Raw genomic sequence first — 60,948 nt, forward strand, 5'->3', positions numbered from 1 at the left:
GTCTCCCTCCTCTTTAGCCCGGAGGACACGGCGTCCGTGATTTCCAACAAGAATGTCAAATCTGACCATAAAACACTATTCCACTTTGAAATAGTCCATTTTAAATGAGCCTTGGCCCACAGGACACGACGGCGCTTCTGGACCATGTTCACATATGGCTTCCTTTTTGCATGATAGAGCTTTAGTTGGCATCTGCTGATGGCACGGCGGATTGTGTTTACCGACAGTGGTTTCTGAAAGTATTCCTGGGCCCATTTAGTAATGTCATTGACACAATCATGCCGATGAGTGATGCAGTGTCGTCTGAGAGCCCGAAGACCACGGGCATCCAATAAAGGTCTCCGGCCTTGTCCCTTACGCACAGAGATTTCTCCAGTTTCTCTGAATCTTTTGATGATGTTATGCACTGTATATGATGAGATTTGCAAAGCCTTTGCAATTTGACGTTGAGGAACATTGTTTTTAAAGTTTTCCACAATTTTTTTACGCAGTCTTTCACAGATTGGAGAGCCTCTGCCCATCTTTTCTTCTGAGAGACTCTGCTTCTCTAAGACAGAGCTTTTATAGCTAATCATGTTACAGACCTGATATCAATTAACTTAATTAATCACTAGATGTTCTCCCAGCTGAATCGTTTCAAAACTGCTTGCTTTTTTAGCCATTTGTTGCCCCCGTGCCAACTTTTTTGAGACCTGTAGCAGGCATTAAATTTTAAATGAGCTAATTAAGTGGATAAAAGTGTAAAATTTCTCAGTTTAAACATTTGCTACGTTATCTATGTTCTATTGTGAATAAAATATTGGCTCATGTGATTTGAAATTCCTTTAGTTTTCATTTTATTAAAATTTAAAAAAACGTCCCAACTTTTCCGGAATTCGGGTTGTATATATACACACACACACACACACACACACACACAATTGCATAAGTTAGAGAGTCAAATAAAGATAGAAGAGATGGGTTTTAAGCTGATTCTTGAAGATGGTGACCCATTTAGCTAAAACTAAAAGCATAAATAATAAATAAATAAATGTTTGGAATAAAATGACACCTAAAACAAAATTACTAAAACTGCAAAGGAAAAAAAAAAGTTTTCCTCAGTGTATATCTAAACATACAGAGAAGTATGCATGGATATTATAATTCATACAAATACTGATTTTTGAGCTGGCTAAAAAACTGGACATGAAAGAAATGCACAGAAATGTTATATGTATTTGAATTTTAAATGTTCTTTCAATTTTAATTATTTTAAATATTCTTCATTTATTAAACAGGAAGGGAGCTGCTTAAAAGCTCAAACATGTCTTCTTTTCTTCACTTCCTTTTTGCTTAATCTTGTCGCTCAGAGTTAAGCAGTTCAGCATATGTAGTCAAGAGAAATACTAATGTTATTTTTAAGTCCATTGCACTTTGTAGTTTGCTGTTGTCTGCAGACATCAATAATTTAATAAGAGGAATCGGACTGTCTGAGCTTGCTTTACGAACTTTTAAATGCTCGTTCTGGCTTTAGTTTAGTCATGCATGCTGTACCTGTGTTAGTCAGTGCTACATTTTAATGCATTTAATTGCAAGGCCTTTCCATATCCTAATTTGATTTATATCCTGTATGGTCAACCAGACTTGCTGCTTTCAGGAGACTACAGACGTGAGCAAACAATCTTGAATCCGAGTAATTAGAAAGCTTTAAGCCATTAGAAAACAAATGAAAGAACAAGATGTCCTACTGTACTCACTATATATTGAGCATATTACAAACTATAGTATAACTTATTTTCTTTATTTATTTTTTTTTATAGTGAGTGAAGCAGTATGCAATATTAATGTCCCTGCCCCCTCCTCCTCAGATTTGACATTAATGTGGGTTGCCAGATTGAGGAAACGCAACAGGAACATCACAAAGTGACAGTGGAAGACAACGCGTTTCAGTATGTCTCTGGTCAGAGAGCTTATTTAGATGGATGCCAAGATTTGTTTTACGTTCGGTAGAATCTGCAGTCTCTGATCCAATTCTTTTACTGGCTACCATGGAAATACAGCGTGTTTTCCACCAATTGGCAACCCAGGGTGTCAAAATGCTATTGGCTGAATTGGCAGTGGGTGGAGTCACACCAACAAAAATAAATAAATGAATAAAAGTATACATGCAGCACCTTTAAAGGGTAATCCATGTATTCCATGCATACTGAAAATGTGCATTCTGTCCACAGTATTCATAATTCATTATAATTTCAAATATGGGTGACATTTAACTCTTTAGTCAGGGGCACAAGAAAAAAATGCAAAGGAATAATCTTTTTCAGAATAATATGTATTATTATTTTATTTTTTTAAGCATCAAAACACTGTCCTACCATATTGAAATGCATCAAAGCATTCAGTACAGCAGAGTCAAGAATAACTTTGTTTTAAGTTGCCAGCATTTACTAAATTGTGGACTAGTTTTGACTTTAATGCTGATTTGAAGTGTCAGTTGATGTCCTTTCATTTCTAACCGTAAATGTGCACGCTGATTTCTGAAGCTCTTGGAAGTTTACAGTGTCTTTTTGCAATGTCGCTTGATATGTGTCCGTTTTTAATTGTTGTTAAGTGTGTAAGTTATGCAAATTGCCTGAGCCCAGAGACGTAGGTTTATGCTGGTTACTCATCAGATGACTTTCCTTGTCAATATAGGCTTATTATTTTTCTCATTCTCACTAATTAAAGTTTTTATATGAATGAATCTCTGAAGGGAACCGACTGCTTTCAGAAAAGTTTTGATGACTTTTTCATTTTATCTGATAAAGTAGCATTTATAAGCGTATATTCTCGCACTGCCAGACTATCAGACTGATGGCAGAAGGTCTTGGAACCTTGGCCAATTTAGATGGCAATGACCACCCATGAAGCCATTTGACTGACAGATAAAGCAACCATCACATTTCCGTTTGTGCCGCTTCATGTTTAGGGGCATGGACTTATTTTAAAAATGTATAGCTGCAAACTCTACATATATCACATACTGAGATTGAGTTCAGTGCTGCTTTGTTTACAGGCATTACAGGGGAAAATGCTAAATATCTGACATTCCAAAAGAGCTTCCTGCTGGCAAAGAATGAATGTTAATTTTCAATAATCCAGTCCGCCGTTTTTGTGCTGACCAATGTGAAAATCCACCCACAAACCCCGTTTTAAAAATGTTAACTTCTGACTCCTCCCTTTCCTTAATAAATAAATAAATGATTTATAGGCTCAGATTTGAGGTGTATCGTTATAAAGAAAGCCATTATAACATGAACATGAAAAATATAGAAGCATAGGACACAAATGGGGCATCACAAAAAAAAAAAAAAAAAAAAAAAAAGGAACCTCAAGGTGTTACGACTCAGGCCTCTCAGGCTTTCTCCGACAGCCACCGGAGGGCACCTTCACCGGAATACTGACCCTTGCTTTGTCCACTACTCTTCTACTGTTTGCCGCCTGCCCTGATTCAAGCATGGTAATCGACCTTGTTTATGTCTGATATCCCTGACACTGTTGTTCAAACCCTGCCTGTTAAGACTACGAGTTCTTAATAAACACTGCACATGGATCCAAATGTTTCTGACTCCCTGTTACAGAAGACTTTGCCAACACAGGATCCAGCGATGTTCTTCCAATTATCCTCCGAGGTATCTGCTCAGGCCTCCGTGCTGGTTTCCCATCAACAACAGCTACAGAGACTCACCTCCCTCACAGAGGAGCTGGTAAAGGCACTACAAAATCTCCAGGTGACCGCCCAAACAGATGAGTTCTACCTCCGCATCAGCACCCACCACCACGCTCACTTCTACCGTCTCAACACACGCATCTCAGGGCATACGTCTCTCACTTTCGGAGAAATATGACGGTTCTCAAAGCAAGTGCAAGGGATTTCTAAGGCAGTGTTATATCTGCATCAACCAGCAACCCCTCATTTACTCAACGGACGAGAGTCGGGTGGCACTCATCTGCTCACTGTTAACTGGAAAAGCGTTGGACTGGGCTACAGCGATGTGGCAAGGTAACTGCATGTCTTTTCTCACTTACCACTGTTTCATTCGACAGTTTTGAGATGTGTTCGAACATTCAGCCAGTGGAAAGAAAGTAGGGGAGGAGTTAATTGCGCTATGTCAGGGGCACAGCACTGCCGCCGAATATACCTTGGCCTTTCGAACCCTTGCTGCTCAAACAGGCTGGGATGACAAAACACTGTGGCTCTTCTACCGCAAAGGACCCAACCATGATCTACAGTCAGAGCTAGTATGCAAAGAGGAAGGAAAGACTCTAAATCAGTTCATGGACCTTGCTATTTGTCTGGATAATCTGATACGCTCACAACGCACTCGTCGGTATTCACCCGCCAAACCAGCCACTCAAAGCTTCCCCAGGCCAGAGCCCATGCAGATCGGCGTCATACAACTATCCACTGTGGAGCGTGAGAAATGCATGCAGCAACAACATCTGTGTCTGTACTGCAGGTAGGCTGGTCATCTAAGAGTTTCCTGTACCATTCGGCCCTCTCGTCCGAGTTCCACTGCGGTGAGTGCCAATCTTCACTCTTTTGGGGTACCAGTGGTCATTAACATTGAGGGGATGAGATTTAAAACCAGTGCCATGATAGACTCTGGGACTGCGGGAAATTTCATTGACACCTCTTTCGCTGAAACTCATGACATCCCTCTCCTTTCATGCAAATCCCGTGTGGAAGTGGCATCGCTAGATGGTCGTCCGCTGGGTTCAGGAAAGATCAAGTACATCACACCAGACATCCATCTATAAATTGGAGCTCTCCATACCGAAACTATTCGACTGTTCGCCACTGAATCACCTCGAAATCTTGCATTTTAGGACTACCCTGGCTTGAGAAACATAACCCATGCATATCATGGTCAACCCAAGAAATTGTTCGGTGGTCCCAATCCTGTCAAGAGCATTGTCTCTCCACACGTCAACCATCCCCAAGAGGAGAAGCTCAAACCTAATGACCTGTCAGGCCTGCGACCTGAAAATCAGGACTTAGCAGAGGCCTTCAGCAAAACCAAAGCTTCCAAGCTACCACCTCATTGACCCGTTGACTGTGCCATCGACCTAATCCCAGGCTCCACTCCTCCCAAAGGCAGAATCTTCCCTATCTCTCAACCTGAGTGAGCAGCCATGAAGAAATATATAGAGGAGGAACTGGCCAAGGGCTTCATTGTGCCATCCAAGTCACCAGCTTCAGGGGGTTTCTTCTTCGTAAAGAAGAAGGATGGAGGTCTACGGCCTAGTATTGACTATTGAGCACTCAACAAAATCAGTGTAAAGTTCTGTTATCCACTGCCTCTGGTCCCTTCAGCCCTGGAACAGCTTCACAACACCACATACTTCACAAAACTTGATCTATGCAGTGCCTACAACTTGATTTGCATTCGCGAGGGGTACGAGTGGAAGACGGCCTTCTCTACAACATCCGGGCACTATGAGTACCAGGTTATGCCATCCAGGCTTGCCAACAGTCCTTCTGTGTTCCAGGCTCTCATTAACGATGTCCTCAGGGATATGCTTAACCAATGTGCCATTGTCTACATCTACGACATCCTGCTATACTCCGAATTGCTGGAAATCCACGTCCACCAGGTCAGAACAGTCCTCCAGAGACTCATCCAGCACCAAATCTACTCCAAATTACAGAAGTGTGAGTTTCACCAAACACAGATTTCCTTTCTGGGTAACATCATTGGTGCAGAGGGGGTAGCCATGGATGAGAAAGTAGAGATGGTGTTAAATTGGCCTAGACCATCCACAATCAAAGAGCTCCAATGATTCCTAGGGTTTGCAAACTTCTATCGACACTTTATAAGAAATTTCAGTGTGGTAGCTGCACCTCTCACCTCTCTGTTACAGGGATCAATCCAATGTCTCAAGTGGACCCCATTTAGCGAACAGGCCTTCCAACAGCTCAAACAATGGTTTGTGACAGTGCTGGTTTACCAACCTAAATTGTTTCCCTGTGCCTTCTTCTCCCACAAGCTAAATCGAGCTGAGACGAACTATGATGTGAAAGATAGGGATCTACTAGCCATGGAGGCTGCCTTCGAGGAGTGGTGTCATTGGCTGGAGGGAGCAAAACTGGCGTTCTTTGTACTCACCGACCATCGCAACCTGGAGTACATCCGTTCCACCAAACGTCTCAATCCCAGACAGACAAGATGGTCTTTTTTCTTTCCCGCTTCGATTTCAAGGTAACCTACAGACCAGGAGCAAAGAATGGCAAGGCAGACGCCCTGTCCCGACAGTTTGATCACCTGCCTAAATTGAACTCTGTTGAACCTATACTTCTCTCTACTGTGATCCTAGCACCCATCCAATGGGACATCATGATGGAGATCTCCGAGGCTCAGGTTAACGACCCGGTACCAGCCGAATGTCCACCCGACCGTACCTATGTCCCTGCGGAGCTCCGACCAAGAGTGATACAATGGATACACCAGTCTCCCAGGGCTGGCCATCCGGGCATCAACGCCTCCAGAGAACTCGTCGCCAACCGCTTCTGGTGACCATTGCTCCAGGCCAACGTTACCCAGTTCCTTCAAAATTGTGACACTTGCAACATCACAAATCCACACATCAACGACCAGCTGGTCTTCTCCAACCTCTGCCGATACCCCAACGACCTTGGTCCCACATTGCAATCGACTTTGTAACCGACTTACCCAGCTCCAACAGTTTTACCACCATACTCACCATAACCGACCGCTTCTCTAAGGCTTGTCGTTTAGCTCCTCTCCCCAAACTGCCTACTGCCTTTGAAACAGCCGAAGCCCTGCTCCAGAATGTATTACATTCTAATAATAATAATAATAAAAATTAATTACATTTATATAGCGCTTTTCTAGGCACTCAAAGCACTTTACATAGACAGGGGGTATCTCCTCATCCACCACTAGTGTGCAGCATCCACCTGGATGATACGACGGCAGCCATATTGCGCCAGAACGCCCACCACATACCAGCTTACTGGTGGAGATGAGACAGAGTGATGAAGCCAATCAGCAGATATGGCGATTGTTAGGAGGCCATGATGGTCGGAGGCCAATGGGCGAATTTAGCCAGGATGCCGAGGTCACACATCTACTCTTTTCGAAAGATATCCTGGGATTTTTACTGACCACAGAGAGTCAGGACCTCGGTTTAACGTCTAATCCGAAGGACGGTGCTTGTTGACAGTATAGTGTCCCCATTACTACACTGGGGCGCTAGGACCCACACAGACCACAGGGTGAGCACCCCCTGCTGGCCTCACTAGCACCTCTTCCAGCAGCAACCTAGTTTTCTCAGTAAAGTCTCCCATCCAGGTACTGACCAGGCTCAGCCCTGCTTAGATTCAGTGGGAAACCATTCTTGGGCTCCAGGGTGATATGGCTGCCGGCTACAGTCTGCCTGAGGATATCGTGTCAGACCGAGGTCCACAGTTCACTTCTCGGGTATGGAAAACAATCTGTATATATATATATTTGAGAGCTTTTTTTTTTTTTTTAAGAAATGTTGCAGGCTGAACCTAAACCTGTGTTAACAGCATGAGCTAAATGCTATGTGTGACGAGTGGGGCGGGACCGAGGGACATGGGAGCGAGGCCGGTGGAGCGATTGGAGATGAGCTACACCTGTTCGACCCGCCGGTCTCGAGGCCCACGGAGGAGATGGAAGGATATAAAACTGGAGCGACGACAGTGAAGGACGAGAGAGGACCAGGCCTGGGCTTTTAGTTGTGTTTTGGTTTTTATTTGTGCGCACCAGTCGTCCGTGAGGGGCTGGTGCGCAGTTTTGTGTTTATTTTGCTTTATTAAAATGTTGTTTGATTGCCTGCCGGTTCCCGCCTCCTTCTTCCGGATGAATATGAAGGTTGTTATCATTACACTATGCTAAAGCTGTGATTGATTGCATCGTTATTTTTATTACAACAGGGCATTGAAGTTCATCCACTTATGCCGAATCTTCACTTGTTTAAACTCTATGTATTTTCTCACCGCTTTTAAATGCAATTGGCAGCACTGATGCTTAGAATTTAAACCTGGGAATTCTTACAAAATCCCATTCTCCATTGCAATTTTAAATAATCCAATTCCTACACTCAGTGCAAGTATATACAGGACAGACCCCACAGTAAGAGTGTTTGCTGTGTACTGTAAGATTGCAGTGTTCATATTAAGTAGGTTTAAAGGGTTTGTGTGTGTGGCAAAATCAGCAACATAAGCACTCTCTATAGGCTGATGTTTGAACAAACATCAATCAGATCTTTTAAATACATTACTGGTGTTTATAATCATAGGCTGCACTCATTTTGTATGTAACCTTGTACCCCTTTTTTTCACTACAATTTTCTTTTTTTTTTTTTGTAAATTTTATAGGTCTAAGTCTAACTATACTGATATATTTAGTAAAATAAAACACACACTCACACATATACATATTTTATATATATATATATATATATATATATATATATATATATATATATATATATATATGTATATACACAAACCATTTAAACACGTGGTAATATACAAAGATTGCTAAGGCTTTGTAATCCTCTGAAAAGAGTTATGTTTTGATAGTGCAGGATAAAAGTTGGACTAACGTTTTCCTTCTGGGACGGTGATGGATTGTTGTTTAGTGAAGGAATGAGTGTGCTTTCTTAGAGATAAGTGAATGGTTAACAATTATATTAAACACTTACATTCCATGAACATTTAAGATTATCTCTTTTCTTGTGCTACTGACTTAAAATTATACTATTCTACTACAATACGTTCTTATTGACAATTTGTGGTTTCATCATTTGTCTGCAGTGTGCAGTTTGTGTGTGTTATTGCATGTTTGATCAGTTTAAACTAAATTAGAACATTTGCCATTTTATTGACTTTGTCCAAAGTCTTAATAATGATATATTTATTTAAAACAAACATGTGGCATCTTTGAATTCACTTTGGTAAGAAAGAATTGTCTAAAAATAATTATGTAATGAAAATGCAAAATTACATTAATAAGATGTGTTGCCTGCAAACTCAGCCCAAATCTTAAACAGAGCACTCTTCGTTCAGGTAAACCGCTGGTTTCTAGCCTCTGGTGATGTCGTCATGCATTTATTGTGGCTGTCATACAGTAATTGGATTATTATTATAAATTGTTTCCCAGGAACTTTTTTTAAGCCCTGTCTTGCTCTATGCTATATTTGACATGTAAACAAGCTCTCAAATGAAGCGTTGATTGTTGTTAAAGGTACAGCTCCATGAAGCGCCATGATAAAAAAAAAAAAACACCTCACCCTTTCAGCAATTCAGAGGAAGACAGGAGTGCATGTCCCATCCTGAACCACTGGGCCTTCAAAACAAACATGGAAAAGAGTTAAACAGTTAATGGCCATTGACAGATTGTCATGTTGTAGATTCCTTGTCTTGGAACGTGGAACTGGCAAAATCACAGTGAATCAGGAGAATGTTTTAAGGAAAATATGAGCACTTGACTTGATTTTTATCTTTAGCATTCCCTTGTGTATTTTCTATAAAAGGAATGTTCTTTCTGCATTTCTGACATGAGTGTTAGCATGCGTACATTTGCACATGCATGTTGGCTTAGGCATGTTTATAAGTTTGTGTAAACTGGTAAGTGTTTTGCCGCTAGGTCCAATTTTGATTTACATGTTCCTGTTCACACTAAGAGCTCGTTGTATATCATAAAAGGTAGGTGAAGATGGAGATGCAGCAGACACACTCAGTCCACAAACAACCCAGCATTAATCAAGCCCTATAATTGTTAAGAATTTATAGTTTTGCATTGCCTCCAAGCGGATGAGGTAAAAGCTTGCACAATCTGCTAGCTGAAGTATTTGGATATGCAGTGCTTATGCAGGCATTCTTTAAGCATGATTCCATTGCATTCGCCATTGTATGCACATGCCTTTTGCTATGCATGTATTATAAATATATATATATCACACTGAGACACAACTTGACACTAGATTAAGCCTGACAAGAATAATACAAGGTAATTGTCTGCTTTAAGTACAGTTCCTATAACCATACTGTTCTTTGCAAGTGAATAGACAGCTTGTATAATCCCACTGTTCTCCAGATGCCCTGATGGCACACAGCCAGGCTCACCCAGGACAAGCCCTGACACCAGTGCCTGCTCCCATCAAGTTGCTGCCAAAGGCCTGTCAGTAACTCAAAGGGCAAGGAACTTTACTTATGCCTTGGTTCCAATGATAGAAGGATGTACTGCATATCCATAAAGGACTTGAATCTTGTGCACACACCACACCTGATATGTGAAAGAACAAGAATAAACCCCACCATTAAGTTTTACAAAGTTGCAAAAGAACTGCATATCTCTTATATGTAGAAACAACCGTCACATTGACTGGTTGGGCTACAAACTATTGACACTAACATTTAACATCACAGCATGTTTTTTAGAACATTCAGAGCCTGTGATAAATTTCATGAGCTTATGTTTGAACGTAACCATCTGGTTTTTGACTGAGAGCTTGTACGACAGCAGCTGATAACCAACTTGTTGGGAGGGCATGTGCTAAATTAAAAAGACTCCTTACTTTTACTAGAAAACTTTTAGCCCAGGTAACAATTTTAGTTCATAAAATCATTGTGGGAAGAGTTTTGAAATGTTTCCAAAACATTGATATCCAGTTTTCTCATTGATTTTAATGTGATTTATTAGAAAGTAGTAAACTACACTCAATCAATCAATTCAACAATTATTGTTGTCATTTTAAAATGATTTGAAGGTTACAGAAACGTTTCTTACAACATTTTGTTGTAGCCCAAAATATAACACTATTTGAATGTTTATTTTTAAGATCCTCACATGATTCTTGGTAAGTCAATCACTAATTAAGGATTTTATGAAGTAATCGAGGATTAGTGGTATCATGGAAAACTCCAGGGAGAAACCAGATACCAGAGAGCGTGTAAAGCCAACTGCACCTGCAAAAAGACTCTGAGCTAACTGCATTATATCCACGGTTCACGGACACACCTGTGTCATGCACTTGGCCTTGAGCGCACATACATCCATGCTGTCCTCCAGGGAAGGGTGCTGTACTGAATGGGTTTATTAGTGCCTGTGCAGTCATTTTAGCTTCACTTAAATTGGAGCAGCACTTAACCGTGTGATGAAGCAGCACGAGGGCCATTAGCTCACACCGACATTCGCTGGGTGCCGAGTGACAACGCCGGCAGCTGCGCTTACTGATGCCTGCCAACACTTCCACTGCAAGGGATACATGACTCTGCATGAGCGCGCTCCAGTTTGAGGCTGCAGGAGCCTGTGTAGACATTACAAGCTCAATCCCACCATTTATCTTTTCAGATGCTGAACTCTGATACATGCATGAAGCTGTACTCATAATTTAACTGCAGCTATGCTACTTTTTCTGTGAAAGCATATAGCTATGCTACAAATTACTAGCAAACATATCTAACTACATTTAAGCTTCTTAACGGGGTATATATATATATATATATATATATATATATATATATATATATATATAACTAATCATGCACTACGGTAACGGTGTTTGGAGCTCATAACATAGTACTGTGTGAGAAATCATGCAGAAATAAGCATTTCTACATCAATAATATGCCATTGTCATCCAACTTAAAAGGAATAAAGGTTGCTGGGGTTTTAATGCTTCTAGTATTAATTTTAGCTGGAAACTTTAGTGAATATGTATGCTTTTGCAAAAATGTACGCAGTCATGTATTTAAAAAAAAAAGCAATAATAATATAGTGTCTAATTCAGTCAGATTAATTTATTTCTGGCATAAAGATTTTGTATAAATTAATCTCTGTGCTTAAAAAAAATAAATAAAAAAAATAACCTTAAATCAAGGTGCATGACATAAATCAGCTCGGAAATAACAACAACAAATAAATCCAACAGCACGTGTGATGAGTTTAATTATACTGTTAAACTTATTAACACAGTTTGGCTTTCAAGCCTTTATTTTCATCATTTGAGTCTCAGGTGGACAGCATCAACCTATATTTACACTATACCTATATTTACAGTATATTACTAATACATTGAACAGAAGCATTTAACAAAACAGGCCTTTTAACCAAAACATTTATCATCTGTGTTCGAATTGGTTTTCAGTTCATTTACATGCTGTAAACTGTCCATGCAATTGGGTTTACTAAAACTTTGCAATTCTGAATAAGAGAGGATCCTTTATGATATTATGTTTGATTATTTGTCCAGCTTTCTTTATAGAAAAGCGCTTGACAGAGTCGCAATAAATGCAAACTGCTGCACTGCTATTACATACTTTAGACCCTCCATCATGCCAAATGAATTACTGGCATGAAGTCCCAGAAAGCTTAGTGTAACTCTACCTGTGGTCTTTCCCTGAGCACTACTTTAATTGTAAACCATTTCAGCATTGCGTTTTCCAAATGGTGTGAAAGAGTGGCTTGCTGAAAAGCAAGTATGTCCTTTAGAGTAGCATTGGGTTTCTCGAGTTCCCCTGTTCTATGTGCAAGTCTGAATGTGTCCGGTGGGCTTTATTACTGAATGGCTAAATCATTTTTAGAATGCACAGTGATTGATATAACTGTGTGTGTGTGTGGGCACCCTATCAGGAAGAGGTCTTAAGATGGAGTTCAAAAGTGCTTGCATACACACATGTTGTGTGTGATTATCTTGTCATAGATGTGGTTTCTGCTAATGTGAGATGCACCGCACGAGTGTCTGTGTGTTCATGTGTCCTGTCAGCTAGGTTAGCCTTAATGTATTTATTAAAGTTAAAGTGACGTGACATTCAGCCAAGTATGGCAACCCATATTCAGAATTCGTGCTCTGCATTTAACCCATCCAAAGTGAACACACACAAACCATTAACACACACCCGGAGCAGTGGGCAGCCATTTATGCTGCAGCGCCCGGGGAGCAGTTGGGGTCCGCTGCCTTGCTCAAGGGCACCTCATTCGTGATACTGCCGGCCTGAGATTCGAACCCACAACCCTAGGGATAGGAGTTTATATGGTGCATATGGGAGTGTGTGTTCTGTACATTTGTGGAATGTGCTGGTCTGCCCGGTTTAGTGGAACAGCATCGAAACCTGTGCAAGTATCGGCCTTCAAAATAGAAAGAATCCAAAAGGCTGCATAGAGTGCATGCCAAGCAAGCCTTGCATTTCCTCTTCTACACATTGTTTATTTTGTAAAATACTGTATGTTCAAAAACTCACTTTCTGCTCCAGCAGCAGGCCGTTGAGAGAGAGAGAGAGAGAGAGAGAGAGAGAGAGAGAGAGAGAGAGAGAGAGAGAGAGAGAGAGAGAGAGATATGAGGCCTCCTGAAGTGCAAGAATTTTAAGCAGGAGTCATCAGGGGTCAGACACTGTATTTGACACAATGGTGTAGTTCATGCACAGGCAAGTTATTACTGCGGGCCCTGTCCTAATTACCCTCCGGCAGTAAAGGAAAAAAGAAAAAGGAATGACAACTTAATTTTCAGTTTTCAGATGTAATTTCAGGAAAAGATTAGTGTCTGATAGGATGGTCCCACACACAGAAACTGAACTGGAGACGACATCAACCAATTCTGATGATTCTGAGTTTATTGTGTCTGTGTGCCTGTGTGTGTGTGTGTGTGTGTGTGTGTGTGTGTGTGCTGCACCGTCAATTTACTCTGAAAATATTGACAGTTTAGATTTGCAAAGTGTCTAACAATAGTGGGGTTACTAAAATGCACTTCAATTAGATTCAGAAATTGTAACTGTGTGTGTGTGTATGTATATATATATCAATTTGACACAAAATAAAATATAAGAAACCCTAAACTTGTTTATTACTATAATAGACTTTTTTGAGGACTCCAATCAGTATAGTCACTAAATGTGTGGATAGATCCACTGCTATTCTTAAAGGAATAGTTCACCCAAAAATTTAAATTTGATGTTTATCTGCTTACCCCCGGGACATTGAAGATGTAGGTGACTTTGTTTCTTCAGTAAAGTACAAACAGAGATGTTTGACACAAACTGTTGCAGTCTATCAGTCTTATAATGGAGGTGAATGGGAATCATGGCTAAAACATAAAAAAAAAAATTGTGAGGCATGTGAGGTTCCTTCTTCTTGCTTTACGGCAGATCGCAGACTTACACGTGCATTACCGCCACCTACAGTATATCTCAAGTGGACCATTGACACTCCTAATTGAGATTGTAGATAGAGTGTCAATGGTTCATATGAGAGATACTGTAGGTGGCGGTTATGCCCTTGTAAGTCTGCGATCTGCTGTAAAGCAAGAAGAAAAAGACGACGTCTCACGCGCCTGCTTGAGAATGCGCTCAAGAGGAAGTGCTTAGGAGAGTTTGAATAGTTTGCACATTGCGTGAATAAAATGTTCCATAAATTCTGTTCAGTTTCTTACACAGACCAATTGTTTTCTGTCTTTACACATCAATATATCGTCATGAGCCGCAGGGTTTAATTTGGTTTTGTTTCTGTGAGTTTTTTTTTTTCTTTTTTTTTTGTGTGTGTTTTAGCCATGATTCCCATTCATCTCCATTATAGGACTAACAGACTGCAACATATTGTGTTAAAAAATTCTGAAGAAACAAAGTCACATACATCTTGGATGCCCTGGGGATAAGATGATAAACATAAAATATAATTTTTGGGTGAACTGTCCCTTTAATTCTTAAATAGTACTGGTTCTAGATGCTGGTTGGTCAGTATATCATTACAACTATGATACAATAGACAATATAATGCAGTGTTTGCTCTATGATTTATTTTTTTCCATCTGTGGCAGCAGGACTGCTTCCCATAGACCAGGGGTAGGCAAGTTCGGTCCTAGAGAGCTGAATTGTGCAGGTCTGCGGCTCTCTAGGACCGAACTTGCCTACCCCTGCCATAGACCATGCCCCCTTCCCCCTGGTGGCTAAACCTCTCCACCCAGGAATAGTATGCACTCAAACTCAGAATTTAATTATTTTATCTAAAAAAAAGGAAAGAAAAGACAAATAAACAGTAAATAAGAAAATAAGAAAACAAGAAAAAAATAAATAAGTAACATTTAAATAAAAAGCTACCAATTACAATTAACAGTAGGCTACATTACGTTTTCCAGGTAGGTCTAACAGTAATATTTAGGTACAGAATTACAAATGAAATGCAACTTATTTTACTAAAAAAAAAAACCCACAGCTCACTAAGCTGAAACCGTGGCAGGGATAGTTTACATGTTGAGGACTATATCTTGAATGTTGCTTAAATGGATAGTTCACCCTAAAATTAAAATGATGTAATTGTAACTCATATAATGAGAGTTGAAAGGTCATCCACTGTATCTTTTGCCCATCAGTACCCATTAGCTACAGCATCACTCAGTATCAGTGTTGTTGCATAATGGCTTATTAGGAGTAATTAATTAAATTAATTAATTAAGTACCATAGTGTAACTCAGAATCCATGAATATTTTTATCCATACAGTAAGTACTTGAATCAACAGATGAAACAATGTTGCATTCCGCATCTGAGAGGTAAACTGAAAGAGGTGAAAAGTAAAAACAATTAGTTGCAGGGAATGTGCCGTGAATGATACTTGGCTTTGTTTCCTGTGGAACTGGCTCCTTAGGCGTTTTTGGCCTTCTCCCCTCAGGCTCATTGTAACTACACCCAATTCTCACAACAATGTTTATTTACTTGTCTCCTAGCAACCTCAGCAATGTTTCCTTGTATAGTTAACATTTTGGCATTCTGTGGCTTCTTCTGGGTTTCTCAGTTATTAGTTCTCCTGTGTTCTCACCTGACAAGCAAAGTAAATTAGCTATCATTTCTAATTATTTATGACCAAATGACGATGAGGTATGAGGCAGCCAGACATTACATCTTTGCCTATGACATCACAGTCTTTATTCCCACCTGGACCAACACTTTGAAGCCACAGTGTTTAAACTGGTATCAAGGTCTCTAATAAGAACGTTTGAGAAACATCCTTTTCTTACTTTATGTCCTGCAAAAGACAAATCACAGGCCTTGTGCAACCTTTATGATCAGCGCATCATTTATTAGCCTTATTCAACCAGAAATGTCAAATCTTAATGATTATATTGATGCAACCCTCAAGTAACTGCATGCAGTTATGAAGATTCCTTCATGGTTAGGTGTGGTCACCGAGGAGCTCAATGAATGGAAATACAGAAGAAGAATTTTCATCATCCTCTGTCAACTGAGATTTACTCTGAAGAATCAAAAGAATAAAGCAGGATTATAGTGCAAAGTAATCCATCTATAATTTATCCAGAAACAAAAGCCGAGCCGACTGTGTGTATGTGAAGGGGCGTTCAAACAGAATGTGTTCAAAAACAGGAATGAAATGGAAATGAACGCAGGGGTCTTCAGAGGCGTTTTAAAAAGTTTGCAACATTCATAGTGCGAGACGCTTAAAAAACAATGACACTTAGGCTCAGTAAAACATGCAAAGATGTAATGTTCTTGAATATTTTGATTTGTTGGTCCAAGACTCCTTAGAAGAGACTAATAAATCAATACCAAAGGATCTTTATGGATAGACAGAGCTAATCTATGCACATTATTCCAAATAGCCATTGTAAACTGCTTTTCTCAATCCTGATCACATTATTTAGACATGAGTATAGGAGTTAAAAGCTTCCAAACAAAGAACAAACAAAGTATTCACTGATATTTCCTCATCACTCACTAATCAAACATTTCCCCAGACTGGTGACTGGTGGTGACATTTCTGAAAAAATACATGCTTGTTGTGTGATTCATGACACTTTCAAAGTGAAATGTCCAGTCGTTGGCACTGAAAGTGCATTCAGTTTTATCCGATACAGATGAGCATGAATCTCATATATTTATATGTATAACGCTGTTTGGAAATTAAATATGAACTGGTCTGAGTATTTAAAAAACTGCTGATCTACTGGAATTTTCAGACACAATCATCTCTAGGGCTTACAGAGAATGGTCCGAAAAAGAGAAAATATCCAGTGAGCAGCAGTTGTGTGGACGCAAATGCCTTGTTGATGTCAGAGGTCAGAGGAGAATGGGCAGACTGGTTAGAGATGACAGAAAGGCAACAGTAACTCAAATAACCACTTGTTACAACCAAGCTATGCAGAATACAATCTCTGAACACACAACACGTCGAACCCTGAAGCAGATGAGCTACAGCAGCAGAAGACCACACCGTGTGCTGCTCCTGTCAGCTACGAACAGGAAAAGGAGGCTATAGTTCACACAGGATCACCAAAATTGGACAATAGAAGATTGGAAAAACCTTGCCTGGTCTGATGAGTCTCGATTTCTGCTGTGACATTCAGATGGTAGGGTCAGAATTTGGCGTAAAGAAAATGAAAGCATGGATCCATCCTGCCTTGTCATAATTTAGCAAGGCGTACCTAATAAAGTGGCCAGTGAGTGAATATCACCACTTAAACAAGTCTAATGCCTTACAGTTTGTGTAATGTGATTTTAGCGATGTTATGCTGAGCTATTAGGGTTTCAAACCTGAGAATTTGTGCAAATTACACCTGTTTTGTTTGGTTTTTGCACTAAATTGCTCCATTTTATCACATCCACTATTTCTGTCACCAAATTATATTCATTAAGACTTTGATTCGTTGACTGAAGTAATGGAGAAAATATTATGCTATTATATGTAATTTTATACTTATACTAACTATTAGGTTATGACTGTAAAAAAAGTTTTTTTGAGTGGAAAAGGAAATACATTCAGTTAGTTCAGACATTTCTCTGTAAGTGTCTCTGTCTCATTTTTCTCTCTCTCGCTCCGTCTATCTCTATGGCTCTTGCTGTAGAGCAGCTGTGGAGGAACAGGTGCTGGCCCAGCGTCGCTGCGTCGGGCCTGGTTTTCTCAGCGGACGAGGACCCAGTGGATAATCTAGTTAGATCTCCCTATAATTCGGGAGGGATTGGGTTCTTCAGATGAGCTAGTGGAAACCTGCATGGGTGTGTGGGAGTATAACAGGAACAAACTGGCCACGCATAAAACACAGACACACACATTCACTTGATTCTGTTTTCTCGATGTCTGCCGAAAAAAAAAAAAAAAAAAACTACTGTCGCTACTGTGGGTTGGTGGTTGTAAAAGTGCACTTCTATATGGATAATGGTGTGATATACAGTGTGTTTCGATATGAACTGCAATTTTTGCCTTCTCTATGCACATATTAAATGAAACATGGCAGACACACAAAAGGAGGTGATTAATGCAGATGAATTTCTTTCAATGCAGTCAAATCTATATATTATATTATATTATATTATATTATATTATATTATATTATATTATATTATATTATATTATATTATATTATATTATATTATATTATATTTTATTATATTATATTATATTATTTTATATTATATATTATGCTTCATTACTATTCTTTTATTTTTTTCACTTCATTAAAAATCAATTTAACACATTATTTCCAAAATTTGTTAAATACTGTTGAGAAGACATCAACATTTTAAAGGAGATAACAGATGTTTGATATGTTTAAAAGAAGCTATTCTCGGGCTAGGTAAATTTTTATGTTAATTTATAGCTTATAAAAAGTGTCATTGGACACCGAATTCATGTTGTATTCATGTAAAGTGGCTACAACCAGCCACTCAATAGTAAGAACGCATTTCCTATCCCTTGTCTTTTTTATATTTTTCACTTCAAATCTTGACAAAGGAGCAACTGTGTGCCTTTATTTGTTTTAAAGATACAATTCTGACCAAACTGATCCTGCAGGCCGTTTTCAACACACACACACACACAGAGAGAGAGAGAGAGAGAGAGAGAGAGAGAGAGAGAGAGAGAGAGAGAGAGAGAGAGAGAGAGAGAGAGAGAGAGAGATACTGACAGCTCTGCTAAGATTACTGTCACCAGGATAAGTGTGCACATCATGACAGAATACGTCACTAACAGGCACAAATAGCAGGACGTTCCCCTCCAATAACAAATACTCAGGGGGGGGGGGGGGGGCAATTATGAAAGATAAGAAAAAGAAACCAGTTGTTTGTTTATGCCTTACATCTGTTCCAAAAGGAAAGAAGAAGAAAAAAATAGTCTACAAGAGCTGATAGATTTATCACCTCAATAAAATGAAGAAAAAAAAAAAGATATTCTGAAGAATGTTAGTGATCTAACAGTTGATAGTAACCACTGACTTCCACAGTATTATTATTATCTGTTTGGATACCAGCATTTTTCAAAGTATCTTCTTTTGTGTTCAGCAGCTAAAACAAATTCATACAGGTTTGGAACAACTGAGCGTAAATGATGAGTAAATGATGACATATTTTTCATTTTTGGATGAACCAGTCCTTGAAATGAGTCAACAGTGTTTGTAAGTAAGGGGTTTTGGACATGTTTTTCTATATGAACGCTTGTTCTCAGTCTCCATGAGTGATAAGAACAGAATTAGATCATATTTTGCCTGAGGATGTTGCAAAAGTGATTCATCCCTCCATCGATCCAATTAATTGCTGTTATGATTTTTCATTCATGTTAAAGCCTGGATGTGAAGTGTTATAATTAACTCAAAATGATTCAGAGTATCTCCTTTTTATGTTCAGCAGTTTTATGTTTTGCATTATTAGACCTATTATAAGAAAGAGAAATTCTTTTAGAAGAAAAAGAAAAAAGAAAAAAATTGTACTTGTCTGCACTCTAAAACACTCACAGTGCAAATATTGACTGTGATCTTTTAGTTTTCAGTCCTTTTTCCCCAGACTGACTGCTATCAAAACAGATTAATTATGTTTTGGGCATACAACATCACAGAATAATCTCAAGAAATGTATAGTGTCAACACTCCTATATATGTGAGGATCATTACTGCAGTGAACAATGCAGTGGTACGCTTTCAAAATCTTTTAAAATCTGGTAAATAACACTGTAACCAATGGGTTTATCCATTCTTAATGGGAGTGTATGCAGGTATACACACACTGAACATTCTTCAGAGGCTGAAGGTGACCCCCCCCCCCCTTTCATTCTGATGATGACTGATAAATGTCAGTATTTGTTTTTCTTCTGGTGTGTGTGTAGGGCCTCTCTGCTTTGACTCCAATATGTCATTGTTTTTAAGAGGACCAAAAATTAAGTGTGTCTTGACTGTACGCTCAGAATTAACCTAAACTGCCTCCGAGGCCATTGGAGAACAATTAGTCTTTGTGCAAACTCCAAGTGACTCATTCACGGCAAACTTTAAAGTCCAAATGACTCACCCTCTGCATTATTTTTCATATGCAGATTTTAAATTGTATCTTTAGTCATTGTTGGCTGTTCTAGGGTGATTTGAAATTGTGACATACTATGTTTGCACAATTGTCTTAGAATACAGACTAGCCAAGACAGCATTAGCCTTGTGAAATGTGTGACATAATGAAATATGTCAATATGCACAACAATACAGTGATGGGAATTCAAACCCACTTGTAATATGATTAATGAAGCACTACAGTCAAGTTAACATGTTACTTGCAAGTGTGTGTGTGTGTGTGTGTGTGTGTGTGTGTGTGTGTGTGTGTGTGTGTGTCTTGACAGGCTTTGTTTTCATTAATTATCGAGTGTTGATGGAGGAAACTCTTAAAAGTACTTATTTAGTTCTTTGATCAATCCGGCTCTCACTCATCATTAATACACAGCGAGGTGGACAGCTTCTTTTTATTCTGTAGTCTAATGAGGAAACATCTTCCGTGACTGCACTGGGCAAATCAAATAATTACCACCCACACTGTAAAGTCCACTAATTCGTCTGTGAAAAGATTGGCAATGAAATGCCAAGTGGTTTGTATACAAATTAGCCTGCAGTTTTTTATTCTCTTTTTATATCCTGTATTACCTGAAATAAAAAATAATAATTTATTCCTATTTATAAAAATAAAAATGTAGATTTGTAATTATAATTACAATTACAATTACAATTACAATTACAATTAAATTACAATTACAATTACAATTATAATTATAATTATAATTATAATTATAATTATAATTATTATCATTAATGGTATTATATAAAAATTTTTATTTAAAAAAAAATGATATGGATATAAATTAAATTAATTACATAAAATATTTAATAAGAATGTCAAATTAAATGAATTACAATTAATTAAATTAACATTTTGTCATAAATTATTTTTTATGTTATTTTAAATGTTTTTTTTTTTTATAAAAATGTAGATTTATTAAAATAATTATTAAATGTTATAAATGCTCTTATTAAATAAACATTTAGAAATTAAGGATGTTTTTAGAAATTAAGAAATGAAGGAAGAATTATCTTTTTAAAATCTAATTTCAGATGGAGTTATTAAATTAAAATTAATTAAATTAAATTAACTTATTGGGGGTAATTAAAGGCTTAAAGGTCACGTTTTTGTGTTTTTTTGAAGCTTTGATTGTGTTTACAGTCTGCAATATAACATGTGTTCATGTTTCGCGTGTAAAAACACAGTATTTTTCACACAATTCACCTATCTGTATACCGCTGTTTGCACTGTCATAAAAACGGGCTGATGACTTCCTTGTTCTATAAAGTCCCTCCTTCAGAAATACGTAATGAGTTCTGATTGTGCCAGCGGTTCCTGTGTTGTGATTCGACACTAGCTTAGCGCACGCTGCCCTCCTGGAAACGTGATTGGGCTAGTTTTGGAGTAGTTTTGAGAAGCAAGTGGGCAGGATTTGTTTTGAAAACCTGGCAATCCTGCTCTGAACGCACATGCTGGAGATGTACTTCTAATCACAGAATGCCTTTACTGACGAGATGTGCATGAAAATTGCATTCGATTTTTTTGCAAAGCCCTACCATCTAGTTAACAAAGCTAATAATAAAATACACTTACTGGTTGTGGTCCATAAACAATGCCTTCTCCAGACAAAGAGGGAACTGCTCCATCTTTCAAGAATAATCTTTGTGCAAATCCGGCATTAAACTGATTGAGATTGAGGAAGCTGTCCTCAGCAAAATGTGCTGCACATAGTTTTACATGTGGATTATAATTTTCGGGAACCGAGTTAAACATAAATTGTAACCACTGATCTCTAAGTACAGTGACCCTGTGAAGGCCAAACAAACGTGATTGGACTCCGAGATGAAAATAACAGTGTTTTGACAACATGGCCACAAACCCAAACGCAACTCTTCCTCTTCTCCGTCGGAGCGCAATAAGACCACGCCCCCTGTTTTGTGCATTCCTGCTGGCAGAGGTTAGTCAAAAAACTGTTTTAGTGACATCATTACTGCAGGACCTAGAGGGATGTAGTCTAAACGGGTCGTTCGTTGTAGGCGAATTCTGTTAAATAAAATATCTCGCTTGGCATTGAACTTTGAGCTTTAGAATTTTACAGATATTATTTATACTCTAACAACAACCATGGGATCGCGAAGAATGGAACCTTTAAAAGTTTTTGCCTCCTAAACCTAATAACTGATTGGGCCACCCTTAGCAGCAACAACTGCAATCAGACATTTGCGATAACTTGCAACGGGACTGTTACAGCGCTGTGGAGGAATTTTGGTCCACTCATCTATTCAGAATTGTTGTAATTCAGCCACACTGGAGGATTTTCGAGCATGAACTGCCTTTTTAAAGTCATGCCACAGCATTTCAATAGGATTCAGTTCAGGACTTTGACTAGGCCACTCCAAAGTCTTCATTTTGTTTTTCTTCAGCCATTCAGGGGTGGACTTGCTGGTGTGTTTTGGATCATTGTCCTGCTGCAGAACCCAAATTTGCATCAGTGAAAGTGAAGGTGATGTGACATACAGTCAAGTATGGTGACCCATACTCAGAATTCTTGCTCTGCATTTAACCCATCCAAAGTGCACACACACCGCAGTGAACACATACAAACCACATACAAACATACGAACCCACAACCCTAGGGTTAGGAGTCAAACTCTCTAACCACTATGCTACGACTTCCCAAAACTTCAGCTTGAGGTCGCGAACAGATGGCCGGATATTCTCCTTCAGGTTTTTTTGGTAAACAGCAGAATTTATGGATCCATTTATCACAGCAAGTCTTCCAGGTCCTGAAGCAGCAAAAAAGCCCTAGACCATCACACTACCAGCACCATATTTTACTGTTGGTATGATGTTCTTTTTCTGAAATGCAGTGTTACTTTTACTCCAGACGTAATGGGACACACACCTTCCAAAAAGTTAAACTTTTGTCTCATCAGTCCACAGTATTTTCCCAAAAGTCTTGGGGATCATCAAGATGTTTTCTGGCAAAACTGAGATGAGCCTTTATGTTGTTTTTGCTCAGCAGCAGTTTTCATCTTGGAACTCTGTCAAGCAGACCATTTTTGACCAGTCTCTTTCTTATGGTGTAGTCATGAACACTGACCTTAACTGAGGCAAGTGAGGTCTACAGTTCTTTGGATGTTGTTGTGGGGTCTTTTGTGATCTCTTGGATGTGCTCTTGGGGTAATTTTGGTCGGCTGACCACTCGTGGGAAGGTTCTCCTCTGTTTCATGGTTTTGCGATTTGTGAATAATGGCTCTCACTGGTGTCCCAAAGGTTTAGAAATGGCTTTATAACCTTTTCTAGACTGATAGATCTTAATTACTTTCTATCTCATTTGTTTCTGAAATTCTTTGGATCTTGGCATGATGTTTAGTTTTTGAGGATCTTTTTAGTCTACTTCACTGTCAGGCAGGTCCTATTTAAGAGATTTCTTGATTGTGGAACAGATGTGGAAGTAATCAAGCCTGGGTGTGGCTAGAGAAATTAAACTCAGGTATGATAAAACACAGTTTTAACAGGGGGAGAAACACTTCTTCACACAGGGCCATATTCACTGTAAAACCCGACAAGTTAACTTAACTCAAACCGTTTGAGTAAACAGATATCCTTAAGTTATGTTAACTCAAACCATTTGAGGAAACCGGTTGCCTTAAACCGTTTAAGTTGAAAAAACTAACAGTTATGAGTACTCTGAACTTAATTCAGTTGAGTTCACTGAAAGAAGACGTACATTGCAATTAAGTAATTAAGTGATTAACTAAGGGCTGATTGAGCATTAGTGATGAACAGCTGCTGTTAACAAACAGAATCACTGAAGAAAAGAGAAACACAAGAACTACTACAACTGACTTCAGACACAGTCTTAGATGAAATCAACTGAAATAAAATACATGAAATCTCTCAAGATCTGATTAAACAACCCCACAAACAGCATCACCAGCTCCACTTATTAATAACCAGACTGACTTTATTTCTGTCAGACGTCTACAGAAGATCTTATTGAGAATGAACTAAGGTTTAGATGTTGATTTATTGTTTCATTTGAAGTAACCATGTTAGAGATCAGTGTTTGCTTTAGTTGGGCTCTTGACCCTTGACTTCCGTCTTTGTGTTTTCTCTGGCTGTTATAACCATGTGTTTCTAAAACACATTTGTTGTAACTCAAAAGCCCAGAAGAAATGCCATCAGGTGTTAACCTGTACCTAGGCGTAGGTTGTTGTACTTTATATTGGCGATGGTAATCATCAATTATTGAACTGTGCGGAGTCTAATCTCTAATGAAATAGGTATTGTGTAATTTGATTCATTATAGTAAAAGTTATTTTAAGAGCCAGTGGTTCTGTGATAATCAGTTAACCATTGTTGAGGTTCATATTCTGATTGTTGATGTGTTTGTGTGACTGTTTGACACTGTAGAAGACCACACTATTTGAAAAGTCATTCAGATTAACTGATTATCACAGAACCACTGGCTCTTAGAATCACTTTTACTATAATCAAGGCAATCTGTTTACTCAAATGGTTTGAGGTAAGTTATCTTGTCAGGTTTTACAGTGTAGTTTCATTGCTTAATTTAAAAACTGCATGTTGTGTTTACTTCTGTTATCTTTGACTAATATTTAAATTAGTTTAATGATCTGAAACATTAAAGTGTGACAAACATGGAAAAAAAAAATCAGGATGGGGGCCAAAACAAATTTCACACCACTATATATATATATATACACACACACACACACACACACACACACACACACACACACACACACACACACACACACACACACACAATTACTTAAAATAAAAATAAAAATATTTCAAATTAATGGCAACACTTTATTTTAGGGTATCTTAACTAGTTGCTTCTTAGCATGCACATTACTAGAATATTAGCCATTTATTAGTACTAATTAAACACATATTAAACACATCCCTAAATATACCCAATACCTAAACCTAACAACTACATTACTAAGTATTAATAAGCAGCAAAATGGGAATTTATTGAGGGAAAAGTCGTCAATTCAAGTCGTCAAGGGTGCTTTATTGTCAATTCTTCCACATGTACAGTACATACAGGTACATACATATAATTGAAATTGCATTACTCTCAGACCCTTGCTGCATACAGATAACACTAACAGTATAGCATAAAAATACAGATAGATACAGATTTAATATAAAATACAACTATACAGATAAGGGGAAAAATAAAAGGAAAAATACAGTTAAATAATGCAGCAGATGGCAGATATAGTGCAAACCAGTGGAGTAAACAAACAGTGCAGATTCAATTATTATAAAATGATTGTAGTGCAAAATAGCTTATTCAGACTGATTTAAAGTGCCAAAAAGTTCAGAGAGCAGTTCTTTATTTAACTGACTGAAGAAGTAGTTGAATGGGGTAGTGAGCAGACCAGTGCTACACAAAGTGACTGGTGCAGGTCAGAGTTTGATAGTGTGTTGGGGGGGTGGAAGTGGAAGGACCTGGGGATGTAGGAGATGGGTGGGGTGGAACAAAAAGAGGGGAGGGGGTTTAGAGTTCAGTGGTGCCTGGAGCAAAAGAGGGGAGGTGGAGGGTTAAGGTGGAGAGGGAGTTCAGCTTCCTGACAGCCTCATGAATGAAGCTGTCCTTCAGAAGATAAGAAGATTTGTGATGGGTGGGTGGTATCTCCTGCGATGCAGAGGGCTTTACATGTGAGACGGGTTCCACAAATGTCCTGGAGGGAAGGGAGAGAGACACAAACTATTTTCTCAGCTGCTGTTGAAGTGACTTGTGGCAGGACATGTGTCAGGCACCATACCACACAGTGATGCAGCTAGTCAAGATGCTCTTGATGGTGCCTCTGTAGAAGGTGCACATGATGGTGGCCGGGGCTTTGGCTCTTCTCAGGAAGGAAGTAGAGATGCTGCTGTGCTTTCTTGGCCAGTGCTGCAGTGTTGTCAGTCCAGGAGAGGTCCTCTGTGATGTTCAAATCCAGGAACTTGTTTGTAGTTAATAGTGAATAAGTCTCACCTATTCTAAAGTGTTAACAAATAAAATAATTATATATTTAAATTGGATATTTAATATTAATGCTAAAAATAATAATACTAACTGTTTAGATTAAAAATGAATGGATATAAAAGTATTTATTAAATAATATATAATGTAAACAATTTAATATTACCTGATTCAGTTTGAGAGGATACTACATTATAGGTCAGTTTTCCCCAACAATATCAATTGTTCTCAAAGTAGTCTTTTTTCTCTTCTTTATTTAGTAATTGTTAATTAGGGACGATATGGATAGCTGTTCTTTTTAATGAATGATCTCATTGTGCTGCGTTTTTTTTGAGAGCTTGCGTACATGCTTGAGTTTCAGAAACGCCTACAAAGACAAACACATTCAGAGTGACATAAACCCTGACACTCATTTTTATTTGTCATCTCACCCATATTCTTTGGTTTCATCTGAGTTAAGTGCTTATGAAATCTTGCGCTTGCCGTTGGCCCATTGCCTCCTCTTCTGCCTCAATGAGCAGCAATTCACCATGGGCCTCCAGGCTCTCCACTCACCTTGTCAAGACCGAAGGCACATCAGAGCACTGAATATGTGGCAGTGAGTCAAACTTGGGTAGATAACATCTCGAAGGAAATATTACAGTATCACATAGTCAATACAAATTTCCTAAATGTTTATAGCAACCAGGAGCAACACACAAGCTTTTGGCAGGGTGCACGAGAGGAATGCTGGCATTGTTCTTCATGCGACCGTGCTTTCTGATGGTTTTGACAGCTCATCAAGCAGATCTGAAGTCATCGAAGTCAATTGAGTTTCTTGTTGAGAAAACAGACTTATTGTTTGACAGCAGGGCCACCATGAATGTGAGATTGAGTTGAGATTTATATATATATATATATTATATATATATATATATATATATATATATATATATAAATTTTGTAGTTTTTTTTTTTTTTTGTAAATTAAAGAGTTAAATGCTTAAAAATATTTGTTTTTTATATAAAAATTCACTTGTCTCACCCCTAATGCAACACTGTCTCCTATTTTATCAAATGTTTCAGACAATCAAACTTTTATATTCTTTTATATTATACTTTATTTATTTATTTAGTAGATTAATGTACAGTACTGAATGTAATAAGAAAAGACATTGTGTTCCCAGAATGATCATGAAAATATCCAGTAATATTTCATTAGTGTACTGACATGTATGAGCTGAGGGCGAGTATGGTTACTGTAACAGTATTATGTTTCTGAGATGGTGTCATACTTGAAAAACATCATGAACCGCACTGGTTTCACAATTCTGGGCTCTCTCTCTCTCTCTCACACACACACACACACACACACACACACACACACACACACACACACACACACACATCTATCTATCTATCTATCTATCTATCTATCTATCTATCTATCTATCTATCTATATATCTATCATCTCAAGGTTTTCCTTTTCTAGATTCATATTCCATTCCTCTGCCCCTCGGTTAAAGTTCAAAGCAACTCATGTTCCTCATGATTTCAGTAAAGTACAGCTAAGACGAATAAAGAGAACTAATGTAAGTTGGCTCCATGCTCTATGCTTATTTAGCCTAAAGCAGCTACTCTTTAATAACTTTCCAATCAGAGGTAATGCTTGTAAAATTTAGAGCGGCTCACCTAAAGGCGAGCTGGAACAGCGTCAGGCTGCGTTACTCCTACCTGTAGACCCATGAAAGCTCTTTTTTCAGTGTTATTTTCCCCATTTCCCTGTCTTTGAAGGAGTCACAGGGCCCGTTGCAGGAGCCAAGGGGGTCTTAAAAATATATGAACCAGGTGATTGCAGCGATCAGATGGATAATCATGTCCTGACGAAGCCATTGGGAGAAAGCTTTATGTTTTGTTTTTTTTGTTTTTTAAATACAAGTTTGTATAAACTTCTTTGGTTGGTAATCCAAACATCATCATTTAGATGTAATTTTCAGGGGTTTATGGACACGTGCGTATGGCTGTAAGTGCGCTCCTCATGTCATCATCAGACAGACAATGACTTTGTGTTTAGTTTGGAAGCCAATATATACTTTTCTTCATTCCTTTTCCCCATCCAGCCTACGTGTGCTACAGCTTCAGCGTTAACATACAGCATTAGAGGCTGTCACTCAAACTGACTAACTCCACCCACTGACTCTCCCACGACCCTGCTCTGACCTCCAGCATGTTCGGCAGTTGGAGGAAGCAGGTGCCCACAGAAACGGCTCTGACATCCACCTCCATCAGAGCGTTCGTTAAAAATGAGCATAAACGCTCTATGATTGGAGCCGTCTCTCAACACCTGCCACACACAGATCCACGCTTCCTCTTTTTTTCCACTTTTCCTGCTGGAAAGTATCCTCCAAAAGCACACAGCCAGCTTGTTCTTAACCAACAAAAATGAAAAAGAAAACAGACCGCTTGACGTTAATACCCTTAATTCTCTTTTCCACAGCCTCGGTTGTGGTGCAGAGCGTTTGTGATCAAGGGTCTAAGATCAGGTCTATCATGTATGTACTGCTTATATATATATATATTTATTTATTTATTTATTTATTTACAGCCCCTAGTCACCATTTAATTTAATCGTATGAAAAAAAAGTATAATGATGATATAATGATGCAAATATGAGTTGTGAATGACATCACAATATAACAATATTTAAATTAATTAAAAACCACAAATGAGCCACAACCAAAACACAAATGAAGCACAGGCTTGTGGTAATTTAGCAAATAAAATGTTTGTTGTTGTTGTTGTTGATTTTAGTGCTGAAACACTGCAAAATTGCTGACGAGGTTTTGTGAATTTGCCTCTTTACTCTATTACAGTTAATACAGTTCCTAATTTTTATTTTTATTATTTATTTATTTATTTATTTTCTCAAACAGGAATGTCAGTAATTTACATTACATTGGCTTCAAAAACAGCTGCACTGTGTGACTGTACATCATCCATTATTGACCAGGGAATCCATTGTCCACCCAAAAGTAATTAATCGGTTTTTCTTGCATTGTGGGACAGAACTCCATATCTTTTTATGAGCATTCAGCTGGAATTCAAGTCTTCCAGCCTGACCGTGTTCATGTACTATAAAGCATATCATTTCCATAATACACATTCGTTTTTGCTACGGCCTGTCAACAAATACGTAATTGCGCAGCGATTTCCAAAGGCTGTTGATCCTGCATGACACAGTCTGCTGCGTGGCAGTCACTGATGTTTCCTTGGCACTGAAAGCCGCTTGGCTTATAATCCAAGCAGCGGTGTAAAATGTGGTTTACAATGCATGTTTCATGAAGTGCATTAAGAGTTGTTTTTATCATAATAGGAAACCAACAGTTGAGGTCTGGCTCGAAAACTCCCAGTAGAGGAAGAGAACGTTGCCCGTACAAACACAGCACTGTATGTGCCTGCACTTTTAAATTGGCGACGACTTATGCATGGATTCCAGCACAAAGAATTTGCATGAAAGTCTTTTTTGGCTCAGACTTTAACGGAGTCTTAGATCATGTTAAGGGAAAACAACGTGAAAGCCTTGGAGCAGACGAGAAGCCCTGAGCGGAGCGGGCTGCGCTGGTGGCTTCTGGGAGAGTCTGCATGCAGCTGTGCCCAGTGATGACTTATAGCTCGACCAGCTGGGTGACAGTGGCCGCTGCGGCCTGCCTTTCCATCTTCACTGTCTGTCCTGGAGTTATTGGGCAGCAGAACAGGCGGATCACATGTCCCGCAGACTCCACGCTATCTGTGCCATGCAGAGGGATCGTTCACCCAGAAATTAACATTTTGTCATTATTTACTCACTCTCGAGTCATTCAAAACTCAGATGATTCACCTTTTTCATAAACCACAGGCAGGATGCTCAAACTTTTTTCCACATAATGAAACTGAATGGTGACCAGGTTGTCAAGCTACCAAAAAATGATAAAAAGAACACGAGTTATACACAGTTTGTGTGCTATTTTCCAAATCTTCTGAAGCCATTTTAGTTATTAGTTATTCACTCAAAAATTCAGTCTGTTACTGTCCATATGGGACATATGGACTTATTTTATTTAAACATTTATGATTTTTAGATTTAAATTATTAATGTTTTTCTTTCTTTTTTTATGCTTCATTTTTGGAGTCTTGTCTGATCACCATTCAGCATATAGCTAAAACTCTCCTTTTGTGTTAAGTAAACCAATCAATCAAACAATAATACAGATATGGTGTGGGAATTAAATTTCTAATTTTTTCTAAATTTCTTGTAAAATGTTGGCTCAGTGGTAGAGAATTGTGTTAGTAGCACAAAAGGTCATGACTTAATTTCCCAGGGAACACACATACTGGTTAAATAAAATAATAATAAAAAAAAATAATAATATATATATATATATATATATATATATATATATATATATATATATATATATATATATATATATATATATATATATATATATATATGTATATATATAATAAAATATGCTTGTTTTGGGTAAGTTAATTGCAAAGAGTTAAATATATTTGTATAGCACTTTTCACAGTGTTCACTGTTTCACAGCAGCTTTACTTAAAGTCATGATGTCCATGTCTATAATATCTTAATATTTTCATGCCTTATAATAACATTCAGTAGATTCAAAATAAGTGAGCAAGCAATACACTGAAAAGTAGAAATAATTAAAAACCTTTTTTTTTTTTTTTTTCAGTGTATTGTGTACGGTATATATACGTATATAAAGCTGGATATAAAGCAGGTGTGTTTTTTAATGGATGGTATAGAAGTCAAGCCCTTGAGGTCATAAGCCTGCTTGGACATGCCCCGAAACAGGAGAGTGTGTGGAAGTTCTGGTTTGTGGCCTTGTGTATGTGTGTGTACAGTAGCGTGTTTAATGTGTGTGTAGGCGGCAGCGCCATCTCACAGACGCTGGGCATATTGTTGACCGATGTATTAGCATGAGTGAGCAGAGGCGGACTGCTGAAGGCTAATCGCTGCTGTAAATACATTTGCAAGTATCTGAAATAACACAGCCAGCTGTCTGCATGGAACAGCATTAACCACCATTAATTAGGTGTGAGATGATGAAGATTGATAGGCTTTAGATGCAGCTGATTGGTAAATTGACTGAGAAAATCTAGAGACTATTAAACTGAAGACGATTTTTTTTCTCTTCAATAGGCTACTAAAAATCTACCTGAAATCAGAATTTACATATTCCCCCTACAATATGTAACATATACTCTTAATTATATCGTATTTATTTATTTATTTATTTGTTTGTTTGTTTGTTTGTTAATTTGTTTGTTTGTTTGTTGGATTGTTTGTTTTTGTTTACTTGTTTAAAAGTTGAGGTTAATTCATTATTATTTTATGATTTTTAAACTGGGTTTCATGTAGACTTTTAATAATGCGTTCCATTTGTAATTGCAGTAATATAAATGTGTGTGTGTGTGTGTGTTTATGTTTAAATAAATTACTTTGCAACTACATGTAAACTAGCAATCATTAGAGAATTAGTAGACTATCTACTTAATATCTGCTAACACTCTTAGTGGTCACTCAACAGACGTTCTACTGACTATTATATTTATATTTGTTATATAAGTAACTTTGCAAGTACTGCACCTTAGAGTAATAGCTGCATAGTTGCAAAAGATACTTACAGTTAGTAGAATGTCGAAAGAGGACTATAGAAATAAAGTGTTGCCCAAACTACTGTATTATTTAAGAATTTGAGCTCTTTGCTCCCATGACATGTCCTCTTTCAGACAACACCCCCCCCCCCCCACCCCCTTAATTGTTTGTTTAATCTGGGCATAGAAGAACTGACTGACTGAATTATTATTATTTTATTTTTTTAATCCTGTGAAGTTTTGGTTCCTTGCCTCTGTCGCCTTTGGCTTGCTTAGTTAGGTACACTTAATTTCTGGAAATAGTGTGGATTTGATTGCACAGACTGGATGCTGGATGATGACATCACTGAATCATTGATGAACTGACTTCAACTGAAAAACTGAGCATTTACTATTGTCCTCTTGCATTATCGACACACTATTTTTCTGTTTAATAATGTAAGGCTGCTTTGAAACAGTCTGTACTGTAAGCACTATTAAAAAAACAAAAAACAAAGGTTGACTTGACATCAACCTTAGAAATAACTGTAATTACAGAAAAATGAGGAGTAATCACTTAAGAAAAAGTAATTTAATTACAGTTAATTACTTAGTATGTGTTAAACCCAACACTACTTGTAATGCAAAGCAGTTAATCTATTGTGATTAATCAATTTATTATTATTATTATTATTATTATTTGTACTTATGTTTTTAATATTGCATGAACTGGTTTCAGACAAAACTAGTTTCTAGTGCGTTTTAAAGCTCCTTTGTTGAATATATGTATTTGGTCTGTACATAAGACATGATCAAAGGAAGGTTCCAGCATTGCTTTTAAAAACACATAATCACTGTGCAATGCTCTCTGTCAGGTGGATGGAATCATGATGAATTATAGATTTGGCACAGTGTGTTTGCTGTTAGTTTATGTACATGCCCTTGTTAATGAAAGGTTTTCAATCGCAGGTGAAGACAACAGGGTCATTGTTCATACACTAGAAGGGTGGATCCTCTTCTCTGGACAGGTTGTGGTTTCTTCTCTTGGTATGTAGAAATCACCTCCCTGTCAGCACACGGATTTGATTGATTGATTGATTGATTTATTTATTTATTTATTTATTATTTTTTATCTTTCATAGCAGTATGCTAATGCTTATCTAGATAAAATTACTTGCTAAAAACTGACAAAAGATACCATTGGTCATTGGCAAGCCATTAACGAAACCATTAATGAGTTTTAATGAAGGGAGGACATTAATGATTTTTGCACAATATGTTACACACTGTATAAAGACACTTCAAAAATAAATAACTTTTTAGCAGTGTATGTATTGCTAGCCACCCTGTTCTTCTTTATAGTTTAGATTTATTGCAGTATACCATTACATATTTTATACATTTACATTTATGCATTTTAGCAGACACTTTTATCCAAAGCGACTTACAGTGCATTCAGGCTAATATTTTTTTTACCTAACATGTGTTCCCTGGGAATCAAACCCACAACCTTGCGCTGCTAACGCAATGCTCTACCACTTGAGCTACAGGAACACATATACCATAAATGTTTTATGCATTATATGTGAATATAACACATATGTATGTATGTACGTACAGTATATATATATATATATATATATATATATATTCTTATAAAGCAGAGATAGATATTTACTGTTACATTAATGCGCTTTTCTAAAAGTTACTGTAATAAAGAATGTATAAAGTCATTATAACTGATTTGTAAATGTCATGCAAACATATTGCAGTGAAACTTTACTATAAAGTTAGTTTACATTAGTTAATGCAGTAACTAATATTAACTAACAATATGCGGTACATTTATATGTCTCAGGTCCATTAAATAATATTAACAGATGCAACTTTTGATTTTAGTAATGTATTAAGTAAGTGTTGAAATGAACAATGCAGTCAATGCTGTATAGTTTACAGTTTTAATCATACTGTGCACTTTATATATAAACATATTCAATTCAATTCAATTACTTATATTACAGATGTTTTATATATTAATTAATATTATGTGATATTTCATATCAATTTTGTCACAGACTCTACAACAGATATGAATATTTATTTTAGAGAATTTTCTTAAAATAAAAAGCTATATAATTTATAAAGTCGTTATAACGAATAAATTAATATGATGCAAACCTGTTGCATTATACTGTACCATAAGTTTCCCAAGAGTTAATGTTATTTAATACAAAACTTTTGTTAAACTGCTAATTAATCTTTGTTAAGTGTTCTTTTTTTCTTCTTCTTTCATTTCATTAAACAACACAACATAGTAAATGTGGAAATTACCATTAATCGAGATTAATAATTTTTTAGGATATTTATATTGTTAGTAAACTAACATTAACGAATGGAACCATATTGTAAAGAGTTACCCACATCACCAACTGCAAACTGTGTCACATGACCCAAAAACTTCACGCTGGACATTGTCTCTCTTTAGTGATAATCAGAGACACTTCAGTCATTAACGTTTGCCTTGCAACTTCCTGTCAACCGTAATCCTCTGCCTCAGGTCTGAAGTTACCTTTAACCCTGACCCTTTACAAACACACACACACACACACCTACAGAAGCACACATGAGTGTATGTTCACACATGCACACACACACAACCCAAGGTGATTGCCTTTGCTCTCATCAATCTGTGCCACAAACTAACAAAAATGCACTTGATGGTACAAACCTGTTAGAGCGGGTCATTGAGGAGCGAGGTGCACTACAGGACAACATGAAGGAAGTGTAGAGAGAATGATAAGAATATAATAGTCAAACATGTCTGTTTAAGAACAAATCAAGTAAAGAAAAGAATGTATTTTTATAATTATTATTATTATTATTATTACACATAGAAGACAAATCATCACACATACTAATATTGGTTCTTGTGCTTATTAAGTTGAAATAATGATGACTTATGACATTTGTTTTAAGGCACAACCAAAGTAAAATTACACTTTAATTGACTTTTTTATTGTATTGAAATTGATCCTGGACTATATGTTTTTCACAAACTTTGTCTGTAACAAGACCCTTTCCACTGTTTTGAGTGTCTCATTTCTGTCCCTGGTTCCATGTGTAAGTCAGTACTGTATATGTTGAACATGCAGTTGGCCACTAGCAAGGGTCTTGATTCATAAAACATCAGTGACGACACAATTGCTAGGTGTCATGTAGATGTTTTATAATACAGTGCTATTAAGAAATATATACACATCCTTCAATGTTCAACATACATACTTGATAAATGAACACTAACTTGTGCACATTTGTTTACCATTTGAAATGTTGATTATGTAGACTTGCATAGGGAAAAACAAATGATGAGAGATTCTTAAAAATATATATATTTTCATTTGTGTTGTAATAGTGAATGAAGATATATGGGTCTGCAGTGTCGTGATGTTGAGTAAACGATGACAGAATTTTCATTTTTGGATGAGCTATCCCTTTAAACTTGTATAATTCTGTAATAACTTAAATACCGGTATCACACTGAAAAGTTAGAACAGAGGAACAGGTTTCTCTTTTATGCACATTATGAATGAAATGTAATCGCAAACTGACAATTTTTTTTTTTTTTTTTTTGATTTCAGAAGATTTCTGGTAAGTGAATAGTGAGCATGGTGATGGTTTTGTGTTGCATATTTGGAATTTCTATGGAGTGAAAATTTCTTACTATTGAATGAGGGAGCTGATTGAAATACACAGTAAAAAAAAAAAAAAAAAAAAAGTGTATTTCAATCAGCTCCTTCATTCAATAGTAAGAAATAATAAGGGATAAATCTATTTAATTTTCATAAAAAAATTGATCAAACCTCCAAAATGAATGGCATCTTTATTAAATGTTATTAAATATGCAAACACACACACATACAATAAAAATGACAGAATGTTACGGTGAAAAAGGGATTCTCATCAAATATCTATTTATATAGTCTTCTCCTCCGAAACAAAAGAATACAAAATAACTACTCACCCAATCAAATTTAGTATGTACACCAGAAAAATAAGTGTTTTTATATAAAAAAAGGCGTATATTTTCAGTATTTGTTGTTAGCCAAACACACACACCCACAAAAAAAGAAAACACGATACAAATAAGATCTAGGCAAAAGGCAACAGCAGTTGGAAATGGAGCTTATGACATGCAGGATAGAGGAGGCTGTGATGATGTATTTGTGGGCCGTCAGTCAGCTGCAGGCATGTGCAGAGCTCCTGCGGGCTTCAACATGTCCCGCAGATTTTATTTTTATTTTATTTTTTTCACAGGTTTTACTAGTGCGAGTTTGATTTATTAATTGCTTTGCATCCCTGACAGATTAAGTGGTTTTTCTTACAGTAATAAAAACAGCCTGCACTTAGTGGTGTCATACTGCGCCGCTCCACATGAACTTTTTTCATCCAAAGGAAATGAAATTGGATGAAACATTCAAAAGCTAGCATGATCCATCTGGGAGTTCATATATCATGTGTTTCAGCCTCAAAGAACAGCGCTAAACGGCCGTGCAAAGGTTATATACACACAAGAAGGTAATTTGAAGAAAGGATTCAGTTGAAATACAGTGATGGTGAATCATGCCACACATAAAACTAACAAAAGATACATTTTTTCTCTGCAAACAGAAACAGAGAAAACACAGAGAGTGGGCACTTTGGAAAGGTTTACTTAAATCAATATTACCTTTAATGCTTTTTCAAAATGTATGTTCTTTTTCTATACTAAGCTGACAGATTCTTTATCCATTGAGATGTTGAATGGATAAAGCTAATCTTTACCCAAACTGGACAATCCTGCTTTAAAAAGAGCAACATTTTCTCATGCAAAATCCAGAACTCTGTACATGTTTACACTGGTATTCAGACTAACACATTCAATTAACTTTTAATGGTAGCAGCTTCATGAATGTAAAAAAAAAAAAAAAAGAGAGAGAAAAAAAAGGGAAGAATATACCTAAAAGGGCACTTTAGCTTCTCAGATATATGTGGTTTGGCACAGAATCCCAAGCTACAGTAAACATGTGCACTGTTAACTACAGGCACAATTAAACAGCTAATATTTACAGGGAAAAAGAGGAACGTACTGGTGCTGTCCTGGTGCGAGAAAGTCAGTCTGTGTGATTACATTTCAGAGAGGCAGCTGTATGTCAGAAACATTTAAAGCAACATTACAGGGTTGATCACTGCATCGCCATATACAGTGGAAAGTAACTTAAAATACCTGCATGCCATTGCATTAGATAACAAAATATATGCTCGTATATGAATACAGAGAAACCACAGGTGAACTACTCATCTAAAAGAACATTCTTCCGGTAATGTTTCTCGAACATTTGTTCAAAGTTATTTAGTCTTTCAAGGAATAGTTCATCCACAAATGTAAATTCTGTCAGCATTTACTCAACCTCGAGTTCTCCAAACCTGTATGTCCACATGACAATGATGTACTAAATACTGAAGTTTTTCCTTTGTGTTTTTGAAAAGTTTTGCATACAGATGACAACATTGTCAAACTGATCCCTGTTCAAGTGAATCCATGAAAACGGCTAAAACGCTGTATCATGCTAGGCCTATTATTCATGAATAGTTTACACAAATTCATTTCTCAATTTTTTTTTACTATTATTTTATTTATTTATTTATTTTTGTGTGGGTGTGTGTAGTTTACATGGAAACAATAACAGTATTGTTTAAAAAAAACTTTAAACCATTTGAAAAACGTTTGCATTTTAAGGCCCCCAAAATGCTGTTGTCATGTGAATCATAGGCCAAAACACATACTGTATATATATGAATTTTTTATGTTTTTAGTTGAAAATGGTGCTGCCTATAATTCTTTGGTTACCCACATTCTTCAAAATGTCTTATTTTATGCTCAAAAGAACACATTTTGAAGAATGTGGGTAACTAAAAAGTTGTTGGACCCCATCGTCTTTTATAGCATAAAAAAAAAATATATATATATATATATATATATATATATATAATATATATATATATATATATATATATATATATATATTATGTAAGTCAATGGGGACCAAAAAACTGGTTTATTATTATTATTTTTTTTTTTTTTTAATAGGTTATTTTGTGTTCAGCAGAAGAGAGAAAGTCAAACAGGTTTGGAACGACATGAGGATAAGTCAGTGTGACCGGTGGGTCGAGCAGGTGTCGCTCATTTCCAATCACTCCACCGGCCTCGCTCTGTTCGCACGTCTCTCGGCCCCGCCCCACTCGTCACAGTCAGTGATTTTCATTTTTGGGTTAACTATCCCTTTAGTAATGTTCTTACAATGTTAGCACAAAACATTATCTATACATTGTTCGTGGAACTTTTTAGTTGTTTAAATTTTTTTAAACATTACCACTTTGTTCTCCTTTGTTGTTAGTCTCCTAACATTCAAATAACCAAGAACAGACGTTTTTAAAACGTTTAAAAAATGTGATATTCTGAACGTTCAGAGAACGTTCAGACATAATGTGTTCACAACTTCATGGGAACGTTAGCAAAACGTTCCTAGGACATGTTTTTGTTGGCCGGGTATGAACATGATCCTTTGAAAACCAGAATGCATCCAAATCCAGCTGTTTTTATCTTTTAAAACCTAATGAATGTCATTTTTGTGAAATGAATCACCTGAGAAGTGTGCTTATTCTATCTCTTTTGTTTATGCAGGCCACTTGGTTTGATATTTTGCAATGACATTCACACATATTTTTGTGTCTAAAGTACCGCTATACTTTTTGGGGTCATTGTCAACTCAAGTCCATGGAGCATTAAAGTCTTTCAGTAGCTGTCTTTGGTCGTGCGTCAGCACGGTTGCGTTTAGCTGGTCGTCATTGCTTCTGACAGAGATGGAGGGGCCTGTTCTTGCACCTGGGTTTCTGAACAGATGGACTCGGACATAACGGATGTACTGAGATCTTGAGGTTGGGATTGGAAGACCTCATCTTCCGCTCCGGCTCGTAGGCTCTCCTCCTCCACTAGTTTGGCCGCCAGCTGTTCCTGGGCCTCGATCTCCTCTGTGGTTGGGATGGAGTTCTTCTTAGGTCGGCCTTTGGGCTTGGTAGGAGCCTCATGTCCTCCTTTTAGCACCTAGAGAAACATGGACACCCATTAGCTGTGAAAAATGTGGGCCTAGTCAAAGGCGAGGATGGTTATTACAGTGTTTAAAGAATGATATATAGCCATATGGGCTGGCCGTTTGTGCCCGTTTATCTCAGAGGTGAACGTTCTGTTGATCTTTTGTTCCTGCTTGAGAGGTTGATCGCGCTGACGTAGACCAGCACTGTCCTTTAAATCATCACTCGCACAACCAGCAGCCCGGGGTCTTCGTTGTTACATGCACCAATTGTATTTAGTGCTGAGGAGGGCAGCTCAAAACTGTCTTAATGGATTTTTAATGATATGTCTCAGAGTTTTCATTTCCACACAGGATGCTTTGGTGGATTTTCAACACAGATGATTTATTGATACAAGATGACAGTACTCTAACGGACTAGGCTTGTAATGTCGTCAGTTCTTGCGGTGTTAGCCTTGTGCGAGCTCTTCTGACTCACCATTTTCTTCCATTTCATGCGTCTGTTCTGGTACCATGTCTTCACCTGGAGCTGTGTGAGTCCCAGAGACTGAGCCAGGTCCAATCTGCACACACATACGATAAAATCATGAATTCAGAAAAGGTGCATGAATTAAATGATAAGTTATGGTTCTGTTCCATAACATGCATCGTTGCTGCCTAAATATCAAGTGCATGAAGTCTATATATATACATATAACTATACATATTAATCTTTATTCAAGCTACAAATGTTTATCAGTGACTAGAACAGTCCAAGGATTTCTCTTTTTCTTTTGTTCTTTGATTTACATCAATGACAGACTTCAGAAGGTTTGACTTTAAAATCAGCGCTGTCTCTTTAATACCTGATCAATGTGACGCAGATCTGACACATATTCGATTTTCTACCAACTCTTATATATATAGTGTGTGTTATCCCAAATCAGACACTTCTGGTGATCTTCTGGGGAGTGTTATGAAGCTATAGGCAGTAGTGACTCTATGAATGCCATTCTGACCCGAAAAAAACCCCAAAGCAAGTCGACTGCAGGGATGACAGGAAATTTCAGAACTGGAAGTAACTGACTGAAATCCTAAAGTCACCTGTTGTCTTAAACATAAAACCAGTGGTAACCATCTAGAGTGCAGATTAATATCTAATCACTGTAAAATTCCCAAAGCTGGCATGACATATCCAAAGAGTTTGCCAAGCTGTGAACTGAAGAGTCTTCCCAGGCCGAATGTAACAGCAGACCTCCCGTGGAATGCCATCACGCTTTATCTATACAGGACAAGGTAATGCAGTCATGGAGCTCCTGACCTGCCCGAAGGCAGAGGTTCGTATCAGGGCTCTTCGGCAGGCAGCGCATGACTAATGCAGCGACTGGTCGGCTGTAACGTGAGGACATGAGAGATGGGATTTGAGGGCAAGGGAGATCCAGATATCAAAAGAAGTGTACAGATTTCTGCTCCATAATTTCAAAGTGGCTCACATCAGCCAAGCAGGATTACGCACCTCCTCAGTCGAACCTCTCAGAGAGTCATGTGACTGTGAGGTGCAGTGTTCTTCTGGAAATGAGCAGATTAACACTTGCTCTTAAAATCCCTTGACTCCAGACTTTCCCCGTCTCCTTCTCGTTATCTGTCTATTATCTAATTTTCCACTCTTTTCTTCTAAGTTGTGTACGAGACAAGAGTTTTTCCACTGGATGAAAGTTAATGTCCTTGAAAAATAGTACTGTGGCAGTACCACGGTAAAGTATCAGATGCTAACACTATGGCAATTGATTTTTTATAATATCTTGTTTATAATATCCCTGTCGAAATATTCAGTTTTGATTGGGACATTGCACCTAATTTTGATCTTCTACACAGCTTTATGTATTATTGTGTGGTTTCTTTTAATATTTACAAATATTTAGCAAAATATATTATAGTGGGCATAGGTATTATAACTATACATTTATAATATATATATATATATATATATATATATATATATATATATATATATATATATAGTGTATAGCTATATAGTTATAAAATATATATATATATATATATATATATATATATATATATATATATATATATATATATATATATATATATATATATATAATATATGTCTTATTATACATATTATATTATATATATATATATATATATATATATTTTTTTTTTTTTTTTTTTTTTTTTTACATCACCAATCTAGCTGTCTGTCATTTCATAAGCTGCTTCCTGTGTGGTAACTGACAGTAAGAAAAGCACCTCAGTGTTTTTGCTTATTATTCTTACACACACACACTGCATTCCAACGCTGGCACATTCCTTGCAACTATGAGCCTAATTTATCTCAGTTTGGGATCTGACATTTATTCATAATGATGATGAAGATGATTATAATAATTTCTGTCTCATAAAAAAAAAACTTCATGATATAAATCATTATGTTTTTCATTGCTTTCATGTTCTGATTGTGTGGCCAAAAACAGCACAACACCTTCAGGTCGTCTCTGAGATTGATAGAAGACCAACCTGAGCCCCATTTCTCAAACCTGCCAGGAGACGAGGAGTTTCCCTCGCTTGTTTCTCATTCAGCCATTAATAAATGTGTTGATTCCTGAGGCAGAGCTGCAGGCCGTGATGTGTGTGACAGAGTGATAGAGAGTAATCGTGACCTTTCTATGAACTCAGCAGCCTTCAGTCAGCTGACCGACCTCGACAGGAACGTGTGAAACAGGCCACTTCATGCCAACTTCTCATGTGTAGCTTTGCATGCTTGTTTCAGGTTTAGCTTTGTAATTACAGAGTAAATTACTTTCTCTAATAAATGAGGGATGGAAAATTTGTTGTTACTGCAACTATATCAGGATCAGTCATAGGTTTGTTTCTATTGCATATTTTTATTCTCATTATTTTTCCTTTATTATTTATTTATTCCTATTATTATTTATCATTGTAAGTCTGATTTAGCTCATGAAATTAATATCATTAATATCAATATTATTTTCAATATACTGCAATTAAAACTTAATTAAATAAATCAATACTTTTTATATTGCAACATCTAGAGAGAAAAAAAATCCCTTCACATTGAGAATTTTTAAAGCTGATTTCTTTTAATATGATTATTTTATTTTATTTTTTATCACATATTATTATTATTATTGTTATTACTTATCAATATAAGTCTGATTTAGTTCATATTAGAATGAAACAATATCTTTTTTTTTTGCTGTTATTATTATTACTATTATTATTATTTAATATATTGCTATTTTAGTTAAAGCATGGGAAATTCTAGGTTGCCAGTTTTATTGTAAAGACAGATATATTTATTTTTTTCTAAGTAAAAAAAAAAAGTTACAAGTTTAGATTTACATTGATAATCAAATCAGCTATTGGTCATGATAAATAAATAGCAAAATAAATTATTAAGGTACCTATATATTTATACATATTATATACAAAATATACTTATTAATGTGTTTGCATTTAAAACACACACACACACACACACACACAGAGAGTCACTTTTAGTCAGAAGCAACATCTTTCTTCTTAAAAGAAAATAAATGAAAACAGCTATTTGTGAAACAGAAATGAATAAAAGTTGAATGAGTAAGAGGAAGTCTGGCGGTGGATTTCTTTACTCTGTACGTCTGCTGGTGCTGACAGTTTTCAGACAATTATGTCTGACAGCTCCTTTCCCGCTGGAGGACAGGATCCATCCTTAGGCTGTCTGACCAACAACTCAGTGTGTGTGTGTGTGTGTGTGTGTGTGTGTGTGTGTGTGTGTGTGTGTGTGTGTGGCAGACAAGCTCAGAATCATTGTGGGTGGGACAGAACTGATCTTGTGGGTTTTTACTCAAATACACCTTTTGAGCCATAATGGAAACACATCAACTCCAGCCAAATCTAAATGCAGAGCCAAACTGAAATGGAAACTGTGTTAAGTCCGAAAAATGTCCCATGAGAGAAGACTTATGACACGTAGATTACCTCATTTTATTGTACAAAGCCACAAAGTTGTTTTAAATACACCTGCGTGTGCTTTAAATGATTGGCATGGACTCATTGTAATACATTTTTGCTTGCTGTTCTTGGCCTGTGTCCCTGTTGTCTTGAATGGGGAAGGGTTTCTTTTAAAGGCTTCTTTTGCAATTCAAAGCATGATTAAAATGTTACTGTCGTTAACTACAACACTCTGAGCCCTGTAATAGTTTGGCTAACAGTGATTTGCTTATTATTATAAGTGTTTATTTCATGTTCAGTATGCATTTAGAATTATTTTCATTTATACTTCCTTTTATAAATAGTAATATAAATATACTGTCTTCTTAAAATCAACATCCTGTGTACTTTTTAATGTTACTGGTTTCATAGTGCAATATTTATTATTGCATGTTACAGTCCAGTCAGTCCCACATTATTATGTATATTATTATTATTATTATTAATAATGCAAATTATTATTTTTTATTTTTTGCAAGTTTATATACTGTATATATATATATATATATATGTATATGTATATATGTATATGTATATATATATATGTATATCAAGAAATTTATATCAAAATATCAGTTTTTTTGCAACTTACATATTTCCAGTTTTCCAGTATAACTTTGACCATTTATGAAGCACAAATACTGGCCTTAAAAAAAGCTCACATGCAAAATTCCTTTCGACTGAGCAATCCCAGCGATGTGAGGGTTCCTCATCAACCACTGACCTGTCTGGAGTGGAGAGATATTTCTGTTTCTGGAACTTCTTCTCCAGGCCCAGCAGCTGCAGCTCGGTGAAGATGGTTCGGCTGCGGCGGGGTTTCTTCAGCCTCGGGGAGCTGTGCTCCGTCTCTGATTCGCTGCTGATGCTGACGGGCGTCTCGCTGGCCGTGGGTTCGGAGGTGAGCGGGTGCTGGGGGGACAGAAGGGGCAGGTGAGGAGACGGCTGAGAGACCTGCGGGAGGCTGCTGGGCGGCTGGTGTGTGATCACAGACAGGAGAGGGTACGATCTCAGAGGAGCAGAGCCTACTGGAGCAAACAATCCACATAACACTTCAGTTAATACTGATAGAACACAAATACTGATCCTTTTCACTGGCAGAAATCATTCATGAATCAATAATGTCCATTTTGAGGAACATTGTGCAAAAGTCAAAAAAATATCATTATTATATATATATATTTTTAATCTTTCATTATCTTCTGCCAATTTGGAATGTTCCAATCAAAATTAAAGACATGTTCATTTGTAATATTTGATCATTTAAAACTTCCTAGAAGTATGTGTTTGTGTGTTTGTGTGTGTGTGTGTGTGTGTGTGTGTGTGTGTGTGTGTGTGTGTGTGTGTGTGTGTGTGTGTGTGTGTGTGTGTGTGTGTGTGTGTGTGTGTGTGTGCGTGCGTGTGTGCATGTGTGTGTTTATTTATTTATTTATTTATTCATTAATTCATTTTCATAATGAATGTCATGTTCCACTCAGAAAAATAAGTGATTTAAATTAAAGTATAACATTTATAACATAATTACTGTGCTTTCTTGAAGTCAACATGAAATCAAATTCCTCTTTGTTTATTATATATACATTCATATAAACATACATATATACACACATATATATATATATATATATATATATATATATATATATATATATATATATATATATATATATATATATATATATATAAGATTCATCTTCACACATTATGCAAAAAAAAAAAAAGGTAGAAGCAAAGAAGCTTTTTTTTTGAGAGTGTGGCATCGTGGTGGAAATCATGAATGAATCAGCAACTCTTATCAGGACTATTAGGCATCATACAAGGCTGTAAAATCTAGTTTACAAGCTGCTAGAGTGAGCTGGCTTTAACCGTGAGTTTTAACAGCCGTCACGTCCGTGTGAACTCAAAGCGTGTAATGCTGTGGGCCCTCCTTCAGTAATGGTGTAGGTAAGGGTTAAGAGTTCTGGTCCGTGTGATGTAAGGTGGCTGATCCAGAGGTCTCTCTGCTGATGTAACCGTGTTTTACACTGAACTCTGGGAGGATAATGACTCTCCTATGACACACACTGTCAGCAACACAATGCACTGTGGGTAATAATTTGTAACGGGGGCATTCGTACCCCCTCCCCTACAGTTTTAATATTTCAAACTCACTCCCTCTTTGTCTCCTCTTCTTTTATTTTTAGACATTAGCTAGACGCCAGAATCCATAAAATGCAACAACGGCCCGTCTGAGCAGAGAGAGGTCACTTCAGCGTGCATAAAATACCTCCAGGAGAGAGAGAAAAAAATACAAATAAAAGCTTATATCGTCAAGCCAAAAAAAAAAAAAAGTGATCCTGAGATTTCTTGAGTGGAAGAGAACGGAAGAGTGTTTGGTGAAATGAATACATGGTGTCAAGTTCATTTCCCAGTCAAATTGGTTGCAATCTTCTTTAATACCGTTAAATGCCTGGGATGTCTTATCTAATCACTTGATTGATAATAGATAAAAAGAAAAATGACTGTGTTAAAGCCAAATATTTGATCAAAAATCATTTCCTTATTAAATATGACCGCAGAGAAACATAAGCATCAGAAGTTGATTAAATATAAAAACATTAAGGTTTGTATTTGTAGTAGTTTCCCTGCAAATATTGTTATTCTCTTAAATACTTAAATTGTTGCTTTTTTATTTATCCCTATAAAATATATTTCATATTGTAATTTTAAATCAGCTTGCAAAACATGTACATTTCACTAAAGAAATGTACATTTTATTAAGTATGTCTTTATAAGTATTTTCCTGTTGGGCCTTGACGCAGGTAAATCTGCCCTTGATAGGCTTTTTTTTTTTTTTTTTTTTTTTTTTTTTTTAATGAGCAGCACATATGTTGAATGACAGCACAGGGTAATGAAAGCAGAAGTTTTTCACACACGCACACACATAAATGCACACAAATGTATGCGCTCACACTCACATGTAAGTCAGGATGATCTCATTGCTATCAATGCAACACGTTCAGGCACGATATCCCTTCTGGCTCATCTGTTTGTCTCTCATTCTTGCTCTCCCTGTTCTTTCTTCAAAATCAATCCAAAAAAATACAAATTGTAATGTATATCAATTAAAATGCATCATCAACCTGTTAGACCTCTGTCTCATTTACACTATAAGCTGCTTAATTGTATCCTAGTCCCAGTTAATTAACAAACTTACTTAAATGGGTCATTGAGATTTTCCTAGAGCCTTATTATCATGATGCTATACTCCTGGAAGTCCTGCTCATGGGTGAAGTAGTATGAAAATTGTTTTTCTAAAAAAATCTGCAACAGTTTGGTGTTGCATTTCCTTGTTATGACATGCAGGGTATCAGGAAATCTTTTGCTTCAATTTCAACACCTTGACTTGTCATTCATGTGTTGCGAACGATGTGTCAAGGTTTCATTACTGACAGAGCTGTGAAGCTCGTGCTTTCCCCAACCGATGGCCAAAAACCAGTAGCAAACATTGTGCTCTTTCATTTTTTATTTTCTTTGAGTGATTGGATTCCAGTGGAAGATTTCATTTGGCACACGATGTGCATTTGAACTCTGAGTAACACGATACACTGTGTATTGGTTGGGCCAAGTGGTGACAGATTTAATGCTTCATCACTCATTTGCATTTTTTTATCTCTCAATATCTATTAAACGACCTATCCAGCAAGTTGGAAGAACAGAAAAAAACACACATACAGAGCTCGGCCTCTACAAGTGAATGGAAAGAGTTTATTTTTCCTTGCTGCAGGCCAGATTTTGAGCTGAATTTGCACAAGCATATTGATAATGCAGCTGATGGCTTTTTATTTGGCTCTTTTTTGACTATTTTGTCTTCCAGGCATCTAACAACATCGCGTCTGACTGTAAAAAAAAGGGTCAGGCTCTGGAAAACATTAAGCTGTGTACTTCTGTGTATCATATTACTTATAAATATTTAGACATGAAACACAACCCTGTGAATTATTCGGCTTCCATAATAACCCAAAGGGAATAAGATCTCACAATAGATATCCATAATACCCTGATAATACATTTCCTTAAGTCTGTATAGCCACACCCTCTGGGTTGCATCATGGGAGAGTTCTGACAAAATGCATCTATAATTGTATGTTTTGCTTGCGTGTGTGTGTGTGTGTGTCTGTGAACATAATTGGTTCTCATCTGAAAGACATCCGTTTGTATTATCTGCAGCAGATAAGTGTAAATCAAGGTGTGGACGGTTGTCTCTCAATCATTTGCTCCTCTAAAGGAAACTCATCCTCCTATACGTTGTTTTTCAGCGTGCTGTCATAGGAGATCACACTATCTCTGATCGTTATCCATATCTCTTTCTTTGAAAAATGCTACTGAAAGCCTTTCCCGTGCTATGACGAGAGACATATATAGATATATATATATATATATATATATATATATATATATATATATATATACTTTTTTTTCGTACCTGTAGAAAAATAGTCTATTACAAAGCACAAAATAATCGGCATAGCAACAAAGGTCATTTTCACTAGAGAGGATCCTACCCAATACTGTGCCAGATGAGTTTTGTTTAAAAAAGAGAAATCCCATGGAAAAACACAAGAAAGTAGAGCCGGTTCCCTTTGAGTTTACAGTACATGTCTACTACAGAGCGGGACCTTCCAAATAATTTCTATAAAAGTTGCATCATGGAGACGTCTATTTGGTCCTTAGTGGGGTGCAGCTGATTTGACATCTGCATTATTTTTAGAGCGTTTGCTCATCTGCTACACATTTCAGAGAGGTTTATCAGATGTCTTTAAGATATTTCTGATTAAGAATGCATGTAAAACTGATGTCTATCAGATGTTTGTTCTCAGCAGATGCCTTCCAGATGAAGCTTGCAGACATACGTGTGCTGTTTGTGGTATTGGACATTTGGAAACTACGCTTGCACCTTTCTAACTCTAATCATGTGCATACATGATGATTGTTTTTGCCCTGTGCTGAAAAAAAAAAGCATACATTAAACCCACTGGCCAAAGACACGACCCAATGCAGAGGTGTTTTGAAGCCACTTTCAAACACATCGATATGAAATATCGGAGAGGTGATATGGTATCCAGAGAGCCGTGTAATATGAGGATGTATTTAATCTGTCTGAATTTCACATAGATGGGCCCACAATTAAATTTGATTTAGCCTGTCAATCACAGCTGTAACCAAATATTTAACATGCTCGTTTTAATGAGAAGTCAGAGTTAAGTTTGGAAGCAGACATACACTAAAGGAGAAAAAAAAGTGGAAAAGAAGCATTTGAATACTTATAATTTTATATGAAATACTTTGACTAATTGACTCTCCTGTTGTTGTGTCTTACAGTGGCTCTTAGTGGTGACAGCGATTACAGTAAGAGTTGTGAAGACAGATATGTGTGAGAGTCCAGGGCCGATGGCCTTTCAGTAGGTGCCAGTCTCAATGCCAGCTACATTCTATATTAAGCTTTACCATCCATTGATGTGCTGGCATATAGAATATCTCACACCCCTCCGACTTGAAAAGACACAGTGTGTGCAATGTTCTGATATTTGGGCTGGATATTCTATCCCCGCTCCGGCCTGCCAAAACTCTCACACTGCCATGTACCTCACAGCTGGACGAACAAACAGAAGGAAGCATGTGTGCATAAACGTGCATGAATTCTCAAATACGTTTATGACTTCATACATATGTATGTATACATTTGTGTGCATGCTTTGTCGTGCGTACACATGTATGTCTGTGTTCGATGGGTTGTGTATGACGGAAGCGAGTGACATGCTAAAGCTATTTTCATCACGATCCCGTCCATTTAGAGGATGCATCTCTGATTTCACAAACTGCACAGCAGGTATGAGGGAGCGAAGATGCTCTCTGTCAACACGCTTCAGGATTGGAGAGCGATTCTTTGCACTTTTCTGAACTAGTTTGGAATTTTGAACTCCGACACTTGATGCTAAATTATTCTGTCTGTTAAATGAATAACTGTGTAATTACTGTTAGGTTTCATACACACATCTATTCTTAAAAATAAAGCTTTCTAAATGGGTGTTCACCGAATAACCATTTTGGTTGCTTAGCCTTTGTTCATCTGACAAATGCCATATATGTTAAAGATTCTTTATGGAACCATGAAATGTCAATAGAGAACCCATAGGCATAGTGACAGACGTTTCAAAGTATCAAATCTGTAATATAGCTTTTTTGGGGCATAACCATCATTTTAATATGATCTGGAGACGAATGGTCGTGAAACAAGATCAATATGTATCTAAAATTATCCAGCAATGCAAAACAAGATTTGCTGTGAGATCAGTCATTCTGACCTGAAAAATTTGCTTGTCTTGCTACTGATCAACACTTTTTACAAGTCCGGATTTTATTTGGTCATATAACTACTGTAAAGAAACATAAGAAAAAAATGAATGAACAAATGAATGAATGGATCAGCATGCCTCTCAAATGTTAATATAGGGAACATTCATGCAATGAATAGATGAACAGTGAGTTTTGAATGACAACTTGAATAATATTTGATCTGGGCTTCTCTGTTTGGAAAATCACTTACAAAACCACAGAGCTGAGTCCTCGCTAAATCTTTGGATGGGTCACAGTTGCTGTGAGAATTCACAAATGTGCTAATTACACGGGTGCTGCTACCAAGTCTACCATGATGCAATCGTGATCTTGAGGGTCAAACTGATGCATTACAGCTTGGATTAATGGCATGCCAGGAACACTGTGAACTTCACACAAGGCTTCTCATTATGATGGAATAACACATTACACCTGTTGCTTCAGCATGTCATACCTGACTGCATCCTATGCTACATAGTCAAGAGTGTGGCAACAGTTCTAGATTAATGTACCGTGGCTTCCAAACAGTTTGTGTTCCTCAGGGTGAGTAAGAGAAGATGTCATTGTTTTTTTGTTTTTGTTTTTTAACCACAGATGCTTGACTTATTATAAATGTGACAGTTTAGATGAATGAAACAAATGCAGTTTGGAGAATGTGTGCACACCAAAACCCTGAGGTCACTGAGACAAAAACATGGTAGGCTAAAACGTTTAAAGATGAAATATGGTGAGTGTCATCTATTGTGCCATGATAAATCATCAGGGAGGAGTGGTTATAATCCAAAGGGGTGTCTATCTGTGGAGTTCAACTATTATCTATTCAACTGTCATGACTCTGGATAAATGTTATGTTATGTTATGTTATGTTATGTTATGTTATGTTATGTTATGTTATGTAATCAGACAAAGCTAATGTAAACTTAATAAAAGAAATGAAATATGTACGGGTCACGTATGTTAGTAAATCTATCACATCCTTTTATATATATATATATATATATATATATATATATATATATATATATATATATATATATATATATATATATATATATATATATATATATATATATATAGGTTTTAAGGCAAAAGGTCATTCTACAGTAGAAGACTTTAAATACATACTGTGTCTACTGAACAATTTAACTCACGACCAACAAACAGGTTTTGAACTTAAATACTTCTATTTTAACTACTATTTCATCCTTTAAAAAGGACTATGAACTCGCATTTGAAGCGCATTTTACCGAGGTGTAGACCACTTTAAAATATTTGAGTAAAATACTGTGTTTATTATTTTTAGTCGTATTGTTTAATCTTGCATAAAATATTGATAATAACTATCGATTTCCTGGACGTTGCTTCATGTACCGAATTTAGAAATATAATGTATTCAGCAGAACAGTTAACATAGACTTTTTAACTACCGCTTTCATGGCCGGGCCGTCTACAAAATGTAGAAACACAATTACTTCAATTATATATATATATATATATATATTATTATTATTATTATTATTATTGTAGTAGTAGTAGTAGTAGTAGTAGTAGTATTAGCTTTAAAAACTATTGCATTAAGTTTTTGTTTTTTTCTAATATGACTAGCCTACTTTATGTGAAGCAAAAATAGGTGGCACATTCGGACGAAGTAGCTACTCTTTAAACTTGTCAAAATAACTTTATTTTATTTCTGTATATATATATATATATATATATATGTGTGTGTGTGTGTGTCACATTTTTACAAAAGCATGTTGCAAGCACATTAAAAGGATGCTTTCATCGTTAGATCTACATTTAACTTGTCACAATAATTTCTCCTCGATAATTATGACTACATTTTCTGTTCGATTTCTTAATTAGTAATTGCAAAAAAAGAGAGTGAAAAAGAAGAAGAAAAAAGAAAAAGAAACCGTGTTTGTTCTCTTACCAGGGCATGAATGCAGAGGTTTGGGTCTGACGATTAAAGAGGGACAAACCGAATAAAGTGAAAGTTTCTCGAAGTAATCACAAGTTTCCTTGGAAAGGATCTCGTCGATCATGAAAGTCTTGTATCGTCTTCTGGCGGCTTTCAGCTGCGCGCTGCTCGCGACTCTCAGCTCGGCTTCACAATGCATAGTGTCCAGATACGCGCCGTGTGACGTTCACCACAAAACTTCTGACAATAGCCTTCTTGAAGATTGTGTAAAACTTTGAAAGTATGATAGTGATCTAAAAAGACATCTCATCTGATCGGCTCTGCGTGCTCTTGCAGCTGTGCTCGGTGTCTTCCGCGCGCTCATTCATGCAGCGAGTGCGCGCTGCGCTCTGAGTCACCGCTATATAAACCAACTCTCCTGTCACTACTGCACTCTGTGTGCAACAGCGGACACACTTCACGTCAATCACACTCTCCCTCTCTCGATCTCTCCCTCTCACTGTACAGAACAATGGACCTTTTTTTCACAGATTCAGGGAAACATTTGATGGAATTACGGTTCATTTACAGTGTTAATTTAAAAGTATACAAATCTTCTTTTTCTAGTATTTTTGTTGTTGTGAAAAAAAGTAAAAAATAATATCCCATAGATGCATTTTTTTGTATTTTATTTTATCCTTCAAAGATCTGCAGATGAAACAAATGTGCGACTTCTTTTAAGCAGCGCAATAAGCTTTGTCTCTAGAATTGTACATTTGGTCAGCATGGGCTAGATTTCTTTACAAAGATGACGCTTCATGCGCAAGAGAAAAGAAGCCGAATGTTATTTATTTATTTATTTATTTATTTTTCATTTTGAAATATTCATAATAAAATACATTTAAACATGGAGCAGGCGTTATTTGCTTACCAAAGAGTTAACGTCATTAAAAGTGAAAAGGTGACAGGTGATTTAATGGTTTCATTTATCGCGGATATTTTTTTGTTGCTGTTGCTGGAAAACTTCTGTTGATACGGAAACGCTTGTGTGTCTTAAAACTTTCAACGATGGCGTAAAGCAACTATTTCACTTGCCAGGACAAGTGGCATCATTAATTCATAAATGAAGGCAAAGTTAAGCGCTTTACCAGCAAGAGATACAGCAAATCAGAAGCGCGTGGCTCTTTTTTTCTTAGTAAATAAATACATAAATATCTTAACCTCATAGGCCTTATACATTTTAAGTTCACAACGATTATTAGGCTACTAAAGTTATAAAGCCTAAATTAAGATAATTGACTATGCATTTAGATAGACTTCTATGAAACTAGATTAATTCGTTTTTTAAAGCATTATTAAGCTACATTTTATATGTTTGTTGCCTATAATTATTAATGATAACAGCAGGAAAAAAGGGCAACCTAGTCCTTTATTTAATGATTAAAAAAAAGTAATCATGCGATCAAATATTCGATTGTCAATAATCATACACTTCTATAAAGAATAACAAAGGCAACGAATATTTAAAATATATATATATATATATAATTGATAACTGTGCACACGGAAAGCCTTATGCTTTGTATTTATCTTAAACAGTTTGTCAGTTTCTGGAGTTGGGACAACGGTAATTTATATATATATATATATATATATATATATATATATATATATAAATTACCGTTGTCCCAACTCCAGAATAAACTCCACAATAAATACTTATATATATATATATATATATATATATATATATATATATATATATATATATATATATATATATATATATATATATATATATATAGCATACAATTGCGTATTAAACCCGAGTCACAAAAATTGCCCCCAAAAATAAATACAATAAAAAAAATAATAATAAATAAAAATAAAAAAAACTTACAAGTGCAATCTTGTCTTGAATAAGTGACATATAACTGTAGAAATACCTAGATAATTCCAGTGGCGTTTCTGAAAAGTTTATTTATTTTTTATTTCGTTTTCCCCCATTTTTTTTCTTTTATTTATATATTTTTCATTTTCTTTTCTTTTCTTTTTTTATTTTATTATTATTATTTTTTTTTTAGCGATATTTAAATAAATAAAAGTAACATTAAGCAATATTTCTCTGAGTTGCTTCTGTAAGAGTCGTTATTGAACTACGAGGCGGAATCGACAGGTGCTCGTGAAGTGTTTCTCATATCAGTGTCAGCAAGTTCAGACAGTATTAATCGTGTGAAATGATGGAGGTGAACAGACGTTTCTCTCGGTTTTGTTGCAGAACGAGTGAGAAGGACAGCTCTTTCGCAGCAGCAGCAGCAGTTTAGTTTGACATTATGATGTTTATTACAGATGGAGCTGCTTTGATGTGCGTGGCGCACTGAACTCCTTCATCGAGCTCAGGGTCGGGTTTCTGCTTTTCAGAGCCGTGCGTCCGCTGTCCAAATGATTATCATTTTCCCATGTATGAGAGTAAATATAACTCATCCGAGATAACAGCCGTGAGGGATTATGTGAAGGAAATCTCGAGATCTCCACTGGAAAAAAAACTTTGAGCTCTTTTTGGTGGAGATCTTGATCAAAGGGAAGAAATGAGAACAACTGCTGCAGGCTTTAAAACAGAGGGATACAACAGAATATCAAGATAAACAGACTGTACAGTGAGAAGAGGGTTCATTGGGCACCTGTGAACTAGAGATAGATTAGATAGATAGAAGCATAGATAGATAGATAGATAGATAGATAGATAGATAGATAGATAGATAGATAGATAGATAGATAGATAGATAGATAGATAGATAGATAGATAGATAGATAGATAGATAGATAGATAGATAGATAGATAGATAGATAGATAGATACACTGTAAAACCCGACAAGTTAACTTAACTCAAACCGTTTGAGTAAACAGATCTCCTTAAGTTATGTTAACTCAAACCATTTGAGGAAACCGGTTGCCTTAAACCGTTTAAGTTGAAAAAACTAACAGTTATGAGTACTCTGAACTTAATTCAGTTGAGTTCACTGAAAGAAGACGTACATTGCAATTAAGTAATTAAGTGATTAATTGAGTTTAGTGATGAACACCTGCTGTTAACAAACAGAATCACTGAAGAAAAGAGAGAAAGGAACTACAGCTGACTTCAGACACAGCCTCACTCAAACCTGACAAGTTATGTTAACTCAAACCATTTGAGGAAACCGATTGCCTTAAACCATTTAAGTTGAAAAAACTAACAGTTATGAGTACTCTGAACTTAATTCAGTTGAGTTCACTGAAAGATGTACATTGCAATTAAGATTAACTAAGTGCTGATTGTTAATTAGTGATGAACAGCTGCTGTTAACAAACAGAATCACTGAAGAAAAGAGAAACACAAGAACTACTACAACTGACTTCAGACACAGTCTTAGATGAAATCAACTGAAATAAAATACATGAAATCTCTCAAGATCTGATTAAACAACCCCACAAACAGCATCACCAGCTGCACTTATTAATAACCAGACTGACTTTATTTCTGTCAGACGTCTACAGAAGATCTTACTGAGAATGAACTAAGGTTTAGATGGTGATTTATTGTTCATTTGAAGTAACCATGTTAGAGATCAGTGTTTGCTTTAGTTGGGCTCTTGACCCTTGACTTCTGTCTTAGTCTTTTCTCTGGCTGTTATAACCACGTGTTTCTACAACACATTTGTTGTAATTCAAAAGCCCAGAAGAAATGCCATCAGGTGTTAACCTGTACCTAGGCGTAGGTTGTTATACTTATATATATATATATATATATATATATCCTACGTACAGAGACATTAAATGAATGTATTTTCATTCAACAATATATGGATTTTAATAGAGTGGTAGAAGGCTAGCGGGGGTAAAGGGGCACAAGCAGCCACCGTTTCTGGATTCCGGTCGCAAAACAGCTCAATCAATTAAGCGGTAAATGCGCAGAGGCTGAGCTCCTCGGTAACGCGTGTCCCGGGACAGCAGCTTCATTAGAACCCGATCCTCCGCAGATTAATGCACAGACCCGGGGCTCAGCGTGCTTCTACATCCGGGAGCTTTGTGGGGATGTTCGGCTTCAAGCGCCCCAGGAGCCGCTGATGGCAACTAAAGCACTCTCGGAAGGGCATCTAATGACCTCAGATCGAACATTAAAAGATTCCGTTGCCGGATGTGTCTAGTTATTTTAGTGCAAACACTAGTGGATCAGTGCCGTTAATTACCACGAGTCACGATTACTAAAGTCCAGTTCAAGCTCTCATGAAACCTTTACAAACATTTATTCTAAAGAATGAAAATGACACGCTGAAAGATTCTGTGGTTGCAGATTCAGTAGGCTATTTTTATTTACAGAAAAAATAAAAATTATATATATATATATATATATATATATATATATATATTTTTTTTTTTTAATTGTATGGTACCCCCCATTTTTAGCGAAGTAATGTTTAAGTGGGATCTGACCTGTTAGGCTTGACCTATAGCTGGTTAGAGTCGGTAGATCACCGACCATAAACCTGCTTGACCACCAAGCTGATATGAATAGGAGTTCTATCAACAAAAAAAACATAACTTTACAAAGATTTTACTCCTTTGCAAATCTTTTGAAACCTGTACCACTTTACCCTATATTATATTAAGCCTGCATTAGAATCCATACATAGAGAAAAGCATATAAATACACTTACAAAAAGAAGAATAATTATGACTATACATACTTCAAATATGGCACAAACTACAGACTACTGAAATGCTGAATTAAAACAATTAAAACTACATTTATATGATGTAAAAAATTGTAAGAGCTCAACAACAAATTCAGACAGAAAGAGATCAGTAAACAATGATTTTATGAAACCAAATGTTGCACTTGATAAAAATGGCAAATTTACAAAAGTATTAAAACTAGTTATTGCTCCAAGTTTACAAAGACTGTCTTGATGAATAATAAATCTCATCCCCAAAAGAGGAACGTAGAAAGTATACACGCAATCAGTAAAAAAATTAAAATAAAAAACAAAAAAGCACGTATATTAAACATGAAGCACCCGAAAACTAGTTTTCTATTTTTCAAAATGAGAAATCCTGAGAAATTAATTTCTAGAATTAAAAAAAAAATATTTTGCTCTTTTATGCATTTTTGTTGCTGTACATACAAATATATTTATCAAAAATTACATTCTTAAAAATAAAAGTTATAAACATAGGCGTCCCCCGAGATCAAAATATATATTTAAAACAGGACGGCACATAAAATGGCCAACTTATTACTTTTTTTTTTACTTTCAATCCAAATGCCTAAACTTCATTGTGACAAAAACTTGCTTTTTTTGCAGTACAGTTGTACTACCAAATTTTTTTTTTTTTACAGTTAAGATGCAATCCACAAAATAGAAAATGTAAAAATCTTGGAGGATAACAAAATCTTATTAAAACAGTTGATAAAAAAAAAAGAACTAAAATGCTACTTAAGCTGGTTTTTAAAAGCGTTTCCATCGTCCCTCTCTGGAGTCTCTCTGTCGTTCAGGAGGGTAATTCCTGTTGTGTCCTCCGCTGCGGTCATCATGGTGATAGAAGTCACCTCGCCGATGCCGGTCATAGTTATTCCCGCCGTGCCGTTGCTCTCTGCCATGATGGTTGTTATTGTCCTGGTGAGGGTGGCGATGACCGCGCTGGCCGGACCGATCCTGCTGCCAGTGATTACTGTCTGCTGGACTGCGCAGCTGCTGCATGCCCTGCTGGAGACCTCCATTGAGCTGGAGACACTGCTGCATCTGAACCTGCCACATGTTATTCATCTATTACAAAAAAGGACAAAAAGTTGAGGGGTGAGATTAAATGCTTCAGAGCATATTTTAGACATGACACTGGAACACTCAGCATCTTAATAATTCACCCAAAGTTTTTCTTCATCTGAGCAGATCTGGAGAAATGTAGCATCCCATCACTTGCAGTGAATGGGTGCCGTCAGAATGAGAGTCCTAACAGCTCATCAAAACATCACAATAATCCACACTACTCCAGTCCATCAGTTTATGTCCTGTGAAGCGAAAAGCTGAATAATTAACACATCCATCGTCAGGACATTTTTAACTTTAACCATTGATTCTTGCAAAAATACAAGTCCTTCCTCAAGCACTTCCTCAAGTGAGGAAAAAAAAAATTCCATCTCCTATCACATCCACCCACATATTCATTTAGAACTGTTTTTGCTTATAAACAGTGATTGATCTGTGCAGATTTCTCTCCCGATTCAGACAAGACAACTTTTTCCTTGGATGAAGTGCTATTTTGGATAATGGACTCGTATTTTACCCAGAAACAACAGTCTGGGTTTTTAAAAACGTCTTGATGATGAATGTTTTTCTTTTCTCAAGATTTTAATGGACTGGAGTGCTGTGGATTATTGTGATGTTTTTATCAGCTGTTTGGACTCTCATTCTGACGGCACCCATTCACTGCAGAGCATCCATTGCTGAGACAATGATGCAATGCTACATTTCTCCACATCTGTTCAAAATACAAACCCATCTTGGATGAGTACATTTTCAGCAAATCTTCATTTTAAAACTTCTCTTAAATGTCCTTCAGCAATAAAATCTACTTTTGGTCTGATATTAATGAACAGATTTTGAATGTAGGAACCCGAACATGAGCAGAAGTGTTAGTAGAGGTATTCTCACCATCGCCTGTCTCTGCAGACTGTCAGGTGAAGACAAAGATCTCTGTATATGCTGCGGAGGGGAGTAGGACGGAGAGCCCATCTGCTCTGGGGTTCTGCCAGAACAGAAAAGTACATCAGTTCAGGTTAGAACCCTAGAAACAAGATCCATGTACTGGCCAGGATTTCTAAATTGCCTAAAATGTCTAATATTATGCAGCACAACTATTTTCAACATCAATAATAAAATTAGCATATTAAAATTTGAACATTTTACATTTCAAAATAGAAAATTGCTATTTTAAATTGTTATAACGTGTCACAGTATTACTGGTTTTATGTATTTTTAATTAAATAAATCCAGCCTCGGTGAGCTGATACTATCCACACCGATTGTTTGTGTGGCTGTGCATTAAATAATTTTGCACAACCCTAATATTATACAGTTGAATGAAATGATTCCTCTTAATATTTTTGATGCATCGTAAATGATTAATGTAGTGATGAAATCAGAAACCCTCCACTTGAAGAAACGCGATTACACATGGTCACAGGAGACACATTCGGGATGTAAACAGTGATGGGTCTCAGCTGACAAGATCACTTGAAACATAAGCACTAAATCACTCTTTTTAAATCAGAAGTTACCTTCCGCCGCGGTGACCAGGTGTGTTTGCTGGACTGGGGTTTTGAGAGTTTGCTGGACTTTTGCCTTCCTGATTAATATGACTGCTGCCTGTTAAAAACAACTGCGATTTAGATGACCATTCATCTGGTTCTTACACGGCTGGGCTCAAAAGATATTTCATAATATGCTCAATTAATTAGAATTAGAATTAAGCAAGCAAATGGCATCGAAATTCCAGCACAACCTTTGTTTTATCATCTCTACTACTATTTTCTAACATCACGTTCTTAAAGATGATTGTGTAAATGTTGTGGAAACTCATTAAATGACTAGTGTGTGTGTGTGTGTGTGTCTATGCTGAAATGATAAGACAGTGATACATCTCTAATGAGCACAAAATAAATAAAGCAAGATGAAATGTAAATTCCTACCGGCTCTGAACTTTATGTTGAGCTGCCGTCCGTACAGACGGATGCCATTCAGCAAGTTCAAGGCGTAGGGCACAGACACTTCATGTTTGAAGTTTACAAATGCAAACTGCTTCGATTTGCCATCATTGTCTTTAGGGATTTTGACTTTGATCAACGGCCCAGCCTATTGGAAAGAGAAATGTGTCAGATCTCTGATCTCTGTTACTTAAGCCAATACACTACAGACAAAACCATTGACAAAAACAGCACTTGTCGAATTTGCTTTCAAAAAAAAAAAAAAAAAAAAAAAAAAAGTTAAGTAGTTTTCTCCTGCACTGATTCAGAAACTAAACTTGGAAATATTTATTCCCGGTTATAATGCAATGGTTTTTACAGAGACATTTGTTCATATATAATGTGCCTGATTAATATAACATATATACATATATATATATATATATATATATATATGCTATATATGTATGCATAAAAAAAAATCCGGCCTGTTAAAATTATTTAAAAAAAGAGACATATCCAAAATCTTCTCTGTAGAAACATGTCGCTGTAGTATATCCACAAAATAAATCAAGCATTTTGAACCAGGCTTCATCAATGTTTCGCTTTCTGTTCTGCTAATGTATGCAAATTAATGCATATTTAAGTACATCATGCATAGTTTGCATATTTCAAAAGTGTATATCAGAAGTCTTGTAATACAAAACAATTAACGTTACCTTAAAGTTCTGCGATTAATTACATAAGTGGGGAACTATGATGATATTTATTAGTTAAAAATGTATAGCCTTAAATGTAAATGAATGACACAATCAAAATAAAGACGAATGAATGACGACATAGACGACAACAACAACAACTTAAAATAAACAGCAAGCCAATATCCGTTATATTTTTGAATAATTGTTCAGATTATTAAGCGTAAACGTGTTCAGAAATGTTCCAAAAGAAACTAACGTCACCGCATTACAGAAAATATTCCATTTTTTTTTTAAGCGACACCTCGGTGATTTGTTCATAAAATCTACTGAATCTACTGTTTTCAGTAGAGTCGTCTGCAAATAGATAAAACATAAATAAACAGCAGTCTTTCACTAGCATTAGCAAGCTGAACAACGAAACTGAAACACTCACCTGTAAAAACAGCTCAAATATAACTTCTTCTGTAACTTGAGGGTCCAAATTCCCCACAAACAAAGTCCGGTCAGCCTCATCGGCTATTCCCATTTTGCAAAATATTAATAATCTAGCCGGTTGATTGCGTTAGCTCTCCTAGCTTGAATTTATGAACAACCCATCTGCCTACTGTAAAACGCCTTTGCCGTGTGTGAGCAATAACTGTCGTGATGAACAGCCGCTTCACGACAGTAGCAGTTCCAGGAAATACCACAGGGAGCGCCATTTCGCCGTTTAATTGAACTGATCATATGCAGTGTTGCATAAAGTACCTCAAAGTCATACTCAAGTAAAATTACTGATATCTTAACAGAAAATTACTTTGGTAGAAGTTGAAGTCACCGTTTAGAATATTACTTGAGTAAAAGTCTAAAAGTATGTGATATTTATTGGACTTCAGTACCAAAAGTATTTTTTAAATCTTAAATGTACTTAAATTTATTTTTATTTTTATTTATTTTAAATGTATTTAAGTATTGAAAGTAAAAGTACAAGTTAATGCAAAATGGAAAATAAGCAAATAAATATGTATATAAAAACGTTCATACACAGCTTGAGTAGCAAGATTGTCTTCAGTTTTAATAATTTCTTCATTTTGTATTTTTGGATAAGAATTAGAAGCACTTAATCTGGTACCTAATGTCTTTCAATCCAACATAAGAAAACATTTCTGTAATCTGCATCTAAAATAGCATGTATTTACCATAGACTG

At 36.5% G+C, this 60,948-nt stretch overlaps 2 protein-coding genes and 1 long non-coding RNA gene across 4 annotated transcripts; 1 reads left to right on the plus strand and 2 right to left on the minus strand.

Moving 5' to 3' along the window:
- Positions 1-38,758: 38,758 nt before the first annotated feature.
- On the minus strand, positions 38,759-51,772 carry LOC132155537 (homeobox protein BarH-like 2). 2 transcript variants are annotated; one of them, XM_059564320.1, is made up of 4 exons: positions 51,373-51,772; positions 43,795-44,092; positions 39,553-39,637; positions 38,759-39,088 (listed from the first exon to the last, which is right to left on the minus strand). In XM_059564320.1, the coding sequence occupies exons 1-4, from the start codon at positions 51,557-51,559 to the stop codon at positions 38,819-38,821; spliced, it is 840 nt and encodes a 279-aa protein (XP_059420303.1). In that variant the 5' UTR covers positions 51,560-51,772; the 3' UTR covers positions 38,759-38,818. The 2 variants fall into 2 exon arrangements, with proteins under 2 accessions (XP_059420303.1, XP_059420302.1); XM_059564319.1 differs by having other exon boundaries at positions 43,795-44,095.
- A 4,837-nt stretch (positions 51,773-56,609) lies between these two features.
- On the plus strand, positions 56,610-56,800 carry LOC132155539 (uncharacterized). Its single transcript, XR_009437263.1, has 2 exons — positions 56,610-56,686; positions 56,718-56,800. It is a non-coding gene; the product is annotated as an uncharacterized LOC132155539 (long non-coding RNA).
- LOC132155538 (RNA-binding protein 7-like) lies at positions 56,796-60,389 on the minus strand. Its single transcript, XM_059564321.1, has 5 exons — positions 60,195-60,389; positions 59,067-59,229; positions 58,656-58,743; positions 58,030-58,123; positions 56,796-57,144 (listed from the first exon to the last, which is right to left on the minus strand). Exons 1-5 carry the CDS (start codon positions 60,285-60,287, stop codon positions 56,827-56,829), a joined length of 756 nt encoding a protein of 251 aa, XP_059420304.1. The 5' UTR covers positions 60,288-60,389; the 3' UTR covers positions 56,796-56,826.
- Positions 60,390-60,948: the final 559 nt, after the last annotated feature.

The sequence above is a fragment of the Carassius carassius genome, chromosome 13 (assembly GCF_963082965.1).
Source record: "Carassius carassius chromosome 13, fCarCar2.1, whole genome shotgun sequence".
Classification (NCBI taxonomy): Eukaryota; Metazoa; Chordata; class Actinopteri; order Cypriniformes; family Cyprinidae; genus Carassius; species Carassius carassius.

Excerpts from the sequence above, each read along its gene's own strand:
- LOC132155538 (XM_059564321.1), bottom strand. The coding sequence starts at position 60,287 with ATGGGAATAGCCGATGAGGCTGACCGGACTTTGTTTGTGGGGAATTTG. Across the intron at positions 59,230-60,194 it reads TATTTGAGCTGTTTTTACAG|GCTGGGCCGTTGATCAAAGT; the intron begins GTGAGTGTTTCA and ends TCTTTCCAATAG. Across the intron at positions 58,744-59,066 it reads CAACATAAAGTTCAGAGCCG|GCAGCAGTCATATTAATCAG; the intron begins GTAGGAATTTAC and ends TGTTTTTAACAG.
- LOC132155537 (XM_059564319.1), bottom strand. The coding sequence starts at position 51,559 with ATGCATTGTGAAGCCGAGCTGAGAGTCGCGAGCAGCGCGCAGCTGAAA. Across the intron at positions 39,638-43,794 it reads TATCTCTCCACTCCAGACAG|ATTGGACCTGGCTCAGTCTC; the intron begins GTCAGTGGTTGA and ends ATGTGTGTGCAG. Across the intron at positions 39,089-39,552 it reads GCATGAAATGGAAGAAAATG|GTGCTAAAAGGAGGACATGA; the intron begins GTGAGTCAGAAG and ends ATGTTTCTCTAG.